The 72089-nt window shown below is 43.1% G+C and overlaps 2 protein-coding genes and 1 pseudogene across 2 annotated transcripts; 1 reads left to right on the forward strand and 2 right to left on the reverse strand.

Annotated features, from left to right (window-relative positions):
- Positions 1-18285: 18285 nt before the first annotated feature.
- LOC145417651 (5S ribosomal RNA) lies at positions 18286-18403 on the reverse strand (annotated as a pseudogene).
- Positions 18404-25052: 6649 nt separating this feature from the next.
- LOC145417321 (uncharacterized) lies at positions 25053-47584 on the forward strand. The gene is made up of 11 exons (XM_080286000.1): positions 25053-25361; positions 27358-27465; positions 29620-29765; positions 33106-33560; positions 34475-34719; positions 37218-37322; positions 37791-37985; positions 40156-40345; positions 42948-43090; positions 45633-45815; positions 46385-47584. The coding sequence occupies exons 1-11, from the start codon at positions 25209-25211 to the stop codon at positions 46598-46600; spliced, it is 2139 nt and encodes a 712-aa protein (XP_080142126.1). The 5' UTR covers positions 25053-25208; the 3' UTR covers positions 46601-47584.
- Positions 47585-60203: 12619 nt separating this feature from the next.
- LOC145417385 (uncharacterized) lies at positions 60204-61336 on the reverse strand. The gene is made up of 2 exons (XM_080286066.1): positions 61184-61336; positions 60204-60896 (listed from the first exon to the last, which is right to left on the reverse strand). Exons 1-2 carry the CDS (start codon positions 61334-61336, stop codon positions 60204-60206), a joined length of 846 nt encoding a protein of 281 aa, XP_080142192.1.
- Between the last annotated feature and the right edge of the window lie 10753 nt (positions 61337-72089).

Consider the following 72089-nt stretch of genomic DNA (forward strand, 5'->3'; position numbering starts at 1 on the left):
ACCCCTTCCCTTCCACCACCCCTTCCACTCCACCCCCTCCACCACCTCTTCCCCTCTACCCCCTCCACCACCCCTTCCCCTCCACACCCACCACCCTCCTCCCCTTCACCCCTCCACCACCCCCTCCTCTACACCCCCTCCACAAATTTCACATACTAATCAAGGACCAACATAGGAATCAAGTGATCAAATCTGGGTCAAAAAGGGGGGTCAAAGGTCACTGATCAAGGTCAAGGTCAATTCAAAGTGTTGACCCGGTTTAGCAGAAATTTGGTGATGATATGGAGGATCAGGGAAGGATGAACTGCTTGACCCTCGAAAATAATCAAAGGTAGAGGTCACAGGGCAAGGTCAAAGGTAAGACAGGTAAAGGTCAAAGGGCAAGGTCACAGGCAAAGGACACTGGTAAAGGGCAAAGGTAAAGGTCACTGGTAGGGGTCAAAAGTAAAGGTCACAGGTAAAGGTCAGAATGTCACATAATTAGGTGTGTATGAGCCCTTGTGGTTGTAAAGATTATAACATTTTCCAGTTAAAATGCCGATTCGGTAAATGATCACTAATTTGGTATTCCGTCGCAGGTGATGCTTTAGAGGGAAAAAATATCATTGTCCTATTATTCTTTGTTGTTACTACTGCTACCACTACTACAGTTATTTATTATTATTATTATTATCTTCAGTAGTATTAGTATTATTAACTTGGACAAATGTTTTGGATAAAGATAAATATGGAGATCTGAATTGTACTACAAAAAGCGTCGACTGGTAAAGATCCCGCCTCGTCTAATCCACTCAATTTGAAAATAAATATTTAAATAAAACAAGTGAAAGACCTAAAGGTATTGACTAAAACTTCTAATTAGTGGAATACTACCATAAAAAGTTATAAGTACCATGTAGTGTTCAGCCTCCACAATCCACTTTCGTTAATGCCATGACCACCATTACTGAGTACAGTTCAAAAAAAGGGTATCCAAATATATTGGAAATTTTTTCGTATAAAATTAAAGGAGCCACTTATAATGCAAATTTTCACATGCCGTTATGTATCGTAGATGCTTTTTCCTCGGCGATATTGAGGAAATAAAGTTGCATGTGTGTTAATATATCTCGATCGCTTAAAATGGTACTTATTCTCTTTAACAGTAGTTCTATATTAGCTTCGAATGAGAGGCACCCGGTTCACCACTTCAGCAAAGAAAAAAAAGAAAACCGTACCTTAATGCAGACAAACCACAGAGCAATGGCCATGTTTATACCTCATTTCATGCGTTTCATTTATTTATTTATGAACATTTTTGTAAGTCAGCCTAATTAATTATCGTATAATAACATCAAATTCCCTTTCACCACAGTCTTTCAATCAGGCACCCGTTTGGCCCTCAGGCAGACGAAACTATCTGAATTATTATTATTATCATTATCGTGGTACCCGTATATTACAAGTATATTACCTGTTCGAATTTGTATTTTTCCTACAGTACTTGAAATCTCTCCTCAAAATGCCATAGTAACTCCATCCCACATACAGGCCACTTGAACCAAAACTTCCCTTCATTTCCTTGGAGGGATTTGAGTGTCGTTGTCTACTCCCACAGCGTCATAGGTACACGCAGAAGGCCCTCAGTCAAGCCACCTCTGGGAGCCTTGCCTGTCCCTCCAGAAGCTATCAGACATCTTCCCGCAACTCTCTAGACCCATCTCATCCACCCATCCCTCACCCTCCCTACTCCTCCCATCACAGTCAACCAGTACCGTCCCCCGCATACCAACCTCCTGAAGTTCACCGTCACCTCCTCAGTCCTCACACTCGGCGCCCACACCCGGTCGTACCAGTTCGGAGTTTCGACCTATCCCACCTTGTATGATATTCTCCGTGTGGCCGACCTGGGTGAGGGGATGCCACCTAGTCTGTCAGGGGAGTGGAGGTGCGTCTAGCCTATGTTTGAGCTTTTTACTGTATGCTGCCTCCACGTTTGGCCCCTTAGACTGGCTGCCATGTGCAATGCGAGTGCCCTTTTGTCATGATTATGTGTCTGTATACTTATTTGGCCTAATGCCCTCACAAATAAATAAATAAATAAATAAAAAGTTCTTATTGTGACTACTCATTAGGAATACGTAACTAATTAATATTTCGGCCTCAGAGACTCGCGACGATTCCAGAAGAACGGGAGACTGTGCACGGAATCTGAAGGCATGGACCATTGCTGATGAAAAAAAAAAAAAGGGGTAAAGGTCACTAAGAGACAGTAGGAGGTGACTAGTGACTGTCCGTAGGAAAGTTAGAATTCTAGTTATTATTATTATTATCATCGTCTAGGGCAAAATTTTTAGGAAAGAGATAATATGGAGACGGGGATGTAAATTAGTACAACACAAAGCGTTCGCGACTTATAGCCGTAAAAATAAATAAATATACAAGTAAATAAGGTAATAGAGTTTACAGGTTTATTGATCAAAACTTCCTAATTAGTGCCCTACTACCATAACAAACTGTAAGTACTATGTAGTGTTCAGCCTCAGCAATCCAGTTTCGCTAATCACCACACCCAGTTACCCTCATGCTACCATAATTGTCTAAATATAAGCAAAACAAATTTTTTGTAAATTAATGAGCCACTGATCTGAATGTTAATATTCACAAACCACAATTATACCTGTAAGGTTACGCCGAGGTTATATTTCCTAGATGTTTTGTCCTTAAAAAAGTCGGATCACTTCCTTCTAAAACAGCTCCATGCTCGCGCAGGGGGGCGGAGCATCGGAGTGACGTCGACTGGCTCTGGTAGGAAACCTCAGTGTTCAGTTGACTCCTGACCATGATGGTGAGTGAATGTTTGCCACACTCATCGGACCATGACACATTTTCAGTCCGGAGAAGTGAGAGAAGGGACTGAAATGTGTAAGGAAAGGTGTAGGGGTGTGAGGAAACCTACTGTTATAAGGTTAAACGAGTCTGCACTTCCCATTCTTAATTTTCCCTTATCATAAATGTTTAATTTGAGTCTGCCCTTTTATACATTTTCTGTTACTTAAGCCAGCTGACGTCACACAAGCCACGCCTCCCTGCACGCTGACGGAAAGTGGACCGACTTGGTATTAGTAGACTTAGGTTTTGTCACCCGCCATTTTGAGTCGACTAAATAAAGTAACATAATTATTGATAACACTGATGCTCTGTAATACGAAGTTTTCTCACAGGTAGCGCCGCGTAGAGTGTGTGCCCGCCGCCAGGGGCCCAGGGCGGCGCTGATGTAGTGGCAGTCATGTTTATGCACCACGCCTGGCACCCGCGCCTTTCGGAATCAGCCCATGACTCCGGAAAATACAGTACCATGGCCTACTGCGCAGTTTACAGAAGCAACAGCGAAACAGAAACAGCAAACTACCACGGTGGAGGCGACGAGTGTGGCGTTTCAACATGGGGGCCAAGCTAGTCACACCCTCGCTGCGGACATCACCCCTCCATATTATCGAGTTCAGTGATTAATAAAACTATCGCTTAAAATGGTACTTATTCTGATATTATTTATAAATACTTTGGCTTCGAATGAGAGGCATACAATTCATCGCAGCAGTATAAAAAAAAAAAAAAAAGAAAGAAAAAAAAAAAACCGTATCCTCCAGTGAATGATGCTTACGGGAGGATATCGCATTGAACGTTCATAGGGTAAGTGTAAATCCACCCTAATGTTTGACCTTAATCTCTTTCTGACTGTACTCCTTTCACTTTTACTTTGGCTTTGTTGTATGGTGAATGTTTCGGGCCATGGTTTCGGGAGAACTGACGCTTTTCGGTGCGATCGACGAATTACCGAATCGGAAAGACGCACAACAGCATTATGAAGACAAAGACATATATATAAGTCCGCTGCCTGTACCCGTCAAAGCTAAAAACAAATAAATAAATGAATAAATAAGTAAACCTTACCTGTCCATGGGCCTAGGCTTACTCTTTACCCCCAAACCATCAGAAAATACCATAAACATTGCGCCAGTGGTGTGACATCCATTTCCCATTCAGATACCACATAACAGCCCACGACCACCAGGTACAGTGAAGTTCTTCAGGCCGGTCACAGGGTTATTTGGTTATTTTTGATATTTTTAATAATACTTGTAAATCACCGATATGATCATTATTTTTCACATATAGATTCATAAGTAATTTGATATAGTTTTGATGATGGACAACTTTATTCACCGACATTATGGTAATATTAACATCGTTTCATAAATAAATTATGTGTGTGTGGCTACACCTGCGAATTTATAAACGCTGACTGCATAAAACTGTATTTGACGTAGAAGATGTGTAGCAGCAAGATGCACCGCTTCCTTTTGTTGTGTAGGTATTCCATATACCTTTACAACAATAAATATTTCAGTCCATCAAATCAGGTAATTTATTTATGAAACGATGTTAATATTATAATAATGTTGGTGAATAAAGTTGTCCATAGAATCATCAAAACTATATCCAATTACTTAGGAATCTTTGTGAATAATAATGATCATATCGGTGATTTACAAGTATTGTTAAAAATCTCAAAAATAACCAAATAACCCTCTGACCGGCCTGAAGAACTTCACTGTACCTGGTGGTCGTGGGCTGTTATGTGGTATCTGAATGGGAAATGGATGTCACACCACTGGCGCAATGTTTATGGTATTTTCTGATGGTTTGGGGGTAAAGAGTAAGCCTAGGCCCATGGACAGGTAAGGTTTACTTATTTATTCATTTATTTATTTTTTTTAGCATTGACGGGTAAAGGCAGCGGACTTATATATGTCTTTGTCTTCATAATGCTGTTGTGCGTCTTTCCGATTCGGTAATTCGTCGATCGCACCGAAAAGCGTCAGTTCTCCCGAAACCATGGCCCGAAACATTCACCGGAGCTCAAAACCTTAAAAGATGACTATCAGTCCGTAAGTACTACTGACCCCTATTAATTTATGCTATAAAATGTAAAGGAACCCATAAGAGATGTTTCCTACAGAGTGAGAAGTAGCATCAGAGCAGTTTAACAGTAGGACAAAAACAAGTTAATTCCAGTGCCTTGTGTGTAGTGACACCATTCAAAAGAGTTATCATCCTGGTCCATTATAGGTGGTGGAAATCTTTAAGCGAACGAACGAACGAACCGTGCCGGACTGATGTATGGCCCGGCTTCCACTAAAGGTGGAGGAAATCTTCAAAAGAACGAACGGACCCTGGCGACGGCACGCCAAGCCCAGCGAGCGGTATGGTGGGCAGTTGGATTTCGTTGGTCGGTAGCTAGGTGGCTCACCAACGGACCCTGGTGGATGGCGTTAGCCCACCAGGAGATGCCCCTGGCTGAAGGTAACAACACTAACAGCGCTAATGTATGGCCCCTCTACAGGAGGGAGATATCTTTAAACAAAGAGAACTCTAGCTATTTTTTTTTTTTTTTTTTTATGTACTTATTGAGTGGGGAGTGTAATAATCAGTCTTCAGACTTAGTGATTTTGATGCTGTTGGCTGGGGAGGTAGTGGGGAGCCTTGCCTGCCCCTTCAGAAACTATCACACAACTTTCTGCAACTTTCTAACCCAATTTGATCCACCCTTCCCAGCCATGACCCTCACCCTCCCTGCCCCGCTCAGCACAGTCAACCAGTATCACTTCTGTACCTGCCCCCAGTACCCATACCACTTCTATACCTGCCCCCAGTACCAATACCACTTCTATACCTGCCCCTAGTACCAGTACCACTTCTATACCTGCCCCCTGTACCCATACCACTTCTATACCTGCCCCCAATACCCATACCACTTCAATACCTGCCCCCAGTACCAATACCACTTTTATACCTGCCCCCAGTACCTCCCCAGCTAACCTCAGACTCCTCGCTGCATTCACTGCTGACTCCAGTACATCTTCTGCCTCTGACCCCCAGCCGTGCCTTCCCTCTCCTTCACTTCCACACTGCAGGTTCCTTCATCACGCTCCTTCACTCAACGCCTGTCTCCTTCCAGCGTCCTTGCTCCCCCCCCCCGCCACCTCCCTCCCAGTCACTTACCCCTCCCCTCCACCCCATTCCCACCACCCCTTCCCTTCACTCTCTCCACCACCCTTCCCCCTCAGTCCCTCTCCACCACCCCTCCCCTTCACTCCCTCCCCATCACCCCTTCCACTCCACCTCCTCCACCACCCCTTCCCCTCCACCCCCTCAACCACCTCTTCCCCTCTACCCCCTCCACCACCCCTTCCCCTCCACACCCACCACCCTCCTCCCCTTCACCCCTCCACCACCCCCTCCTCTACACCCCCTCCACAAATCACATACTAATCAAGGACCAACATAGGAATCAAGTGATCAGATCTGGGTCAAAAAGGGGGGTCAAAGGTCACTGATCAAGGTCAAGGTCAATTTAAAGTGTTGACCCGGTTTAGCAGAAATTTGGTGATGATATGGAGGATCAGGGAAGGATGAACTGCTTGATCCTCGAAAATAATCAAAGGTAAAGGTCACAGGGCAAGGTCAAAGGTAAAGGTCACAGGTAAAGGTCAAAGGTAAGGCACAGGTAAAGGTCAAAGGTAAAGGTCACAGGCAAAGGACACTGGTAAAGGTCAAAGGGTAAAGGTCACTGGTAGGGGTCAAAAGTAAAGGTCACAGGTAAAGGTCAGAATGTCAGATAATTAGGTGTGTATGAGCCCTTGTGGTTGTAAAGATTATAACATTTTCCAATTAAAATGCCGATTCGGTAAATGATCACTAATTTGGTATTCCGTCGCAGGTGATGCCTTAGAGGGAAAAAATATCATTGTCCTATTATTCTTTGTTGTTACTACTACTACCACTACTACAGTTATTTATTATTATTATTATTATTATTATTATCAGTAGTATTAGTATTATTAACTTGGACAAATGTTTTGGATAAAGATAAATATGGAGATTTGAATTGTACTACAAAAAGCGTCGACTGGTAAAGATCCCGCCTCGTCTAATCCATTCAGTTTGAAAATAAATATTTAAATAAAACAAGTGAAAGACTTAAAGGTATTGACTAAAACTTCTAATTAGTGGAATACTACCATAAAAAGTTATAAGTACCATGTAGTGTTCAGCCTCCACAATCCACTTTCGTTAATGCCATGACCACCATTACTGTGTACAGTCCAAAAAAAAAGTATCCAAACATATTGGAAATTTTTTCGTATAAAATTAAAGGAGCCACTTATAATGCAAATTTTCACATGCCGTTATGTATCGTAGATGCTTTTTTTCTCGGCGATTTTGAGGAAATAAAGTTGCATGTGTGTTAATATATCTCGATCGCTTAAAATGGTACTTATTCTCTTTAACAGTAGTTCTATATTAGCTTCGAATGAGAGGCACCCGGTTCACCGCTTCAGCAAAGAAAAAAAAAACCGTACCTTAATGCAGACAAACCACAGAGCAATGGCCATGTTTATCCCTCATTTCATGCGTTTCATTTATTTATTTATGAACATTTTTGTAAGTCAGCCTAATTAATTATCGTATAATAACATCAAATTCCCTTTCACCACAGTCTTTCAGTCAGGCACCCGTTTGGCCCTCAGGCAGACGAAACTATCTGAATTATTATTATTATCATTATCGTGGTACCTGTATATTACAAGTATATTACCTGTTCGAATTTGTATTTTTCCTACAGTACTTGAAATCTCTCCTCAAAATGCCATAGTAACTCCATCCCACATACAGGCCACTTGAACCAAAACTTCCCTTCATTTCCTTGGAGAGATTTGAGTGTCGTTGTCTACTCCTGGGGGGCAATTCCGACTGTCACCTCCAGGTCATCTGACCTAGGTGCCCCCTGGGTAACGCTAACGACAGCGGTGGACTGTGACAGGCCTAGCTAGCCGACAGTTACAACAAATATGCTCGTGAAACTCATGGATCAGCCTCGGAATCTGGACGGACCGATCAATGTCGACCTCGGAAACGTTTAAGGGACCTGAACCGGAATACTCAAACAAAAATTAGAATTGCCACACTTAATGTATGTACTTACACAGACAAAGAAGAAGAACTAATCGAACTAATGAAAGAACGAAAAATAGACCTGATAGGTTTAGCAGAGACAAGACATCATGGAAAAGAAAAGGGAAAAGATCTGGGGGGAGGATTTGTATTAATGTATAGTGGTGTGGAAGAAGGAAGAAGGAATCATGGCGTAGCTATGATAGTAGGACCAGCTCTATCACCACATGTACAAGAAGTCAAACTTGTAAATGAAAGGTTAATGTACTGTACCTTGAATATAAAAAATATGAAACATATCATATACCAGGTCTATGCCCCACAACAAGGACACTCCGAAGATGAAAAACGGGAATATATGGAACTTCTTGAAGATAACTGTGACCTCAGACCAAATCATACAACAATACTTATGGGAGACTTCAACGCCCGAGTGGGAAAAGAGAGAGAAGGAATAGAAAATATTATCGGTCCATTTGGTGAAGAAACCAGGAATACTGAAGGCGAAAATCTGATCGACTTGTGTGTTAGAACTAATCTCAAAATCATGAATGGCTACTTTGAACACAAAGAAGAGCATCAATTCACACGATATAGGTGGAATACGGTAACTGGACAATTTGACCAAAAATCCATCATAGACTACTTTATAACATCAGATAAACGGATATTTCGCAATGTTAAAGTTCTTCCTGGAGACTCTTTAAATTCTGACCATAGATTACTTGTCGGGGACCTAACTATAAACAGGAGTAAAGTGAAACAAAAACAGAAGAGAAAGATGATAAATGTTGAACCACTTAGAAATGAAGTGACAAGGGAAACTTATATGAACAAAATTGATGAACAACTTGAAAATAGGGATGACGAGATCCAAACTTGGGTCGAATTAGAAAACATTATAAGAAGAATTGCAGAAGAAGAGTTAGGAGTAAAAATGGTAGGAGGAAGCAGAAAACGACATACACCGTGGTGGACGGAAGAAGTTAAGTTGGCAGTGAAGAATAAAGTGAAGAAATTGAGGAAGTGGCTGAAACATAAAAACCCAGAGACAAGACTTGAGTATATAGAGGCAAGAAATGAAGCTGAGAACATAAAGACACAAGCAAAAAGAAATGTTTGGAAAGACTTACGAGAAGCTTTAGAGGAAGATGTCAGAGGAAATAAAAAGAAAATATTTGGACTGGCAAAATCATACCGTAAAGACAAAACAATGATCTACAGCTTGAAAGATGACGATGGTAATATAATCACAGACGAGGACAAAATCAATGAACGATGGCAAAACTACTTTAAGAGACTACTAAACAGAGAGACAGTAGATCTTGAGGAGTACAGAGATGGATTGGGTGCAGAGTATGAAGCACAGGACGAAATTGATGACTTAATAACAATGAGAGAACTCGAGGACTCTTTGATAAAGATGAAGAACGATAAATCACCAGGCAGCGATGGAATACCTATTGAATTGATCAAGAATGGAAGTAATCGACTAAAAGAAACAGTGTTAAGAGTGGTCAATGAAGCATGGGTAAATGGAAAAATTCCACCGGATTGGGGCAAAACCATCATAGTGCCCATATTTAAAGGAAAGGGTGATTCGGGACTGTGTAATAATTACAGAGGCATATCGCTTATAAACCACATAGCTAAACTCTACGAAAGAATTATAGAGAAAAGAGCAAGATCTATAATTGAAGACAGACTAGGAGAAGAGCAGTTTGGGTACAGGAAGGACAGAAGCACGTCGGACCCGGTATTTGTACTCAGAATGGTGATGGAAAAATGCTGGGAGTATAACAAGGACCTATATGTTGCCTTTATTGACCTGTCAAAGGCTTTTGACTCAATTCCTAGGAAAAAGCTTTGGAGGTGTCTTGTAGAGGAATATGGAATCACTGGGAGATTGAAGAGGGCCATTAAGAGTACATATGACCCTCATCAATGTAAGGTTCGAACGGAGTATGAAAAAGATACTTGGTTTGAAGTGGAAACTGGGGTGAAACAAGGGAGTGTACTATCCCCATTACTGTTTATTGCTTATATGGACATGATAATTAAAAGATTCAAGGAAAGGTTTGGAAATGAAGAGCAAGGGGATATATTGGCCTACGCAGACGACATCGCATGTTGGAGTAATAGCCGGCCACAACTAACAAGAGCTTTGGAGTGCTGGAGGGAATGTTTTGAAGAAGCAGGAGTAACAATAAACATAAACAAAACAGAAATACTCACTGTGAAAAAGCAAAATGATGACGCGGATGATATAGTAGTTGGGGGCGATCAGGTCAAAGAAGTAGAACTTGTAAAATATCTGGGGTGTATTTTTACGAAGGAGGGAGATAAGAATAAGAGAGAGATCACCGAAAGGATAACTAAATATAGCAGATGTGTATGCTCTCTATATCCAATACTCAAAGACAGATATGTACCACTGGAGGCAAAGAGAACTATATTCCAGTCTATTTTAACACCTATACTCACATACGCATCTGAGAGCTGGACTCTGACAACCCGAGACTGGAGCAGAGTTCAAGCAGCAGAAATGAGACCACTGAGAGCAATAGTGGACAAAACAAGGAGAGACAGAATCAGGAATGAAACAATAAGAGAAATGGTTGGAGTAACATCGGTGAGAAAAGTAATCGAAAATTCACAACTGAGATGGCTAGGACATGTTGAGAGGATGGACGAGTCAAGAATAGTGAAGGAGAGATGGAATTGGAGACCTGATGGCAGAAGATCAGTCGGAAGACCTCGGAAAAGATGGAGAGATGGTGTGGAGGAACTGTTGGACAGACGAGGTATGGATAACATCGAAGCATTGAGAAATCAAGAGGCCTTTGAGAGAACCAACTGGAGACGGCTGATCCACCTGACAGGCTAATGCCTACCTGGGAGCCGAATGAATGAATGAATGAATGAATGTCTACTCCCACAGCGTCATAGGTACACGCAGAAGGCCCTCAGTCAAGCCACCTCTGGGAGCCTTGCCTGTCCCTCCAGAAGCCATCAGACATCTTCCCGCAACTCTCTAGACCAATCTAATCCACCCATCCCTCACCCTCCCTGCCCCTCCCATCACAGTCAACCAGTACGGTACCGTCCCTCGCATACCAACCTCCTGAAGTTCACCGTCACCTCCTCAGTCCTCACACTCTGCGCCCACACCCGGTCGTACCAGTTCGGAGTTTCGACCTATCACACCTTGTACGATCTTCTCCGTGTGGCCGACCTGGGTGAGGGGATGCCACCTAGTCTGTCAGTGGAGAGGAGGTGCGTCTAGCCGATCTTAGAGCTTTTTACTGTATGCTGCCTCCACGTTTGGCCCCTTAGACTGGCTGCCATGTGCAATGCGAGTGCCCTTTTGTCTTGATTATGTGTCTGTATACTTATTTGGCCTAATGCCCTCACAAATAAATAAATAAAAAGTTCTTATTGTGACTACTCATTAAGAATACGTAACTAATTATTAATATTTCGGCCTCAGAGACTCGCGACGATTCCAGAAGAACGGGAGACTGTGCACGGAATCTGAAGGCATGGACCATTGCTGATGAAAAAAAAATGGGGTAAAGGTCACTAAGAAACAGTAGGAGGTGACTAGTGACTGTCCGTAAGAAAGTTAGAATTCTAGTTATTATTATTATTATTATTATCATCGTCTAGGGCAAAATTTTTAGGAAAGGGCTAATACGGAGAGGGGGATGTAAATTAGTACAACACCAAGCGTTCGCGACGTATAGCATAGAAAGGATCCCCTCCAATTCACTCACCGTAAAAATAAATATGCAAGTAAAAAAGGTAATAGAGTTTACAAGTTTATTGATCAAAACTTCCTAATTAGTGCCCTACTACCATAACAAACTGTAAGTACTATGTAGTGTTCAGCCTCAGCAATCCAGTTTCGCTAATCACCACACCCAGTTACATATTACCATAATTCTCCAAATATAAGCAAAACATATTTTTTGTAAATTAATGAGCCACTGATCTGAATGTTAATATTCACAAACCACAATTGTAACTGTAAGGTTACGCTGGAGTTATATTTCCTAGATGTTTTGTCCTTAAAAAAGTCGGATCACTTCCTTCTAAAACAGCTCCATGCTCGCGCAGGTGGGCGGAGCATCGGAGTGACGTCGACTGGCTCTGGTAGGAAACCCCAGTGTTCAGTTGACTCCTGACCATGATGGTGAGTGAATGTTTGCCACACTCATCGGACCATGACACATTTTCAGTCCGGAGAAATGAGAGAAGGGACTGAAAGGTGTAGGGGTGTGAGGAAACCTACTGTTATAAAGTTAAACGAGTCTGCACTTCCCATTCTTAATTTTCCCTTATCATAAATGTTTAATTTGAGTCTGCCCTTTTATACATTTTCTGTTACTTAAGGCAGCTGACGTCACACAAGCCATGCCACCCTGCGCGCTGACGGAAAGTGGACTGACTTGGTATTAGTAGACTTAGGTTTTGTCACCCGCCATTTTGAGTCGACTAAATAAAGTAACATAATTATTGATAACACTGATGCTCTGTAATACGAAGTTTTCTCACAGGTAGCGCCGCGTAGAGTGTGTGCCCGCCGCCAGGGGCCCAGGGCGGCGCTGATGTAGCGGCAGTCATGTTTATGCACCACGCCTGGCGCCCGTGCCTTTCGGAATCAGCCGATGACTCCGGAAAATACAGTACCAGGGCCCACTGCGCAGCTTACAGAAGCAACAGCGAAACAGAAACAGCAAACTACCATGGTGGAGGCGACGAGTGTGGCGTTTCAACATGGGGGCCAAGCTAGTCACACCCTCGGTGCGGACATCGCCCCTCCATATTATCGAGTTCAGTGATTAATATAACTATCGCTTAAAATGGTAGTTATTCTGATATTATTTATAAATACTTTGGCTTCGAATGAGAGGCAAACAATTCATCGCAGCAGTAAAAAAAAAAAAAAAAAAAAAAAAAAAACCGTATCCTCCAGTGAATGATGCTGACGGCAGGATATCGCACCGAACGTTCATGCAGTAAGTGTAAATCCACCCTAATGTTTGACCTTAATCTCTTTCTGACTGTACTCCTTTCACTTTTACTTTGGCTCAATCGGTAGAGAGACGGCCTGCAGTCTTACCGGACCCAGGTTCAAATCCCTGCTGGAGCAGGGAACAGTTTAAGGATTTGAATTTCATAAAAGCAAACTTTACTGATCTACCAGATGACTCGCCGACATGTAAATATACCCCCGCTAATACCAGTACACCAGTCCTGTATGAGACAGCCCTAGCATGTATTCAATATGGACGGTGGGTGTTAGCGCCGAAGTGGTGACATGGAGAGAAATGTATGGTATGTAGGAGGACTACTGGGCCTTGAGAGCAGGCTGTGAAGCCTATGCCCAGTCGGACACAAAAAAAATAATAAATTAATAAATAAATGCTTAGTCGTTGCGAGACTGAACTAGATGGAAAGAAATGCTCTGAAAGAACCCTCACCCCCTCAAAAAAAAAAAAAAAAAAAAAAAAAAAGGGTTGTGTAACCCGAAACGTTAGAGGAATTACAGAATTTATTTTCCAAACGCTCTCTCTCCCACCCAGCGAATCTGCATACTTAGCGGGGATGTTGTCTTCTGTGGCAATGGCAAAATTTTTAGGGATGGGATGTTTACGGAGAAGGGTGTTTAATCAGTACTAGAGAAAGCGTTTGCCACTTACAGATTGGAAAAGATTCCGTCCCCTCCAGTTCACTCACAGTAACAATAAATACTTACCTAAATAAATTAAATAAATAAGAAAATAGAGTTTTCATGTTTAATTGACTAAATACTTCTTAAATAGTGCGACACTACCATAACAAATTTTAAATTCTATGTACTGTTCAGTCTCCACAATCCAGTTTCTTTAATCACCTAGTATTTTGTATCATAAAAATTCTCTATATATAAGCAAAATAAATTTTTTAGTAAACCAATGAGCCACTAATATTGTAATGCTAGGTGAAAAGGCCCGACTCCTCGGTCCTAAAACACCTAACGTGTAGCGGGGTCCTCTTTCGTGACCAGAGTTTAGTGCAATGAAAGAGGCAGGACACAAAAACTCTAGGCAATAACCTTTTACACGTATATTCCCACAGTCAGACACAAGACAAAATACAAATATTACAACACGAATAGTGACACAGAAATAAAACCTTACTTAGGATATTAGTATCTCGCAGGATACTGACTTAACCACTACGGTTGCCAATACAGAAAGTCTAGTGAACAGATGTACAGGGAACACGGATGCGAGTGAAAGCGCGGGAGGGGGAGTTCACACGGGGATGGGAGGGGAAGACTCGTGACGAGGCGGAACAGAGTTATAGTAATATTGGGAAAGGATACGTCTTTCTAATTTACTCTTGGTATCACTTGATAGAAAAAGGGCTGTGACATTTGATCTATCACTCGTTTATATTACGTTAGTTATGGGGAGGAGATGTTGTAGGGAGAGAGGGAATAGCGGGGCACTGGATATTCACTGTATTTACGGTAATACAAAGGGACGGATATTATTCTCACTTTCTATGGTTTTCTGACAGCAAGGGACATATGTATACTTTCACTACAGTGACTTCCTCAGGGGAAGAGTTCTTACAGGTTTCTTATGAGGGCGTCACTTATGAGTCAGAGTTCTCGGGATTCACTCTGTTCTCATCCTTACTCGCCCGTGATTTTACTCGCCCTGCTACTGGACATGCATTTAGTCACTATGTCACTGTAACCTGTTTTCTAGGGCAACGTCACACTTAATGTAATTTCCGTCACTAGTCATGGGGCAATAGCACACGATATATATTCACTCGTGTCGTGGGGGCGGCGGGGAGACACGCCGGCGTCTATTTAGCCGGGCTAGGGGCACCGCCAGGGAAAGGTGTACCGAGAGTACACGGAACGGCTCGCAGGGGCGTCCTCTCTCGTCCAGGGCTGCACGTGGCGCACAGGCCCGTAGTCTCCGGGCTGGGATTAGGGGTGTGGCCCTCAGGGCTGGGGCCGAACAGGTCTAGGAGTCTCTGGCTCCTGTCTCGCCCAGAGGTGGAGGTCCGTCGCCGTCTCTTGGGCGTGGAGAGGTTGCGCCCGGGAGTCCTGGGGAGGGCCCGAGGAGGCGAGGGCTGCGGTCCCCAAAATCAAGGGGAGCCGTCAGGTGGGGGCTGCGGCACCGTCTCGTGCTGAGGCCCGACAGGTGAGTCTTCTCTAGGGCCAGGCGTAAGGACCGGAGGCCAGGGGAGGCCATTAGGCCTCGCGGGGTCCCTCTGGTGCTGGGGAGCCGGGCGTCTCTCACGCAGGGGCGATGTCGGCACCTCTGTCTGGCCGTGGGGCCCGGCAATAGGCCGTGGGGCCCGGCAATAGGCCGTGGCTGTGTGGGGGAGTCAGCACACCTCTGGTCGTCTCTCCAGAGGCCGTGGGCTCGTCTCTTCTGCAGGAGGGGGGAGCGGCAATCGGCCGTCTCGGGGGCAGCACCTCCAGAGCGGCAATCGGCCGTCTCGGGGGCAGCACCTCTAGAGCGGCAATCGGCCGTCTCCTTGGGCAGGAGGAGTGAGCGGCAGTAGGCCGTCTCGGGGGCAGTGCTTCCAGAGCGGCAATCAGCCGTCTCCTTCGGCAGGAAGAAGGAGCGGCAATCGGCCGTCTCAGGGGCAGTACCTCCGGAGTGGCAATTGGCCGTCTCCTTCGGCAGGAGGGTTGAGCGGCAATAGGCCGTCTCAGGGGCGGCGCTTCCAGAGCGGCAATCAGCCGTCTCCTTCGGCAGGAGTGTGGAGCGGCAATCGGCCGTCTCCTGGGGCAGAAGAGATGAGCGGCAATAGCAGAAACACCTTCAGTGTGACGCTTGGCCGACTGATGAAGGCGGGAGCGGCAATCGGCCGTCTCCAGAGGGGCGCTGACGAAAACTGAAATATCAGTTCCACCCCAGTCTGATTCGGCAGTCCTACTTTCCGAAGGTAATGTCCTCCGTCTGCTATGGTGGAGGTGGGACGGCTGAGTGTGATAAGAGCGCACGGCCCGGGCTGGCTTATGCCGTTGTCGTATTGGATCCCCTAGTGTGGGTGTGGCTACTCCGTGAGGTCTGGGTAGGGGAGTCGGTGTGTTTCTGGGGCACTACACTGTTTCTCACTGTGTTTCTGGGGGCACTACGTTGTTCATATCTCACATCGTCTCCAGGGGCACTGATTTGCAAGCCACGCATTTCAGATATGATTGTTAACTTTCACAAACCACAGTTATACCTATAAGGTTATGCTGGAGTTATATTTAGATGTTTTGTCACCTGCCATTTTGAGTCGACGAAATCTATCTACCTATCTGTTGCCAGACACCTTAATCCCGTACGGGGTGACCACAGACAAATCGCCTCCACGACACCCTGTCCCCCGCTATTTCACTGCTCTGGTCCCAACTCACACCCCCCTCTCTCATATACTTCTCCACTCCATCCCTCCATCTCATCCTCGGCCTCCCCCTCACTCTCCTCCCCTCCACCTCATTCACATACACTCTCCTCGTCAGTCTCTCACTCTCCATTCTCTCCACATGGCTAAATCATAATTATTAATAACAATGACGCTCTGTAATATGGAGGGGGTTTTATCACAGGTAGCGCCGCAAAGTTTGTGTGCCCGTCGCCAGGGGCCCAGGGCGGCGCTGATGTAGTGGCAGTTCTCTTGACCTAGGTGGCAGTCATGTTTATGCACCACGCCTGGCGCCCGTGCCTTTCGGAATCAGCCGATGACTCCGGAAAATACAGTACCATGGCCCACTGCGCAGTTTATAGAAGCAACAGCGAAACAGAAACAGCAAACTACCATGGTGGAGGCGACGAGTGTGGCGTTTCAACATGGGGGCCAAGCTAGTCACACCCTCGGTGCGGACATCACCCCTCCATATTATCGAGTTCAGTGATTAATATAACTATCGCTTAAAATGGTAGTTATTCTGATATTATTTATAAATACTTTGGCTTCGAATGAGAGGCAAACAATTCATCGCAGCAGTAAAAAAAAAAAAAAAAAAAAAAAAACAAAGGAAAAGAAAAAAAAACACCGTATCCTCCAGTGAATGATGCTGACGGCAGGATATCGCACCGAACGTTCATGCAGTAAGTGTAAATCCACCCTAATGTTTGACCTTAATCTCTTTCTGACTGTACTTCTTTCACTTTTACTTTGACTCAATCGGTAGAGAGACGGCCTGCAGTCTTACCGGACCCAGGTTCAAATCCCTGCTGGAGCAGGGAACAGTTTAAGGATTTGAATTTCATAAAAGCAGACTTTACTGATCTGCCAGATGACTCGCCGACATGTAAATATACCCCCGCTAATACCAGTACACCAGTCCTGTATGAGACAGCCCTAGCATGTATTCAATATGGACGGTGGGTGTTAACGCCGAAGTGGTGACATGTAGAGAAATGTATGGTATGTAGGAGGACTACTGGGCCTTGAGAGCAGGCTGTGAAGCCTATGCCCAGTCGGACACATAAAAAAAATAATAATAAATTAATAAATAAATGCTTAGTCGTTGCGAGACTGAACTAGATGGAAAGAAACGCTCTGAAAGAACCCTCACCCCCTCAAAAAAAAAAAAAAATGAAAATGGGTTGTGTGTAGCCCGAAACGTTAGAGGAATTACAGAATTTATTCTCCAACCTCCTCTCTCTCCCACCCAACGAATCTGCATACTTAGCGGGGATGTTGTCTTCTGTGGCAATGGCAAAATTTTTAGGGATGGGATGTTTATGGAGAGGAGTGTTTAATCAGTACTACAGAAAGCGTTTGCCACTTACAGATTGGAAAAGATTCCGTCCCCTCCAGTTCACTCACAGTAATAATAAATACGTAAATAAATTAAATAAATAAGAAAATAGATTTTACATGTTTAATTGACTAAAACTTCTTAAATAGTGCGATACTACCATAACAAATTATAATTTCTATATAGTGTTCAGTCGCCACAATCCAGTTTCGTTAATCACAACCAACTCTCAAATCACCAAAATTCGCTATATATACTTAAAAAACAATTTTTTAGTAAACTAATGAGCCACTGATATGATTATTACTATTCACAAACCACATTCATACGTGCTGGTTATACTGGAGTTACATTTCCTAGATGTTTTGTCACCATTTTGAGTCGACTAAATCCATCCCATCCATCCATTGCCAGACGCCATGTATCCCAAACGGGGTGGTCAAGGGCTTAGAGTTAATTGTTTTACAGGGAGGGGCACTAATCCTCCACCAACCCCACTTGACACGTAGGGATACCAACAGCATCTGGTGTTCCCAGGCGGTCACCCATCCAAGTACTAACCAGACCCAACGTTGCTTAACTTCGCTGATCGGACGGGAAGCGGTGTACTCAACGTGACTAAATAAAGTAGCATAATTATTAATAACACTGACGCTCTGTAATATGAAGGAGTTTTCTCATGGGTAGCGCCGCGTAGTTTGTGTGTCCGCCGCCAGGGGCCCAGGGCGGCGCTGATGTAGTGGCAGCCATGTTTATGCACCACGCCTGACGCCCGCGCCTTTTGAAATCAGCCGATGAATCTGGAAAATACAGTACCATGGCTCACTGCGCAGTTAACAGAGGCAACAGCGAAACAGAAACGGCAAACTACCATGGTGGAGGCGACGAGTGTGGCGTTTCAACATGGCGGCCAAGCTAGTCACAAGCTCGCTGCGAACATCACCCCTCCATATTATCGAGTTCTGTGATTAATATAACTATCGCTTAAAATGGTACTTATTCTAAATACTTTGGCTTCGAATGAGAGGCACACAATTCACCACAACAGTAAAAAAAAAAAGAAAAAAAAAGAAAAAAGAAAAAAACATTGTACCCCCATGCAAACCAACTACAGTGAATGCTACATCTTTGTCACCCTCGCATTTATCTTGAAATTCTGGACCAGATAAATAAGGGCTGTCGTGAGAACTATCATATCATCCTCATTTATTTCAGGTGGACAAATTATTCCATCATGTTTTTGTGAAGAGTAACATAGCGTAGCATTACTTTGAACTCTGATGTCTTGTTAGTGCTACGTAACATTTGAGAGGAGTTCACGAAGAGATACTGAGAGGAAAAGAAGGAAAAACGTTTGTCCCACGCTAAAAACTCGGGACAACTGCTCCCTTCCCCCTTCCGGCTCACTTGTAGATATAGATAGATAGATAGATAGACAGACAGGTGGATAGATAGTTAGGTAATTATATTGGTAACTGGTGTGGCTGATGAGGATAACGAAAAAGGTCACTGTTTTTCTGCGTCACATTCATTTTTTATTCAATATCATACGTTCTCTATCTATTTATCTATCTATCTATTGCCAGACGCCATAATTCCCTAAGGGGTGGCCATTTGACTTTGAGTTATTTGTTTTATGGAAAGGGGCACTAACCCTCCATCACCCCACTTGTTGACACGTAGGGAGGCCGTATGGCTTGGTTATATGGTTACCACCCAGCGTTGTCAATGGTTTCTTGGCTTATATGAAATCATTTGGCTTGTCACTCAATGTAAAGCCACCTGTAAAGGTAAGAAAAGCAATAAGAAGTGATAGGAAAGATGGGAGAAATAGGAAGAGAGGAGGGCAGGCACAGAAAAAGAATGATAAAGGCTAAGGAAGAAGTAGGCAGCACTACATCAAGTGAGTGGATATACAGCTTACTTATTTTCGTGTGTGTGTGTGTGTGTGGTTTCGCACTGAATCCATTTTTAATTAACAGTTAAAATAAACACATAATCTTGACTGGATTTCATATAATTAGGTGTGTATGAACCTATATGGTATTAAAAATCATATTTTCTAATTAAACGTGCCAGTTCAATGACAATACGGTACATGACCGCCGATTCGGTATTTCCTCGCACCCGAGTGTAGAGGCGGTAGCTGAGATTATTATTTTCCCTTCACGTTCCTTATCTTACAAGGAACCCAGAATGTTCAGTAAGTTCTTACCTGTATCTATAAACCAATCTACCTATGTGGAGCACTGAGCTCTATAATATGAAGAGGCTTTCTCATGGGTAGCGCCACGTAGATTGTGTAACAGCCGCGGCGCTGATGTTTATCTACACCACCGACGTCCACGTCTTTTGAAATCAGCCGATGAATTCGGAAAATATAATGCCATGGCCCACTGCTTAGCTTAAATAAGCAACAGCGAAACAGAAACAGCACAGCTAAGAACAGTGGTCCAATTGCATTTCCATGGTGGAGGCGACAAGTGGTGGTGTTTCAATGTGGCGGTCAAAAAGCTACACGCTCGCTGTGGAGATAGCCTCTCCATATTTATAGAGCTCAGTGATGTTGAGTCATTTAAGAACCAATCCATTACTCTCTTTCTCTCCTGTCGGTGATATTGTGATGGATGGTTCTAGGGTTTAATAGGGGTCAGTAGTACTTATGAACTAATAGTCAGGTTTTGAGCTCTGGTGAATGTTTCGGGAGAACTGACGCTTTTCGGTGCGATAAATTACCGAATCGGAAAGATCTACAATAGCACTGTTAAGGCAAAGACATATAAAAGACCCTCCCCTCATCCGTCATTGCTAAAAAACAAATAAATACATTAATAAATAAATAAATCGTACTGAATATGGGCCCAAGCTTACTCTATACCCCCAGTTCTTCATACACTACCATAAATACTACGCCAATGGCGTGACGTCCATTTTCCATTCAGTGACACACCACCAAACACGCACAACAGTTTACTTAAGTCTGTCTCATAAAATAAATGCTTGAATGCATATTTTTGAACATTTTATGAACATTAGGAAATCACCGACGTCATGATAATATTTAATCAAGATTCATAAATAACATGATTTATTTTGGTGTGGATGTGGATGTGATAAGAAGCGTTAGGAGAAACACATTGAGGTGGTTTGGCCACGTGGAGACGATAGAGAGTGACAGACTAGGCAAGTGTGAGTGAGGTGGAGGGGGAAGAGGGAGGGGGAGGCCAAGGATGAGATGGAGGGATGGAGTGAAGAGGTATAAGAGAGGGGAGTGTGAGCTGGGAGCAGGGCAGTGAAATGGCGGGGGACAGGGGGACATGGAGGCGATTTGTTTGTGGCCACCCCTTACGGGATTAAGGCGTCTGGCAACAGATAGACAGACAGATTTTTGACAATTCTGTGAATACTAGTATATTATGGACAGTATGATAACATTCACATCGTTTCACAAAAAAGTTTCCTAAATTATTTTTGACAATTTTATGAGGACCAGTAAATCATCAACATTACGATGTTATTCACATGAAGTTTCACAAATAAATAGCCTGATTTGTCTGTGGCAATTTTATGGAAACTAAAAGATCAGCATTATACTGATAATCACATTAAGATTCACAAATTAAAAACCTAAAAGTATCTCCTGAGCGGCCGAGGGTGTGGGTTTGTCCCGAGATGGTCTCCCTCAGTCGTTACCGCAAACGCCGCGGGCTTCTGCCTTCTCCCCTCTGATCATACCTACAACAACACGGCACAGACTGAAGCCTGTGATACGAGGGGTGATTAGAAAGAAATGACAGTGAGTTCATAAACTTTTATTAGCATGAAGAACTATCAAACTATGACTCACATTCCTTCAAAGTACTCCCTTCCAACCTCTATGCAGCGTTCCATTCTCTTTCTCCACTTCATGAAGCAAGCGTGGTACTCTGAAGACGGTATACTTCGGAGTTCTGAATTGACGGTCCGTGCCAAGTCTTGGATGCGATGAAATTGCTTCCCAGCGATGGCAGATTTAATTTTTGGAAACAACCAAAAGTTGCAGGGAGCCAGGTCAGGGGAGTAGGGTGGGTGGGGGAGCAGAGTTATACCTTGTTGTTCCAGGTACTGCATAGTGAGGCGAGCTTTGTGGGGTGCAGCATTGTCGTGGTGCAGCAAAAGGCGAGACCGACGGCGGGTTGGTGCGGTGTTGGCCTTGTGTTCCAAGACTTGTGGAAGGACCTGGTCTGTGTAGTATTGGGCTGTGATAGTGGACTTTTCAGGCATCACATCCACGCATATTGGTCCTTGAGAATTGAAAAAGATGGTGAAAAGGCGCTTCCGGCTGCGAAATCCTTCCTTCAAAATCTGAGGTCGAGGGTCTTCATCGCCCAACCACACCAAGTTTGACTGCTTGTCACGGGTTGTGAAGAATGAAATCCAACACTCATCTCCAGTAGCAACATCTGAGAACCGTTTTGGACCATTTGGTGCAAATTCAGCAAGCCAGACACAACAAATCCTCACCCGTTCAGCCTTTTGCTCATCAGTCAACAAATGGGGTATCCATCGACAACACTTCTTCCTCAGGTGTAATTGTTCATGCACGATGTCATATGCACTCCCATAACTGATATCAAGCTCCAAGGCTAAGAACCTAAGAGTTACAGTTGGATCCTCGTCAATGATGGACCGTGCACGGACAGTTGTTGCTTCGGTCACGGATGTCCGGGGGCGTCCAGAGCATTGTTCATCTTTCAGTTCAGTTTTTCCTGCTGTGAAAGCACGAATCCAGCGGGAAACAGTTTCCAGGGAAGGAGTAGTGTCTGGATAAACTTGTAATAATTCCCCTCGAATCTCTGTTGCTTTCTTTCCCAGTTTCCACCTCGTAAAAATGTAGAACCTGCAGCCTTCTTTCGAGTTATCCATGTTTCTGGCCAGAGAGCAAAAACAAGAGTGAAGCATTCACTCACAACAATAAAACACGAAAAGTCAGGAATACGGCGACAAGTTCAAACTCGTAAGGACAGGCAACTCTGCACTCTCCTTGCTCCCCTACCTCCCATCATTCAAGGTTTTCATGTTATAGCACGAACTGTCATTACTTTCTGATCACCCTTCGTAGTCTCCCGTCCTCGGAGAGTGACGGGGAAGGGCAAGAACTACCTCAAACACGAGAAACGACCGTGGATGGTGGTGCCGGTGCCTCGGCACAAGTGGCACCCTGTGTCATAAGTGACATAGGCCCAAGTGACAGCAAACGACAGCGCACAAGGGAAGACGGCGATGTGCGGGCTAACGAACATGAAAAGGACTTCGGTGTCCCAGAGGAACGACGTGATGCCAGAGTGAGGCTGAATTGCCTCTCGGATTGTGAGCTCTCCCTCTCACTAAAAGCAAAGTTAGCCATTTCAGTAGCAGAACAGTTTCCTGATTTTGAGGTACTGTTCAAAGAAGGTAAGACACATCCGTATGTGACTGTGAACAGTGCCCCTGCAATGGACTGCCTGACCAGTGGTGGATTTCAGGGCTTTGTCTTGGAACCTGTGACACTTAGCCTGTGACCAACCGCTCAGGATTATTTTTCATAATGTTCCTGTCTATTGGGCCGTGGAGGACCTTGAGATACCAGAAAATGTCCTGTGGATGAAGAGAAGAATGGTTGGAAAACATCCCAGACCGCAGCTTATTACATTGTTAGATGGGGAGGTTCCCGAGAAAGTATTCCTCAGGACACTGGGATACAAGAGAGGTGCACTCCGTGTTTCGGAGCCACCTCTGCTACCGCTGTAGCAGGCGGGGGCATCTAGCACGGAAGTGTAGTGCAGTATACAGGTGCCGCTTCTGTGCTGGGAAGCACGAAGGTAACAGCTGTCTGGAAATAATCAAGAGAGGCGAACACTTCAAACCCAAGTGCTGCAACTGTGGGGGAGAATATAATGCCCACTCGTCCGTGTCCCCCAGAACCACGGACGACCCATGCAGGCACCACAGCACACTGTCGCTCAAACTCATGTAGCCCAACCACTACCGTCACCACCGTCCAGTGTTTGGGACACCGTCTTTCAGGCCTCACATTTCCCACAGCTGGGGCAAGCATGCTGCACCCGTGCACGGTCAGCAGCCAGTACGTCCTTGCTGCTGAGTCCTTGGCAAGCTAGCCCTCAGATGGCGATTCCAGTCAGCACGAACCCAGTCTACGGGACGCACTTAGGGTCCCCAAATGGCAGTGCAAGACCTATCCCGGAGACTCAGGAGGTCGAAACACGTTCGCAACAACAAAAACAACAACTAGACGACTTCTTTCTTGAGTCTGACAGAGAACGAAATACTGTTGGCTGACGGCTCAGGTGCAGCAGTGGTTGTTTTCCCCAGCTGTGGGAAATTCGAGGCCTGTAGACGGGCCTTCCGAACATTGGTCGGTGCCGGTCAGCCGGTGGTGGTGGTTGTGATACTTGGGCTTGAGCTGCAGGGTGCCGTGGTGCCAGGGTCGTCCGTGATGTGTGGGGACACAAGGACCAGTAGGTATTGTGTTCCCCTCCACAGTTGCAGGACTTGGCCTTGAAGTGTTCGCCTCTCTTATTTTTTTTCCAGTCTCGTGGCCGAAGTAGACTGTACAAGTAGAGCAAATGAAAGCTTTAGTTGCTGGTATTATTTCTATAGCCGCTACAGCCTACAGCGTCTCTTGTGAGTTGTGACTGAGATTATACTATCTATTTATCTATTGCCAGACGCCATAATCCCATAAGGGGTGGCCATTTGACTTTGAGTTATTTGTTTTACGGGGAGGGGCACTAACTCTTCACCAACCCACTTGTTGACAAGTAGGGAGCACATATGGTTTGGTTATATGGTTACTACCCAGCGTTGTAAATGGTTTCTTGGCCTACAGGAAACCATTTGGCTTGTCACTCATTGTAAAGCCACCTGTAAAGAAAAGCAATAAGAAGTGACAGAAAAGATGGGAGAGATAGGAAGAGAGGAGGGCAGGCACAGAAAAAGAATGATAATGGCTAAGGAAGAAGAAGGCAGCACTACATCAATTGAGTGGACGATGGTCGCCACCTCGCACCACCTAGCACGTGAGATTTTAGAGTTTTCGTCTCGGCTACGATAATGTAGCTGGAAAAATAATGAAGTTTTTGCAACGCCCTTTTTTCATATTTCGTAGTATGTAGTATTTCTGTACTTAAAATAGGCAAAATTTACTAGTTTCTAAGAGACAGAAGTGCAGGCGATATTTAAAGTATTTGCCGGTAGAGTGAACGATTTGTTTACGGTTGACACAGGAGGTCTGAGGAGGTCACGTGTGTGATGAGATTTTGTTCAGCATTAACAACACGTCTCCATGTAATTCGAAGTGCCTGTGGATAATACACCTTGGACGACATCATTCCATAAGGACATACAGTATAGTGCCAAAACTTGCCGTGGATAGCCAGAGCAGCACACAGGGACAATGCCCAACGAACGAAGAAATACGAAAGGACAGAAAAGAAAGCTCAGGGAGGATGGTTTCAATAAAATGAAAATAATGAGGAAAGAAAACAAGAAAAGAAAACTGGAAGCCTATGTCAAACTTGCCGAGAGCAATATGGGGAACCAAAAAAAGGTGAGTGAGGTACCCGGTACAAAGTTTTTTTTTTATATAACTACCGTAAGTTAGAGTAGTACTTGAAATAGGCTGTTGGTAACTTAATTATGTCATTAATGGTCATTTTTCAGATGTGCAATAAGTTTGACATATAATCAATCTGTGCAGCTGGTAGAATTAATTAAGGACATCACTAGGAGCTTTTCAGTTTAGTTATTTCCAGTATGATTTGTACCAGTATAGTTCTCATCTTTTGTTCAGTGCAGCAGTTGCCTCCTGTTAATATCATTTTACCATATTCTCCATCATTCATTCATTCTGACAGAGGAGCTTGTTTTGATGAACCATCGTCCCCATACTTGATGTGTTGCCTACTTCTTCCATCACCTGTATCACTCTTTTTCTGTGTCTGCTTTTCTCTCTTCCAATTTCTCTCATCATTCCTGTCACCTTTTATTACTCGTATTTCCTTTCCAGGTGGCTTTACATTGAGTGACTAGCCTTATGGTTTCCTGTAAGCCAGAAAACCATTTACAACACCGGGTGGTAATTATATAGGCTAACCAACCCATTCATGTTCGCTATGTGTCAGCAAGTGGGTTGGCAGAGGGTTAGTGTCCCTTCCCATAGAACAACTGTTTCAAATATAAGCAGACACTCCGTATGGCATTATGGCGTCTGGCTGTACATACTGTAGATGATTTTTTATCTGTGTGGGTTTATTTGATGTTGTAGGTCTGTTTTTTTTTTTTTTTTTTTTTTTTTTTTTTTTTCCAGACCAAACCAAACTAAAATGGACTATTGCATATTTAGGTGGCACTACTTTTGCCATATGCAACAACCAGTGGTACCCATCCCATGCCAAAACCCCTCAGTCCTGTCACAGCAATATATGTAATTTGCAGGAGTAGATGAGGTTAGTTTAATTTCTGCAAAGCACTTTCCTGACCACCCTGGCTAAATGGATAGTACAGTGATAGTCAAGAATTATTTGGAGGTGATTGCAGGAAGTGAATTTGCAGGAGGTGATTGTCTACAGTTATTTGGAGGTGATTGCAGGAAGTTGTGACTGACTGGGCAGCTGTATTTTTACAACAGGAAAAGAACATTAAATCAACAGGAACATTATTTCATTAGTATTCTTTGTCAGTACCCAGTACAAGTGCCAAAAATGTGGGTCAGAATAACATAGAAACAATGAATTTGTTAGTAAGAGAGTTTGTGTTGTCTCTCAATAATTTTTGGAAGGCAGTGAAAGTCTGTGGAACCAAGATTGGATTGCATAAGGATTTTGCCCTTTATGCACTTCAGTACAGGTATTTGGCTTAGACCTTTCACATTTGTCATGTTTCTGTTGGCTATAACTACCAAGTTCTGGAGGATTTCTTGGGTAGACAGGGTTCATGCTGATACTTCATCTTCCAAAAGCAGACCATAATTGTATTTATGCAGAGGCACTACCTAATACTTGGTGTGGTGGCTTAAAATCATGTTATGCACAAGTTTGAATCCCGAAAAGAAAGTCAGATATTGGTTGTTGATGTGGTACCTCCAGGATGTGGACCAGTCACCTACCCTTATCCTTCAGCTGATGAGGTCTGCTAATCTGAATAAATTTGTCTGATGTTAGCAAGAATAAATTTCGTCATCCAAAAGGATTAAATGTTGTGAACAATAGCAGCGTAGCCTCAGACCCATTATCTTGCAAGGGCTAAAAGAGAACTAGCTGTTACCATTTCTGAATACGAGCCTGTGTGTTTGCCTGACATTTTCCCATTTAGTAAAGTACAGTATATATTGTACTTTATTTACTGAATATTTCTATAAAGGTAGATTTAGAATCACTCATAACAGGTTATGTATTCTTGTTTATCATAGAGTTATCAGTGACTTTGTATCAAGGTACCGTACTGGTATTTATTTATTTGTTTTCATTTCTTATTTTCTTGTTCAGTTAACTCTCATGTAAGATGCATTACAGATAAGTGTAAATCTTTGATCTGTACAATTTCAGGGACCAGTCTCCAGTCAAGTTGAGAAAAAACGTACCAACCCACGGATTACAGACGAGGAGTTTGCTGAGTTTAAGAAAAGGAAAAGAGAAATTGACAAACTAAAGATGGTTTGTATTACTTTAGTCTTGGCTGTTAATACTGAATCAGTATGACAATTACTGTGCATGTACAGGCAGCAAAGAAGGTTATGATGAAAATTTAACCTAATATTTTGTCATGGGTTTCATTGTGTTTGTCAGTTCAGAATAACTGAAAGGGAAGAAAAATGTCAAACAATGTTACTTTAACCTGTAAACTGTGATTGCTGACTTGAGCTACATTGAGGGAAACTGTGACAGACAACATTGGCCACACTTACTCCCACTGACCCCCATTGTCCCTCCATCCTCACACATCCCAGTCCCCGTCCCACATCCTCCATCCCCACACAACCCAGTCCCCTTCACCCATCCTCCTTCCTCATACTTCCCAGTCGTCGTCTCCAATCTCCCCAGCACCACCACCACATCCTGACCTCCTCTTGACACCACAAATACCAGCCATTAAAAGGCTGCAACTGCTAAACTATGACACATGTTGACCTAAAAATGTCTGTACCTGTCCTGCATTAAATCTTATACCAAGTGGCAAAAGATAAAGGGTAGGGAATTTTGAGAAACTTGTTTGCACTGTGGGTGCACATCAGATTTTTTACGTGAATTCTTCTTGCCGTTGCTTAAATATGGTCTGTCTGGTTGAGCAGACCCATTGACTAAAGGTGCCATAAGCAGCTGCTTCTGTGGAGCCGCCAGATGGGTGGCTACGGTACAATACTTCGACCTGTGTAGGAAACCAGCATCTCCTTGTGGCAGACAGTGTGTGACCAGGGTCAGGTGAGGGTCCTACTTCACGGCAGGATGCAGGAAAGTATGAGGAGATTTGGCTTCTGGGTGGATGCTGCAACTGGCCTCCTAGGGTGCACAGTACCACCACATGTAGGCTTTTCATCAGTGAGTAGCCTGATAAAGTCCACGATTTATTTATTTATTTATTTTTTTTATTATTATTTTTTTTTTAAACGAGATACTGATAGCCAGATGATGTGGTACTTTTGTGGGCCACAGTTTCTGCTGACCCTCTACCTCATCCTAGACTGTAAAGAAGCTCCAGCTTAAGTTTTGCACTGAACAGGGACTTGTTAATGGTTGTTTGAAGGTTGTATACAGTAATGCTTAAGTAGTAGTGTAATTTCAAACTGTTCATGGAGTACCAGTGTAATAAGGCTTCAAACTGGCTACCATCACAACACTGGACAAGAGGCCATGACTCATCACCCATTCAGCCAAGGGCAAGAGTAGAACTTGTGCAGAAACTATGACTCTTAAATGTATGTGATGTCGGATTTGTTCTTGTATTCGTAGTGTTAAGTACAGTGCAGCATTATTTTTTTTTAATTACAGTGCGGTTATGTAGGTGGTTCAGATATTTGGTATTGTAGTTTATGAATACTGTATTATGCCAGGGTGATGAGGTTGTGCTTAGTAATTCAGTTTATGTCAGAGATGTGTTTCAGAATACCTTTTTTTTTTTTTTTCCCCTATTAGTAGGTGCAACTTTTTGTGTTATTTGAGGAAGGCTGGTAAATCAGCTTTGTATGTAACAATAGTATTTGAATAGGTAATGTTTTCATAATTTACTGTTGGCTTAATTGACTAAAAGAGAGAGAGAGAGAATAAAAAAATTTAATGGAGACTCAGTTGAAGCAGTAAATGTTTTGAGACAGCTGTCATCAGAGACTTCTTTTTGCTCTTCACCCATTCAGTCCAGTGGTTTACATTATATTGTATTTTCGTGCTGTCATCGGATCATTTTATGTAAATGAATTGAGAGTTTTCAAACTAGATGGGCTAGATGTGGACTTAACTGATCACTTCACTACTAAAGATTTTTTCCAAAGTTGCAGAAAATCTTGTGATGGTGACCTAATTTAAATTAAGTGATAGGGTTAATCCGATCAGTGCAATTATGTATTTTGTTTTTACTGCCACTACTACTACTACTACTACTACAGTACTGTTATTAACATGAGACTGTGTTTTAGCAGGTCAAGAGAAATTATTTTATGTAGGGGTTAATGGAGTCTCTTTCAGGCCCTTTCATCCCAGGTGGTTACGTCATCTGAAAGTTCATCACCAAATTGAAGAGGTAGCTCTTTCACTGCGATAAATGTTCTGTTTGATTGTTGTTTAAATTCTGTGTTTAATCATTATTTATTGGTACAGGCTTGGCCAAGGCTGTTCCTCAACTACATAGGAGATGCAAGCAGCCTTAGAGTTGAAGCTGAGAAACGCTCACCCTTGTTCATGACAGACATACAGAATGCCCTCCTTTACTCCATCATTCACAACCATGCACCCAGAATGCCGAGGTGAGAATAGTTTCTTATTCGGCACAGTGCAGATGTCCCTTGAGCTTTTTCTTGTAGTTCCTTATTTCACAGACCATATCACTTATCCTGAAACTTTTAAAGAAGATGGGTTTGCACTTTTTTTTTTTTTCCCCCACCTCATAGAAAACCATCAGTTGTGCCATTGCCAACACTTGTATAGGGGAATCCATTAGAGGAAGCATACTTATAGCCTCATTTATATTTGTATCGCTTATAAAGGCCCCAGCATGCCTGGATGCATCAGCCTTGATTGCCTAGTGGCCAATACTCTCAACATTTTGAAATTAGAGGCTTCTCATTTTTGACTCCAGTTTCACTCTCTTCACTTTGTTTTATTACAGTCATTTGCCATCATCACCATTACTGTTGTTGCCACCAGCCACTAGTATACTGTATGTGCATCTGGTGGGATCCTTAAGCAGAAAAAGGAACAGAAGTATGAGAACTGTTAACAGAGCACTGAGTGAAGTTGGCCATAGTCCATCTGTTTATCATTCAGGTTTTCAAAATTCCCGGCTCCATTACACAGGCAGAGACCTTCCCCACAGTATGCTTTATTTGATGATGTTCCTATGACAGCACCAGTGAGCAAGAACTGTTTTATTGAGTACTAAGTATAAAAAAAAATGCAGCCCTTATAATTTTCAACACCATATCCATTTTATTTATCCATATCTTTCCATTTAAAGAAGAGAATCTCCCCAATAACTCAACTGTGACTTTTATTAATTATTATTTATTTTATTTTATTTTATTTATTTTTTGGTCATCGGCATCTTCATCCCAGCCCAAATTCACCTAGATAAAGGAAAATGCCAAAATGTAGATCAGAAAAATTTGAAATAGAATGAGCAACAGTCATTCACTCAGTATCCAGTCTTTGAAAATCATAGAGTTCTTCCTCACACACACACATATTCTGCTGATCTTTTGTATTACAGTTCTGTGTTTTTACTTTATGTACTCTGAAGCCTCCTGACACACACAGATTTTCTTATCGTTTATATTACTGTTTCTTGCTTTATGTACTCTGAAGCCTCCTGACACACACAAATCTTTGCTGATCTTTTTTGTAGTACTGTGTTCTTTGTGTACTCTGAAGCCTCCTGATACACACAGATTTTCTTATCTTTTATATTACTGTTTCTTGCTTTATGTACAGTGAAGCCTCCTGCAGTCAAGAGGGTAGTGTGCACATCTGCTAATTGGCCTGACCTGGGTGCAATTCCATATGAGGTTGGCATTTAAGAGGGTGGATGGTATGTTCTTCATGTGCTGGTTTTCACTTGTTCACACCCTGTTGAGGTTCTGTTAAAGACATTCTCTCTCTCTCTCTCTCTCTCTCTCTCTCTCTCTCTCTCTCCCTTTCATCTCATCTCATCTCTCTCTCTCTCTCTCTCTCTCTTTCATCTCATCTCATCTCCTCTCTCTCTCTCTCTCTCTCTCTCTCTCTCTCTCTCTCTCTCTCTCTCTCTCTCTCTCTCACACACACAAACACACAAAACATTCATTTCTCACTCAACATTCGAAAGGCCTTCCACACCTATACCCGTGCATAAAGCATGGGGAGGGGGGGGGGTGTCACTTCTCCAATGAAAGAAAATGGCATTCCTCAGTGCAACATATCAGTTTCCCCTAAAGTGCTGTGAAACGGTTTAATTATGTACAGTTCACGTTCCGGCCCCTGGAATGCGTATGTGCTCTGGCTGCTACAGTACATTCTCATACATGCATTGATACATTTCACATAGCTACATCTGTGAAATAGAGTAAACTGTTGACTGGTAAAAAAAAAGAAAGAACAGAAAAGAAAGAAAGAAAGAAGAAGAAAAAAAAAGAATCTCTTGTTATGTTGAGCTCCACACAAAATTCATCCAGATCAGTCCATTGTTAGCTCTTATTCCATTCGTCTCTGTCTCGCACCCATTTAACATAAGTATCGGTGCAGTGCCATGATCTGTTTCCTTCCCAGTCTGACATTACAAGTGGTAACGTGTTCCACAACATGAATGAAGTGTTTGTATTTGTCATAATTTGATTTAATTTTATGTCACGTAGTCCCAGGCTACCCACTACAAAGAATTTACATGTCAGGAGTGTCATATTTTGGAAGAATTTAGTGAAGCCGAGGCTCAGACACCCAACTCTATTTATCCACCACTCTAAGCCAGGGCCGACACAACAACAACCCTCCTGTGACTGTAAACACTGTAAACAATGGCTGGGCAGTTGACTTCAGGGCAGACCATCATGCCAGCTACAAGGACAGCGATCCTACCATAATTTGGCACTGCAGCTGTCACCATGTTATGCCCACACTAATGAGGCAGCATCCTTAGGTTGTTGCTCAGGGATTCACCCTCTAATTGATGGAAGCATTAACCCCGTGAAGTATGCCTGTCCTGTACCCTGTAGCCCAGGCCAAGCACCACCCCCATCAAGTAGCATGTGTGTGGGGAACCTTGAATGGTAGCCTTGCCATCAGTGAAGCAGGGCTAGTCAGGCACCAGAATATTCCCTGTTACACTTGAGCACTTTCCCCCTTTATAATTCAGTTCTCTGATGCACACAGGGAGATCAAGGGTGGACCTTTGAGCTGTGTACTGACATAAGGCATTTGCCCTGTTGCCCTCATACAGTTTTTAGATGCATTCCAACCAGACGTGACTCATTAGGGTCTGCCTCAGAGGGATGGTTGGAGTTGGTTGCATATATAATGCTGCTCAGGAGAAGGCAGTTGGTCTCGTGCCTTCATTGACCAAACTGAATAGCCCAGCTCTGAGCTCCTGTGCACCTGATGGGAGCACTACTAAGGTGGAATATGTTTGGATGATGGATGGATGACCCCAAACTTAGAGCAGCTGGAGGAGTAAAGTACAATGTATTAAATTTATATATATACATACATATATATATATATATATATATATATATATATATATATATATGTGTGTGTGTGTGTGTGTGTGTGTGTGTGTGCGTGTCTTAACTTTGCTGTACTTTGGGATGAATGATAGACTTATGACACACATACTGTACTGGAATTTCATATAAGGTCCCTTGACCTCCTCTTTTCCTTTATCAGCAGTAGCTTTGTAATTTGTGTGAACCTGATGTGTTGGAGGAGGAAGGAGTGTAGAATATACTGTAACTGGAATCTACCAGAACTGGCCAAAATGGACCTACAGGAATTTTTATTTGCTGAACCACCAGAACTAGCTGGACTGAAATGTTGGTACCTCATATGAGCACTAGCAAATTGATAATATTGTAACAGCATTTTGTGATGCAAATGAGTAAATTGGTTATTCATTTTCAGATGGGCGACAATGATACGCACCAGGAAGTTCTCCCATGTGGTAACTGTGCTAATAGAAGGAGTCTCACTGTCAGATGTAATGGATGCCTCTCAGTTGCCACAAGAACAGGAAACTGGAGTAGGAAATGGACAAGCAGAAGTGAAAGAAGGGAAAAAGAAAGATGAAGGCACAGAAAAGGACAGTGAAAGCAGCACAGAAAATGATAGTAAAAGCAGCACAGAAAAAGACAGTAAAAGCAGCACAGAAAAGAACAGTGAAAGCAGGGATGTGTCCAGAGGGAGGAATGTGGTTGACTACAGCTATCCTGCATGGTTGGCGGATGTCATGCCTCGCACTTGTTGCTCTATGCGGTATAAGGTGGAAGTCATAGCGCCTGCCAAGTACAACGTTGAAGCCAGTGACGACCTTACTAATATTCCTCTTTCATTAAACAGAACAAAGAAGATAGCTAGAAGTATGTATTCTTAAATGTGAATTTATTTTTTATGTATAGTATGTTCTATGTGGGTGGTAGGTGGTGGCAGTCATCATCCACTCACTTGTTATAGTGCTCCCTACCTCTTCCTCACCTTTATCGTACTGTCTCTCTATCTGCCCACCTTTCTTCCTACTTCTCCCTTTCCTTCCTATCTCTTTATTGCTCATCTTTCCCTTTCAGGTGGCTTTACACTGAGTGACAAGGCAAATGGTTTCCTGTAAGGCAGGAAACCATTTATGATGCTGGGTGGTAACCATATAACCAACCCATACATGTTCCCTGCATGTCAGAAAGTGGGTTGGCGGAAGGTTAGTGCCCCTCCCCGTAAAACACCTAACTCAAAGACAAATGGCCACCCCTTGTGGGATTATGGTGTCTGGCTATAGATAGATAGATAGATGTACTATGTGCTCAGTGTCATGCTTTATGAGCTCAGTATTCTTCAGAACAGTCCTTATGTGTAATGTACTTGTAATGTGGTGCTTTTGTGAAATGGCAGTCCATTTCAAATGTGAATACTTTTACAGGTGCTTCTCATAAATTAGGAATGTGATGCAGAATGTCACTACTGGACTCCTCACATATTTTTTTTAGGAAAGAACAACTTTTTTCCAACTCTGGTTCTTCCTTATAAATTATTCAAGAAGCTGTATGTGCAAATGTTTTAGCTAAATCAATGAAGTAAAGTTATAAAAGCTTGAATGATTGTGTGACCCATTGCACCAGGTACTTTGTTGATGATCCTCTTACAACTGTGCTTATTCTTTCTTGTTTTTTAATCCTATTCACCTCAATTTTAAATGCGAATTAGAATTAAGATAATAATTGTAATACTGTATAACTGTGATGTTGTTACAGCACATTGATTGTTTTTTCTTTGGATATTTCAGACTTTGATGGTATCCAAAATGCATTAAAAAATGGGATTATAAGGGAAGCTTATGGTGCTGCATTTCCCATGAACACTAAAGAGAAAAAAACGCAGAGCAAGCCAACAATATCCGACAAGTTTGATCGCCGGCAGTTGCTGTTGAGTATACAGGACCTGTGTGAATATGGCTACCCCTTGGCCATAAGAGGTTGCCTAGGGTACAATGACCCGGAGTTTACCTTCACTTCTGACAACTATGCTGAGGTATGAAAATAAAGAGGAATGTGATGATGGATGGATGTAACTTTATCATACACTTTAGCTTTAGTAAATAGGGGTGACCTTCATCTCAGCCACTAGTAGCAATGTATATGGATATACACCCTATAAAAAAAGAATCGGGACCCTTACTGCACGATACAATATGCCACACCGCTCGAAGGAATTTGAAGCCTCAACTGAGTTCTGGTGCGTATCAGTGGTCATTGCGAGACACATCAGCTCGTGGGGTCCCGATTCTTTTTTTATAGGGTGTACTTCATCACAGTCATGAACTTTAGGAAACTGAGGCATAATCCTTCATAATAATTAGCTGAAATAAACGTGGATTTACTATAATCCATCATCATCATTTGCTCTAATGCATACGGAAGTACTCCATCAGCCTTGCTAGCTCTGGTATGACCATAAAATTTGCAGTTATGAGCATTTGTAGGTTCAGGGTTGCTACGTTGCAAGAGTGAAAATTTGTGCTGTGGGAGATTTAATTGCTCCGGCTACTGTACTGAACCAGTATGTATTTATGCTTGTTTGAAATGCATATACACAGTTACAATCCATGATAATTTTACTGTACCTGTACACAGGTTTCTTATTACTGTAATACCTGATGCTGATAATCATTTTGTATTGTACTGGACATGATTTGCTATGTTCTATCCATTCATCCATCATCCAGTCCTACGTTGCCCCATGAGGAGCATAGGAGCCCGGGGCTAGGCAAGTTGGTCCTGACATTTAAGATGAGAGTGACCAGCCTCACTCATCCCTGAGTGGCATTATGTGAGCAATAACCCCAACCACCCCTTGGATATTAACCTTCACTGGCTCAATCCGATTGGAGCACCGCGATTACCCACTAAACCACCAGGTGCCATAATTTGGCTATATGGTTACCACCCAGCTTAGTAAATGGATTCCTGGTGTACAGGAAATCATTCGGCTTGTCACTCAGTGTAGAGTCACCCATAGACAGAAGGAACAGGAAAGAATGAAGGAAAGACAAAAGAGGGAGTGTAAAGTCACCCGTAGGCAGAAGAACGAGGAAGGAATGAACTAAAGAAAGACAGAAGAGGAAGGAAGGAAAGGAGGGAGGAGAGGAAAGGGCAGACACCCGAGAGCAGCACTACGTCGAGTGAGTGGATAACATATGTTTATGATTTCCTGCAGAAGGAAAAGAGCTTTCAAGCTGATACTATACATTATCTGCATAATATAATGACTTTGGTTCATATTCAAGATTATCAGTAAATTTGGGTCTGTGAGGAGTGTTGTAGGCTATTTGTGGTCATTGGTATTGGCAGGGTATGGGGAAGACTAACCCCTCAGTTCTTCATCACACTCACTGTCTCAAATGAATTTCTGTTTTAAGATAGTTATGTGGTAATCAAGACTTTGCCTGTTAGTGGAGTTTTTCAAGTCTGACATACACATCCATTGCTCTGCTGTCTGGTAATACTGAACAGGATCATATGGATTGGTTTAGAGCATTGTAAGTGACACCGAGCAGTGAAATCTTTATGTGTATTTTGGGAATGAGTAAAGTGATTGTTGTTGAAAAAAAGGTAACGTGCAGTATGATATGCTTGTGAATGGAGGGAGATTTGAATTGGTGGAAGATTAAGTACATCAGTCAGTGGTTGAGAAGAGGCAGACCCACATAGGAAATGGAGAGTAGTGTGGCTTAAAGAAGAAACAGAAGTAGGACCGAGGGCAGAGGCCATATGAATTCAGGTACGTTAGACCCTACATTAATGTTTAGATTGAGATGTGAGACATTGGTAGGGCATGCATTTTAGAAGGTCAAGAGTGAGATTATGCTTGTGGAAATGAAACTGTTGAGAAGTTGTGTATGAAATGCATAGATGGAATAGGATTAGAAATGTTGATTCATAGAAGATGTGAAGGCCAAGGAAAATCTGGGAGTCTGTTGATCAAAGTCTTTGCTTGGATGTTATGGTCATTAGGGTGGCAAAAATGATGTATAGTATTTGAATGAGATTGAAGATGGGAGGAGGCATAATGAAACTACAGAAACATGCTGTATATTGTAGAAGCTGCAAAACCTAAACAATTAATTACAAACAAAAAGAAGAAGTGAATGAAGGCTGTACATTTTTTTTTTTCTATGGTGCCTTACACTGCCAGTGATGTAGGGTGGTCTTCCTACAGCTTCTTTGATTTGGATTACTGTAGCTTGGTGCTCTTCCATGTCCTGAGCCCCGAAAGCAGCCAGAGACAGTAAATGATTTGTGTGTGTGTGTGTGTGTGTGTGTGTGTGTGTGTGTGTGTGTGTGTGTGTGTGTGTGTGCATCAAATGTACAGTGGATCAACAACTTAGAAAATTTTAATAGTGTTCTACTAGTGTTACAGTACAAGCATTTGGTTGCATTTCTGTACTCAATGTACTTTGTTTATGGCTTCAGCCTGTAATTAATGATCATTATTGTTTTATGATTTGACCAATTTTTGTGGTACTCCAGGTGAGCCCTTCATCCCCCATGTTTGGTGTGGACTGTGAGATGTGCATGACTGTGAGAAGGGAACTGGAGCTCACAAGCATATCCGTTGTCAATGAAAAGATGGAGGTAAGCTGATATACTAAAGCTTGACATTTCTGCGGTGATTGTAGAGCTTGTCTCCTTTGTTAGAACACTCTGTCAGTAAAGCATAAATATCTCTTTGGTTCTGCAGTTATATTTAAAGTGTCACATCATAAAAGTTATCAGAATATGTGATTTGCTCTGTTTTTAAGTGTAAACTACACTTGCCTGTGCTGTGGTTGGTGATGAGTGCATGCATATGTGGGCGAGTGCATTGTATTCTCTTATTCGTACATTCCTTTCGGGATCATATGCACCCCATGTATTAGTGGGAATATTGTTAGGGTGAATATACTTAAACATAATAACACCTCTGTACATTAGCATTTTTTTTTTATTATTATTGTTATTATTTTATTATGATTATTTACTTTCCCTCCATATTAACATTGCATTATAACCTATATAGTATGATGGTGTCTTACTGTGATGTTTATTCTCGTGGTGTAACAGCTGGTTTACCACAAGCTCGTTAAGCCAGATTACAAGATCATCAACTACCTGACTCAGTTCTCGGGCATCACTCCTGCCATGCTGGCCAACGTCACTACTCGCCTTTGTGATGTACAGGGGGACCTCAGGAAGCTTTTCCCACCTGACGCTATATTAGTTGGACACTCCCTCAACTCTGATCTTAAAGCCATGAAGGTAAGGAGAAGAATAATCATATCTACATACCGGTATTGTGGGTATGCAAGCAGTTGTCAATGTAACTCGTGGATGTGTTACAAAATATCAAAAAATTGACTTTGCAGTTACTGTTGTATATAGAGGAACTGGTAAATTGGCATTACAGGTAGCAGTGGAACTTTACTATGCTACTTAAATGTAAGTTGGTGTGGACATAATAGCAAAAAGGCTTGCTTATAAAGAGGACTTATTGTAGTTTATTTGTAAGGGAAAATGTTTGTGGCCTTATAATCATTACATAATAAGGCTTCATTACTGCGTATGGGAATTATCAGTGAACTTTGATGTGAAAGAACACTGATTGCCTATACTCAGGAAACAGTTACCATTTGGTGACCTAGGCTACGACACTGTAAGAAAACCCTTCCATTCCCCCTTTTTTCATGATGTGCCTCAGGATATTGTACTGACTGCTAAACACAGTCACTGGTCACACGATAGTTGGAGTAGAAGTTGGCCATCTATTAGGAAAGGAAGTTATGCATTAGTAATCTGTATTGCAAAAAAACAAACATTTACAAAAGTATGTAATAGGGAGAGAAAGAGAGGAGTTAAGGAAGTCTTATTAATTACCTGCTTATAGATAGTAATATTGCCAGAGAGTATTGGTGACATGAGGGCAGTGAGAATGCAGTGAGGAGGATTATCTGATCATATGATTGTAGTATGCAAGGTGATTATGAGAGAAGCAGGATGAAAGTCCCAAATTTCACAAAAACTTTTTATTGTATTTTTGGACATTTTTGGGCCTAATTAGGGGTGGTCTTCTCTATGATTTTTCAAGTGTAATTGCTTCATTTAGTACTTAGTAAATAAGGAGGGGGATTATATGGCCCCTATCTGCGATTGTTATTGCATCTACACTTGAATAAAATAATTATGTACTGTATATGCAGTAACATAGGGAGCTAGGAGCTTTAGGATTCCTCTCCCAACCTCCTTATTTACTAAGTGCTGTGTGAAACATTTGCCATGGAAATGTCGTAGTGAAAACCCCTCTAATTCAGCTAGAAAATTACAACAACAACAAAATGTGTGTGTGTGAATTTTGGGCCTGCAACTTAATATGTAGTGGCTGTCCCTTTGTGCTGAGGTGTCCTTTAATGCAAATTGTGTTAAAACTGTAATACTGTATGTGTGAGACTTATGCAGCAGAGGAGGAGGATATTCACAGGCTCAGACATACAGAGATGAGAATGGTCAGATGGATATGTAGTGCTTCTTTGCCTGACAGGCCTAGGGAGGTTAATATTGCAAATGAAGAGTTGAAAGGTAGGATGAGACTTGAATGCATTAATGATGCAATGAGAAGAAATAGATTGAAATGGTTTGGGCACATGGAGAGGATAGAGGATGAGAACTGGGTGTGGAGGGTGAGAGGTATGAATGCTGGGGGTATGTTGCAAGAGGCTGACCAAAAATACTTGGTATGGGGTCATGCAGTGTAACCAATGTGGAGAGGGGCTGAGAGGCTGCTGGAGATCGAGCAGCATCAGGAGCCGCCATGAAATGACCAAGGCAGATGGATGCAAGCTTGTTGGATCATTTATAAATAAAACAAAACAATACACTATATGTATGGATGCTGATGGTTAGGACTGTAGGGTAGAGCTTGGGTTCTGGTGACTTGAACAGTAAATGAATGAGTATCTGGCCCATTTCACTGGACATGCAGTTGATAGTTCTTCTGTTGTACTTTAACTTTCCATGTTTTCTGGATCCTACTTCGCCATATCCATACGTGAGAAAAAAATACTTGTAATGATTCTATCTATCAATCTATTGCCAGACACCTCAATCCCGTTTGGGGTGGCCACAAACAAATCGCCTCCAAGTCGCCCTGTCCCCCGCCATTTCACTGCCCTGCTCCCAACTCACACCCCCCTCTCTCATATACCTCTCCACTCCATCCCTCCATCTCATCCTCGGCCTCCCCCTCCCTCTTCCCCCCTCCACCTCACTCACATACACTCTCTTCGTCAGTCTTTCACCCTCCATCCTCTCCACATGGCCATATATATATGCTGTATATATTTCCTGCATGAGGATGGATGATGGCCTGTTATTTGAGAACTATCAGTCCATCTGGATATCACACACTGTCACATGCTCTGTCGGATTTTTGCAGATGATGCATCCGTATGTGATAGATTCATCACTGGTATATAACCTCACTAATCAGCGTCATAAGCGAACCTCACTGAAGCGTCTAACAGAGCAATTCTTAGGAGAAGATATACAGAATAATGCCGATGGTCATGACCCCACTGAAGATGCAGGAGCGTCACTTCGCCTCGTTCAACTCAAACTCAAACATGGTATGTTATTTATTCATCTGTTGATTTGTTTGTGTTTGGAGAAGCTGGGTGGGGTACTTATAGTTTACTCTTGCTGCTGCCAAATGATTAAGCCTGTCATATGAAGGGGCTTATTAATGGTTTTTGTAACCCTCCAGTTTGAAAACTCTTTTAAAATCAGAGTATATTTATCAGGAGATGGCAATAATGACAGGAAAAAGACATTCCTGGGCCCAGTGGGTTAGACTCTAGGATATGAGCTGGCAGAATGCTACTTTTAAATGAAACGGTTCGTCTCTCACCAGATGTAATGGTGGCTATATTTCTTACCTTCTTTGTGCCCCTTGGGAAGGGGGACGAAAGAATACTTCTCCAGTATCCCTGCTTGTCATAAGAGGCAACTACAAGGGGTCATTTTGCTTCTGGATTTCTTTCCTTAATGCCCTCATATGCTCTTCTGTCCTACCTCTCTTCTGGCCTTTATTTTGCCTCAACTCCTAGTGTCGTATAGCCATGTTATGGCTTGGTGCTAATTCTTCATTATTCCTTCATTCCTTACCTTCATTGTAGGTATTCTTCCATTTGCCTTTCCAAAACACCCAGCAGACTTTCCTACAACAATTTTGCACCCATTTTGAAACCTTTACTTTTGTACAAAGACAATGAAATCCTTCCATTCCATTGGCACAGTTCCATTCATCCAGTCCTTCTGTCATGTTTTCAAGAAATAATTAAGTCAGCAACATTTTTTTGCCATTGAATATACAGTACCTCATCACCTGCTGCCTCACCATTCTTCAGCTTCTTCACTGTATTCATTATCTGTATCATTGTCACATTCTCTGGTACCACATTCCTTCCTTGTGCACCACCAAAACCAGTCATGATTACCCTCACTTTGCCCTAAGCATTCCTGTTCATCAGATTTTTAAAAATATTAATTCCATTTGCTCCTTATATCACTTGCAGGCATTACCACTGTCCCTTATATTTACACTTGTATGTGCTGGAAGCAAGGTGGATGTAATTTTTGCGAAGAGAGAGAGAGAGAGTGTGTCTGTGTGTTCGTTCACGCTCATCCCCATGCATTAGCTATTGCATGCACAGATGGTCATGCTTATGACACAGAGCTGGGATTCTGGGGGCTTGAACATATTCACTGTGCATGATGTTGAGAAGTTCTCCCTCTCTTGTAATATCTCTTATTTTATTTCTGAATCCTGTCTCATCCCTACCAATTGGTCTGAATGAGGGTCAGGATGATCATTGATGATATGTACCAGTATTGTATTGTAGGCTAATGTTTAAATGGTTAAGTAATGTTTCTAGCATTTGCAAGTACATTAAATTGTCAAGAAAAGTTAAAACATACATAGAACACTTTAAGCCTCACATGCCAGACATAAAAAAGTTTGTAAGTTTTCTTTCCTCTGTCAGACTGCTGCCTCTACTTTATCCTCACAGAAATTACTTGTATATCATCACAGGTTTCCTACTGTATATATATATATATATATATATGAGTATTTTTGCAGTCTAAATTACAAAAGAAAAATATAAAATATTTTATCAGCCCTGTAGCTTGAAGGTTTGCCCATTGCCATTTTGATTTAAGAAGAAGTCAGGGAGCATGATCCTCTCATTGATAGTGTCATAATTTTGTATAACCAGTATCTCCCTAGAAGAGAAAAACAGTGGTAATGATCCAGCTGAGCGTGATATCTGAGAGCAGATTCGGACATGTTTACAGTGACTTTGAGAGGGAGTTGGAAATTGCTGTGTGTTTAATTTCTTGAAACTTACATCCCTCTCAGTTACAGTGAAATATGACCAGAATCCCTTTCAAGCGTTTCTGCCTAAAGGCTTCCACGTTTTATAATGCAACATGTATCATCAAACAGAATAAGGTACAGTTGTTACCTCTTGGCAGTTCTTAATGTTTTCAGATTTCAGCGCACGTTCTGAGGAGGAGAGAATCAATTGTTTAACTGTTTTGGGCTGGTGGTTTATTTTCTGGTTCATTATTATACCTCCAGAAAACTAACATTTATATTCATTTAAGGCGGAAAATTATGGTGTACGAATGCATGGAAGGGGAAAATTTTTTAAATGAAGAAAGTTAGTTGTAGCCTTAACTAGCTGTGTGCAGTACTAAATGTGAATAAATTTGTTGAATAAAATTGTCTCTTGGTGGTGTGATTAAAATTGAGGAATCATTGTATTGAAAGGGTATTATATTTGTGTTTTATATATACAGTATAGCGTTAATTAGGCTTGTGGATTCCATGTTGATTGTATTTATGATTCAGGGGAAATGGGTAATGCCTTACTTTTGTGTTTCTCTTCATTTCTGTATCATTTCACTGGACATGTTGTTGATAATTCTCCTTCATTCACATTTTCTCTTTACACATTGTCTGGATTCTACCCCACCCCATCCATGAAGGAAAAAGGTCAGGATAATGATGGTGGTTGTGGTGATGTCTTATAAAAAGGTCAGGATAATGATGGTGGTTGTGGTGATGTCTTATAAAAAGGTCAGGATAATGATGGTGGTTGTGGTGATGTCTTGTATATCCTTTTAATATTATCTTTTTCCCTCGGTTTTCCCTCCTCAATGTAGACATCACGTTTGGAGACGTGATCCAAGGGTGGGATGGCGATGTTGACATCAAGAAAGAGCAAGAGGAAGAAGATATACAAGCCTACAAACACAACACCGAGGAAGTCGTGGCAAAGTCGATGTTGGTCCAGAATTTGTTTGAGGTAAGATACTTCTGTGATAAAAATCGATGTTAAACTCCTTGCATCCAGGTGACATCCTTTATAGTTTAATCTTGCCGCAACAAACAGTTTTATTCAGCTTCGGAAGGGTCTCTTGTATTGGAAGGGTTTATTGTGGTAATACTTTTAACTTCATGAATGCATCTGTGCGTGGATTTGTTGTCTACATTAAGGAAAAAATTCGCCATGCTTGCAGTGTTGTAACTTGTATTGTGAGTTGTTTTGAGGGGTTGTCTGCAGTAATAGCACTGTGTAATGTAGGCGTGTTTAAAACCTGAAGTGTGTGTACTATGAGTGTAAGATTTGAATCCTTTCACCTCTGTGATGTACGGTAGTTTATTGTGGAATTTTGGCCCAATTGGGAATACTGTACACAAGATATGGCTGGCATTGACTGAAGGTGTTAATTCTATATCTAACCCTTTTTCTTTGAAAAGTCTTGCCTAAACTAAGTGTAATAATCAGATCTCCTCTAAACTAAATTAAATAATCTGGAGGAAGCAATAATAGAATGAAGGACGCATCACCGGATTCAACGGATTAACTGTTTTGCTTTTATGGGTTCACTTAGGTATTTTATTAAGAAAGAATTCAGCATGTTGTGTTACAAGTAAGGAAAATTCTTACATGTCAGTTACAGCCAAAGACAGTTTTCCACACAATGACTTGGATTTCTCAGCTAAACAAAATTGTCGTATGCTAGCCTGAGTACGGTATTAACGTAGCCCGAGATTTATCTAAAATGTGAACCCAGTGGACTCCAGAATGAAGTTGCCCATCTGCAGTCCACCATCCTGAGTAAAAATAATGTTATGCATCTATGGAAAGTGAAAGGTTCAGAAGGATGATGAGATATGGAATTAACCACATCAGCATGGTGGAGGGGTTGTCTTTAGTTTAGTGTTGCTATCATTCAATTGGGCAAACTTTGGATAGCATTTCATTATACTGTATTATCTTCTGGCTCTCTGGACCCTACCTGACCTCACTGTGGGGTGAAAAAGGTGTGGATGATGATGTGGGAGAACAGACTTTAAATTGGAGCTAGATATAGGCTTCATTTACACTTTCCAGCAGATATAAGGGAGATAGTATTGTGTGTGTATGCCTGCTGTTTAAAATAACAAAAGATGATTTAGAAAAAAAATATAATGTGAACAGGAGGGGTAACTGAATCCTTTATGGTCAACTTTTTGTGTACTTGCCTCTGTATGTACATAGACATGATAGACCATCTTCTGAGACCCAGCAGTCCTGTGTGCCAAACGTATTCACATGTCACCACTTTGATACTATAGTTGCGAGGCACGACTCTGAGGTTGTCATTATCGTACCCTGGCAACCTGCCATTCAGAAGTACATCCGATTTCGTATCATATTATTATGCATGAATATATTATACATGAATATTATTATACACGAACATATTATACATGAATCACATGCGTCTCATATTATATTCGAAATCAGATGCACTTTCGACTGGTATGTTGCCAGGGTACAATAATAACAACCTCAGAGTTGCGTGCCGCGACTATAGTTACCACTATCCAGACTGAATACTGTACATGCTAGGCCTGTCTCATACAGGACTAGTATACAGCAGATCACGTTTTTAATCATTACAGCTCCCCTTTCATGTAACCTCCCTTTCTGCCTTGCATCCTTCATCTTGCACCCCCAGTCATTGCAACCATCCCTCTCCCTCCTTGCAACCTCTCTCCTCGTTCCTTGCAACTCTCGTCTCTACTTAGGGATGTACAGTAGTGACCTTGCCTCCCAACACGTGCTACAAACAGCCTCATGTCTTCTGCAACTCAGGAAAGAAAGGAGTAGCATTCTTTTTCCTCAAGTTCTTTCCCCCAGAATGATCATTGAGCCTTGCTGTCGATCCTTCTACACTATGTGAACATGGGAAATTATATTAGGATGGTTATGGTGATCATGATGTGTGTGTTGATTTCAGTACTGTTTTGATGGTTTAGATGTAAAAAACCAGAGGAAGGTTAAGTCAGGGAAGTACTGTATTTCCAAACCGAGAAACTGCCTCATGAGAAATTCAAATTATGTATTAGAATATGGCAGAAACTGATGATCATATAAATACCCATTGGTGTGAAACTGCAGGCCTGCCTTACATGCAGTTATAAGTTATAGTTTTGATGCAGAGTTAAAACAGTTGTTGGGTGTGTTGTGTTGAACCACAGTGAAAACAGGCTGGTTTCTGGGGACCGGAATGATTGTGTGACCAAAATCAATGACGATGCTGTTCATGATTCTCCCATTTTCATAAAAAATTTTTCATATTTTTGGATCCTGCCTTACTGCATCCATAGGTGAAGGAATGCTACCCAGTAGTCATAATGTTGATGATGATGATAATTTGTTTGCAGTGTTATTGATGAGTGTCTGTTTTGTAATGGATGTTTGTAATGATAATGATGATGACTTTGTGATGATGATGATGAATATGAATTTTACGACAATAATGTAATTTTTTGTTGTTCATTGTTCGTGCCTACAGTTTGGTGACTTGGTAAAGACGGCAGTGTTGACAACACCAGCATGTGTGGAATGCTACAGCGACATCATGACAACAATGAGTCAGAAGGTGTCATACATGGAGGTTCTATCAGGGAACAAGGAACTCTCCAAGAAGGTGGCAGAGGTGGCCATCACAAAGGATTTCACCTATGCACACATGAAGGTAGGCAGCCATAAAACCAGGTGTTAGAAACTTTGATTGCAGTCACTGTCTTCTTTTTATCATTAGTGGTCTGGATGTTGCTACTCCTCACTATGCCCTAGGGTGGGAAAGGAGGTCCAGATGATGATGATGGTAATAACTCTGCTGCACTTGCATTTGTCAAACTTCCTTAATACTTTAGAAGGAATTATTGTACATAATGGCAACAAGTAGATGAATTCAGTTTTCCCCATGAGTCCAAAATCACTCAGCGTAACTTTGACATTAATATCTGCTCAACATCATACTCCCGTCTGTAATTGGAGCTGCAAGATTTATGTTGCTCTTCTTACCAAAACTAGTTATTAGTCTATCCATCCACTATCCAACTCAACATTGCCTCATTCTGGAGCATAGGGATCTAGGGCTAGGCTACTCATTCCAGACATTTAAGGCGAGAGTGACCTGTTGCTTGCCCCTTAGTAGCATGAACAGTCATTGCATTTTATGTTGCACAGTATGTAAAGTCCATTCTTTTTTTTATTCACTCACGGCATCTTTGTAATAAAATTTACCTTCAAATTTTCCAGATTGGTAGTCGGTTGAGCAGCTGTACAGATGTTGAGTCTCGCCGCCACCAGCTTAGGAAGCTGGACAAACAGCTGGCCAGGATACACAAAGCTTCAGCGTCAAAAGCTTTCATTATATTTTTATTTTCCGGTTCCACCACGGATGTCCCTACTGACCTTTGCTCCAATGGTTTTGCAATGCTCGGTATCAAGGATCTCCCAAGCAGGGGATACTAGGGTTAGTAAATAATTACTAGCAGTTGTTCATTGAGTACCTCTAGTAGATTAGGTGGAATGCCTATAAATTGTTGTGAACTTGCATATTTAAAATTTTTTGTTGTAATATTATTCATAATATGTATAGTGGTTGAGTCAGTATAGTTTCATGTGAGGAAGTGAATGTTAAAAGAAATGTACCATAATTATTCTAGATAAAAGAAAAGGACAGTGCAGGTGTTCCGCAGACTGTTCTGTATGAGAGATAATTATACTGTATCCCTCATCACCATCATTCATACTTGCCCCATGAGAAGCATAGAGACTTAAAGCTGGGCAACTCAGTACAGATATTTAGGGCAAGAGTTAAAAATTATAGTTTCATAATAAGCAAAACCCCCTGTATGGTAAACTAATCAAAAGGAAAGGTGTCTGCCATAACAGGTTGTCCATGTAGCATATTTATGATACGGTACCAGAACTTAACGGTTTACCTGCATACTGATTCACTTTTCCCCGTATAAAAAAGCATACGGTGTTTTATTTAGTACCAAAAGAAAGAGCAACAAAATAATGTAGTAAGATTTGGGGTTCATGCTGGGCGGCCTGGTTCGGACTGTGTAGAATGAATGTCTTGGTGTACTTTTCTTCTTAAAGGGGTTTCGCTGATAGCAGTTATAAATTGTTTCTTTTAGCTCTTGGCCTAGTACCTCTGGTTTATTTTGAAAAGCAATTTTAATTTTAGTTCAAGGCATAAAAAGTACAGATCATGTACAATATTGTAAATACGTACATTAAATCTTTGTACTGTATATGGTTATTTATAATACAGTATCTGTATTTTCACTGCTGGTGTTTGATCTCTTCCTTGCCAACACAACTACTCAGCCATAAAAGGAAGAGTATGTTTGAGAGCCTTCACGTGGAACAAGAACTAAAGAAGTCAGGAATGGTGTTTTGAGGATTACACTTATTGCTAAAGTGATTTTTTCATGATGAGCACATTTAAGGGACGATGAGTGTTTGGGTGAATGGTTTAAGTATCAGTGTAGAGATGGATGTGAGATTTCCCTGTGAATGTACAGTTGTTGCCGTTGTGGCTTCAGGTTCTTCAGAAAATAAACTGGGTAGACTGCTGGCTGAATTTGTCCTTCTCCATCAGTCCATGATCCTTTTTTTGGAAGGTAGTGAGGAAGTTGAGTGATGTTTATATACCTGGGCCATAGAGTCACCAATTTACAATATACTAGTGCCATGTGAAGGTATCCCTCCCTCTCCAGCTCTGACCATCCAGTATACTGTATAATATATGGATGGATGTGGTTATGAAGGGTCAGAACAAGAGTTATGAAAAGGGAAATGGGAGTGCAGTTGAGGATCATTGGTGATGGTTGGAATATTTCATATTTTTGTATGCCAATTAGTCTATATTGTTTGCTAATAGTGCACAAAATCTGTGATGAAGGGTTCAGAATCTGTGAATATTTTTGAGTAATTTTGTCTGAAATGTATTAGAAGTACAAGTAATGCTGAAGGCTGCTGAAAAAGACTGAGTCACGGTATATATGTGTCCATGATTGGCAGCAGACTTTTCATACAGTAATCCAAAAGATGTTAAGTACCTTCGATTGTCATGATAGAAATGAGAGGGAAGTGGAATGTAAGTACCTCAAGTGCAGTGCTCTGATGGGCTTGATACACTTCAGAAAATAGAGAGGTTACAAGAGGGCTGCATGAATGTTCTGGTGTGTGCATTAACATAAGGGTGTGTGGATGTGGTATAACAGAGGTTTGTAAAGTTGAAGAGAGAGAGAAGTGGAAATGGTACTATTAAGGAATACTATATGTATGACCCTCATGCAATACTTCTTTGATTTCCCTTGGAATGATTATTGCTTCCATGCAAGAGCCATCTTTGTGTGTTTTGTGCATTACGGAAGTTATTCTCTCAGTCGTGGAAGCATACATTCTTTTTCTTCACTGGTGACTGTTGTTTAATCACACCTGTTCTAATGGTGTCCACAAGAAGGAGGAATCCTACAGAAGGTACCAGTCCCAACCCACCGTAGACCTCACGTGTTTTATGTTTCTGGCTGGAATTATGCTAAGTCTGTTCTGTGCTGTACAGAGAATAATTTCATTCGTACTGAGTGCCCTGAACTCTCTGACTCAAATCCTTTTTGCTTCTTCTGGTACATTGCGAAACACCTTTCTAACAACTTCTTCCATCCCTCCTCTTTCTTTTTTGATGGCCTTGTAGCTGTTTCTTTGACCAATAAGGCAAAACTCTTTGCCCAGACTTTCTCCTACAGTACCACTTTGGACAATTTTGGTATTATCCCTTTATCTCCTCCCCCCTTTGACTTCATCATGCCTAACATAAAAATTTCTTCAAAAGCTGTCACTGGCCTCAGTACTAATAAGGTGTTTGGGCCTGATGGCATCCATCCTCTTGTTTGCAAGAACTGTGCTTCTCTACTTTGTCTTGATAAACTCTTTCACCATTCCTCATAAACTTATACCTTTCCATCTTGCAGGAGGTTTGCTTCCATTCATCCTGTCCTGAAGGGGGGTAACTGTACCCAGCCCTCTGACTATCACCCAGTTGCCTTAAGCTCTTGTATTTACAAAGTTTTCATGTACATTTTCAGCAGAAAATTTTTGAAGCACTTCTTTCTTACCATCAATATGAGTTCTGCCAGGGATGCTTCTGTTGGTCATCATCCCTTCAGGACTTTGGTGAAAGCTTTGCATTGACACTTGACATCTGAAAGACCTAGCCTAGCACAAAACTTTAATTTCCAAATTGCCCTCATATGATTTCTAACCTTCTTCTTGTACCTCATATCTAGCTTCCTTTCTGATTGTTCTGTAGCTGCTGTTGTTAATGGCTACTCATCTACTTGCGCTGTCAGCCATGCTTTTCCTTGGGGTTCTGTTCTGTCACCAGCTATCTTCTTTCATCAGTGATTTTCTGAGCTGCACGCTGAACCTTGTCCACTCACATTCTGATGGCTCCACTCTTCATATTCCCCATCCACTTCTTAGAACATTCATCACAGCAGTTACTTCAACAATCATGGGATGAGGCTATGGCACACCTGGTCTATGACGGCTTTTATCTCTGATTGGGGTAAAAGAAACCTTGTTTTTAATGCATCCAGAACTCAAATCTTACATCTTTTGACTTACCAGAATCTTCCACAGGATTCTTTAATAGTCATTATCTCAATATCCTTGCAGTTTCATTCTCTAGGGACCTACCACAGAAAGATAACATTATCAGCATTGCGAAAGAACTGTAGGCTGAGACCAGATGGTACAGAAAGGGAAAATGTTAAGTATCAAACATAGTACGTTATTTGGGTAATGGAAACAAAGATGGTAGCACTAGCATGGAGGATATGAAGGCGAGGATGCAGCACAGGCAGTAGGGGGATTAAGAACTGTGAGGTGGGAGTGCTTACCATCCATTCACTTGATGTAGTGCTGCTCTCAGGTGTCTGCCCTTTCCTCTCTTCCATCCTTCTTTCCTTCCATTTTCTTCTCTTATTCATTCCTTCATTCTTTCCTTGTCCTTCTGCCTACGGGTGACTTTACGCTCCCTTTTCTGTCTTTCTTTCCTTCATTCTTTCCTTTTCCTTCTGCCTGTGGGTGACTCTACACTGCGTGACAAGCCAGATGGTTTCCTGTTCACCAGGAAACCATTTACTTCGTTGGGTGGTAACCATATAACTTAATTTTGGCGCCTGGTTGTTTAGTGGGCAATTACAGCGCTCCAGTCGGACTGAACCGGTGAAGGTTTAAATCCAAGGGATGGTTGGGGTTGATTGCTCATGTAATGCCACTCAGGGATGAGTGAGGCTGGTCACTCTCATCTTAAATGTCAGGACCAACTTGCTTAGCCTTGGGCTCCTACCCTTCTCGTGGGACAACGTAGGATTGGACAATGATGATGATGATGTTTAGATATGGGAATGCAAATGTGGATGAAGGAAATATTGCACAGTAGTTCCAACACCACCACACAAAAGTGAAGTATGGATGATGCTTGAGAGAAGAAGTGAAGAGTGAGCACTGTTGAAACAAAGGTCCCTCAGAAATGCCTGTGGAGGGGTACTGTAGTTAGACAAATGAAATATCAAAGAAGAGTGGTGTAGAAAGTGCGGGAAAAATGAAGAATACACTGAAATGGTTTGGCCATGTAAAGTGAATGCAGAAAAAGAGAGGAGAGAAATTGACTAGGAAAGTGTATGGTAGTGAACTGGCTGTGAGAAGAGACTGAGAACAAACCTGAGAAACAGAGTGCAAGAGTATTTAAACAAAGGTGGTGAGTAGTGGGAAGAGAGATTGTTACTGAATAGGGACTTGCCTAGAGGTTCACTTGTCAAGGCCACCACTCAAACAATATGATGTAGGCTTTAAATAGATAGATTTTATGTATGGAAATTCACACGACATTGGCAGCATCCCCTTTAATTTTTCAGGTGATGGTATGGTTTCAGTCCTACATCTGTTGCAAGAGCGGTTTGATCAAGGTAAGTACGTGGTGTGAGTGGCAGGTTTGTGTGGGGGTGATTTGGTGGTTTCGAAGAATTACTGGCAAATGTTGGACAAATTTTACAGGACATTTTTGGTACTTTTTTGTTTTCCTCTTCACATTGAAATAAGACTTTCTTAGACTACAGTGATGTTTCCTGAAGTCCAGCATTCATGTCTACAACTGGTAGTACCTAACACCTTCGCATGTTTCTGTTTAGGCACTAATACCTTACAACACTACACTGTCAACACTGAAATGAACTGTCTCATTGAGGTCTGACGTACTGTTTGTTATAAACAGGGGATTTTAGGGTGAGGTGTGATAGGTCGTTGTATACATAGCATAAAATATATACAGTATTCCCAAATGAAGGTTGGAGAAATGATCTGCTGTTTGAAAGGATGCAAGTTCAATCCTAGGCTGTGGTAGACCACCACCCAGACCAGTGTTAGCTAGGATGAGACTCCCAATAACCATCCCCTGTGTGGATGGTGATGGCCCTCAGGGGGTCCCGGTTAGCACTGGTAGGCATGACCATGATTTTTTTTTTTTTTTCCCACGAAGCACAAAATTTTACCCAGTGATATAGCAGGCGTTAAGCACAGTGGTACTCCTGAAGGCCATCCCTTTTGGGGGGAATGGCCTCCAAGTGGTCTGGGCACATGCTCTTATGCGCAGCCATTTTTTTGTTTTATTGATGTAGGAAAGAAAATTTTACACTGTGGTAGACCTCCGCCCAGACCAAGTTTTAGGAACGGGGGACCCCTGAGAGCCATCCTTGTAGGCGAGGGCAACCCCCAGGTGTCCTAGGAAATATCAATATGCATGACTTTTTTTTTTTCTTTTTTTTCATATTTAGGAAAGCAAAACTTTTGCACAGTAGCAGACCTCCACTCAAACCAGGTTTTAGGCAGGGTGGGGCTCCCCTGTCTCCCCAGAGGGGACGGCCCTCGTGGGGGACAACTCCCCCTTTTTTCATCTAGGAACACGAAAATTTGCACAATCGTAGACGTTCGTCCAAACCAAGTTTTAGGAAGGGTAGGAACCCTGAGGGTCACCCCCTCAGGGGTTACAGGTAATGCCGACAGGCATCACTTTCTTAAAAGAAAGCAATGCTTTGCACTGTGTTAGATTTCCGTGCAGATCAGGGGATTTAGGAAGAATGGGGGCAGTACCTGTTGCACGGCCATTATTTTGTACTTAAAAAATAATACAGTATTTACATAGAGATGTCTCTCCACCCGGACCAGGTTTTAGCCAAAGTAGGACCTCTTGAGGGTTCCCCTCATGAAAATAATAGTTTATTATTCCTTATAATTCCTCAAGGGTGGTGTAGCTATCAAATGAGTCCTTTGTCGTGTCAGAGCTGACTATAGTATTATTTACGTTTACTTTGAGACTGTTTTTATGTTATCCTGGTCTGGATTGCTTGTTCCTCTTTCTAGAGGTCTCTGGTTTACCTGTTATAGAATCCATATACTTTTGCCACGTTAAGAGTTTCAGCATTGCCTGTTTCTAGAGTGCCTACTTTTTTCTAGAGTACTGTACATGTTTACTCTATCTAGATCCTACCCATCCGTGTCCTAAGAAACAGATATTAGTCAACCTTCCAAGCAGATATTGTACATAAATCCTTAATTGTTACGAGCGAGGTTGAAGCCCTCGCGAGAGTCTCGTCAAGTAGTGGCATTTTCTCAAATATAAGCGGCCCAACCCGGCCCGACCGTAACGCTTTAGCTTATATCTCAGCAACCACAGGGCCGATCACTAATGGTGTGCACTATATGATAGGCCAATTCTTTAAGATTTGTTTTTGACAGGTTTCATTACATCCAAGTGATGCACGAGGCACGTGACAACGGTGACACACACAAGTGCAGCATATCGAAAATCTTCAGAAGAGGGCCACAGGCCAGACAGCTTGTCGTAAAGGCATGAAACTTTGTAGGTAGATAGTCATCAATATACTATAGGCATCCTCGGGATGTAGGCTAAGGTGACATTTCAGTGCGTTCGGATTTAAATGGTGTCGCTCGTACCGCACCGACAGAGGCGTTTTACTGGTTTTGTATATAGCCTGATGCTTGAAGCCAAATTTTCAGCCATAAGGCTGCCCTCCCTCTAAACACCCCCTCACTCATATGCCTCAACCCCATCCCTCCACCTCACCCTGTCTCTCCCCCTCCACCTCACTCTCATAATGAATTTTTCATTCTTCATTCCCTCCACATGGCCAAACCAATTAGTGGTACTTCTTACGCTAATCAGCACATCCACATCAACACCACAGTGCGCCATAACCTCCCCATTTGTTTGTCTGTCACTCCATACACGCTTCTTTCAAATAATGTAAATTCTTTCCATCCCTTTATTATTATTTTTTCTGAAGTTCTCAGTTAACAGCAGAAAGACTACATGGAGATCTTAACGATTCATTGTTCCCAGTAAAGTTGATTTAGTAGTACTGTATACCCCAACTTCCTGCCACGGTGGCGGAGTGGATAGCATTGTTAGGTATGAAGCTACTGGCCCGGTAGCGCCAGGGTTAGAATTTTTCATACGGTCAGTTGGAACCTCTCGACTTGGGCGTCTGTCAGCTCTGTGTAGGTTGGTAGGTCAAATGAGTATTTAGGTTACAACTAGGGGTGGTAACTATGGTAAATTGGATGTTGCAGTAGCCTAATATCCCAAATAGTGGATGAATACCACAAGCTCAAATGCCTAACGTACAGAATGTGCATAGTATTTTTTTTTTCTTTTTTTTTGCCATCACCCTGAAGGGGCATTAGGCCAGCAGGAATCAATAATCATGAAAGCCAAAATAATGATATGAAATATTTGCATCTATTTCATAGGTATGGGCCTCATGGCGTCTGGCCCTACCTTCTCCCTTTTGCCAGTTTAATGTAGCAGCTGTGTGGGGAAAAGTTATAGTACGGAACATGTCCCCGAGGCCTGCCAGTTCAGCGTATTCTGCCTCAACCTCGCCACAAAAATCAGCATCCATACTCAGGACTTTTGTCATCCACACCCTCGTAGGTTCATTCCTCACACCTACCTTCGTGGATGATTTACTACGAGTTCTTTGACGTGATTTTTTCTCCCTCTCTCTTTCAGTTTGTGCTATGAAGATTGGTGAACGTAAGCATACCGGTTCCTCTGTTTTACATGGCCTCCAGGTCTTCAGAATCTTTGTAATATATAACCCGGAGTCCGCTAGGTTGGTATAGAGACATGGTTCAGCTTTGTACGCCTTTATTTTGGCACACAAGTAAATATATAGTGCGGTACAGTACTCGTCATTTACTCAGGTGGATCCCTACTTTCTCCAATCGTGGGCTTGTACACTCTGGGGGAAGTGCAGTTGCCTCACGTGCCTTCCCTCCAGAATGAGTCAGGAACATCATTTCCTTCCTAACGAATGTTGAAGGTGTTTAGGGTAGGATTGTCACCGTTGTTCTTGGCTGTAGGTAAACTGGTTCATTTCCTCACTAATTCCTCAGTGGAGACTGTAAGGTGTCCTATAGCGGGATCTCCTGTTAGACATCACACCTGTTGCTTTTGTCTGTTGCTCTCTTGGTCTGTCTGTTCTCTTTAGTGTGCCTGTTATTCACTTAATTCTTGCAGTGGAGGGCAGAGTAGCTGACAACCACGCAACAGCTACAAGACAAGTGTAGGATGAACACTTACATGTCATTGTTCACAGGGCAGCGTTGAGCATATACAGTGAAAGAGGAGCACTGCTACAAAACTGAGATTCCTGTTGATGCTAGAGGAAAGGGAGGAGGGGGTGAAGACTTTGGGAGGAAGTGCACCCTAGATGGATCGCTCGGTCACTTCTGTTCCCTCCTGTGTATCCGGATTGGGGATTAGGGCAAGGCAAACAGGTACAGGCCGTCTGGACTGGGTTCTAAACTGCTAATTGATTAGTTCTGATTTACGTGTTGGCTGCTTGGGCCAGGCACCCGTTGATGTGCCTCTGATGCTCTGCAGTGTCACCTGGTCTGGTGTGGCAGGATGAGGAGACCGTTCTAGCGGGTGAAGATGGGCAGGTAGCAGGCTTGGCAATCTGACTCAACTCAGGATCATTATCATTCCCTGCATGCTGCCTGCTGGTGCACTTGCTGCTTGGACACTGACAACGGTTGTTCTTACGCTGAGTTAACAGCCAGAAGCAGCTGTATGAGGCAAAGGGATCAGTACATGGACCTAACAACACCATGTCCCTCAAGGGAGCCGATGATAGTTAGACCTCCTCTTGTGGTATTCAGAGGTGGTGGTTGTGTTCGGATGAAAGGCTGGGGGAACTACTCATGCCTTATTGTACCAGGGTTGGCAGTACACAGCGTTGTACTCACTGGACGGGCCGTGTGAGGTGAGGAACTAATTTTTCTGTCACTGCCATAAAATTATCCGGTGTTCCCTGCTGTTATTGTTTAACCCTGCTCTGTCTGGCCGAGCAGATCCATCGACCACAGGTAAGCAGCCTCTGTAGGGCAATCCTAGAGGTACAGTACAGCATATACGCTACGTTAGGGTGCAGCCCTTCTGTTGTAGACAGTGTGCCTCGCCAGGGTTGGTCCTTCTCACGGCGAAATGCAAGGGAATATGAGGTTTGGCTCTTGGGTGGACACTGCAGCTGTCCCACCGTGGTTGCACAGCGCCACCACGTGTAGGCCTCTCGTGTTATGATTGTTAGCTAAATATTTCACTCGTCTGTGTTTGTCTGTCTGTCTTCTGGTGTTACGTGCTGCACTGGTCTACGGTGGTGTGTTTGCCCGGGGTGCTCCAGGCGTCTCTCTCTCTCTCTCTCTCTCTCTCTCTCTCTCTCTCTCTCTCTCTCTCTCTCTCTCATGCACTGCTGTCCTGTGTTCTTTGGCCACACACACACACACACACACAGCTCCCCAAATAACTGTTGAAATGAAGATAAATTATGTACAGGATCTTGCTCATTTTAAGAATAAGAAAGAAGCGCAAGAACAGTCCATTTCGGGTTAGGTCAGCTCTGTAATGAAGCTCACATCTGCTAAGTTACAGATATAATTCATTCAAACCGTCTAGCGTAGGGTGTTATCATTATCCGAGTTTAAAAGTGTAATAACAGAGTAACAGCGATTATTAGATACAGAAATATACAAGCATAGATCTTGTTAGAGGTTAAGGATAGCTAAAGTTAGATATGGCTAGGGAGAAGGATAGTGAGGCTCCATTCCAAGCGGGGGAAAAACCCAGCCAGTTACCAACGTTCGCTTCCACGTCTCCCCCTCCCTTCCTCCCCCTCCTAGCCCAACCCGCGCTGAGGACAGAACACCACCACACTCGCTCTACACCACACCACACCTTCCTCTCGACACACCACCTTACACCACCAGATATTCCACTAGTTTAACCCAGTTTCAATGACCGGGGGGCTGGATTTTGAGAATGTGGAGTACAGTACGGGAATCGCGTCCATGGCATTTGCGTTCCACTCCCGGGGTAGGCGAGTGACGAAGCAGAATGTCGATTGTAAATGTCTGAGAGGCAATTGCAGCTCGTGCATGACCCTACAGGCACGGTGGAGAGTGTAGCTGTATACGACACTACTTTCTTTTTCCCTATCCTGTTGTGCTGGGGAAAAAAAAAATGAGTAACAAAAAGGAAACTCGCCTCTTGAACTAGTTTTTAGGAAATACCAACGGAGGTGCATCAGTGCTTGGAAAAGACAAGGAGGCACAGTCTTCCTCAAGGTGTAGGGCAAACCAAGACCCAGAACAGGAAGAGGTAACCACAAGAGCAAGGCAGATGTCAGCCGCACCGCGGGAGCCGGGAAAATGAAGGAGAACCGAGCAGTAATCAACCTCACCTTCTTTGAACAGTTTAGGCGAGAGAGCCCACAGAACTAATCCTACCTTACTAAAACATCAACTGCATGCAAGAAGAGGGTTTTACTGATGAAGATAGCCTGCATGGAGAATAAAGACAGGAATGAAGACAAAGAGACAGACAAAGGCAAGACGAGACGGTTACAACAGACAGTCGACGGAAATGTCTCAGTGGAGTTACCAAACCGGCATTTTCCATCGTAGTATCACCGTCCTCGCTTTCTCCCCTTCGACCGCAGACGACGGCACTTTGCATCCACCTTCACAGCTAATTATTACGCCCTTTCCTGGGTAAATAGATTCCCCGAGAGATGACGATTAAAGGCGATAAATTAATGTGTAGAGAGTGATGTGGCGGTTCGCGGTGTCGGGATGGCGCGGTCAGAGGGCGGGCTGGGAGGTGAAGGCCCGCGGGCAACGCTGGAGGAAAATTACGAGAACTCTACGTATAATGAGAGAACACTGAACACTCCACGCCACAGCACAAGCGAACACCAGCTCAATACTATGATCACAGGACAGTAAAATTTGAATAGGCCTGTTATTATGAAGTTATGATAATGTAAAAAGCAGCAGCCTGTTCTTTACCACCTGCACGAAAGGAATTTAACCGAGATTATAGCAGTGCTTTGATATATATACGATTGAAACTCGGTACGTCCTTTGCATATCGTCCAGTAGTTTTTCATGGATCAGTTTTCTTGAGTTACCGTTGAAAATAAACGGTGATGTGAGGAGAGAACGTCCACTTGTTTAATTTCGCCATTACGCAAGCCGTTAAAACCACTATTCAAAGTAACACGGAATCGATACGTGATACAGCGATAATTCAGAATCAAGATCACATTACGTTAATAAAAATGAACACGGCTGGAATCCTGCCCTGCCTGGGAATACTCTATAACTGCAGGATGAGTTTACATTGGCAGTATACATAGGCTAACGTGCATGATTTTGAATATATATTTGGTAGCTAGGAAACTGCTTTGGGTGTAGGGTTAAGTTCGCTCTCTCTCTCTCTCTCTCTCTCTCTCAGGTTTCACTATGATAGTCTCTATTCTCCTTTCACACTTTCCTGTAAAATGTCCACGCCAGTTTTTCTATAATGCGTGGTGTTCTTTCTGACTTTTTCCTGCCGGCTTCGGCTGGAGGGTTTGGAGGGCGGGGGAGAGCCTTCCTCTTTGCTATCCTTATCTCATTCTAGTAGTTCAGTTATTCTTCTAGGAGCTGCCTAGCATGGGCCAACCGGCCTATTGCAGTTATCCTCTCTTCTTATGTTCTCTCTCACCCGTGTCGCAAGCAGCCTCTTACCTCCTACTGACCACCAGAAAGGAATCACCCAAAGCTTTTCTCCTCTGATGCGTGTCCCTAATACTGTGTGCTGTAAGGTGACACGGTAGTGGTGGGTGTATCGTGCTGTGTTCACCGTATTCACCGTTATTGTGACAGGTGTTCCCCTCTAACGTACATTACTATTCTCTGTTCACTTTATCTTGGCCTAAACTTCCCATCCCTTCGTCCTGAATGCCGAGTTATAATAGATTAATGCTAGAATACGATGCTAGTCACGAAGAAGTGGTTTGAAATGGAAAGCCGCGGGATTGTCTTTTCCTGCCTCTGAGCTACGTGAAAACAAACCACAAGGATGAAAATTTGGGCCAGTTTAAAGTGAAAGGGGTATACCATCAGGACCCCTTCTTAACACATTGCTTTGGCCGACTTATTCACACCTGTAATCACTATCACCTGCATATGCACATTTACTCTGGTCTGTGTGTTTGTATGTGTGTGTACCTATTGTATGTGATCGTTTTAAGTCGTGTGTGTGTGTGTGGAGAGAGAGAGAGAGAGTTCTTGTTTATATGGAAATTTTAAATCTTTGAATGTAAATGAATGGAGGGAGCGTATCCGTGTGTGTGTGTGTGTGTGTGTGTGTGTGAAAGTAGTACATCTTTGACATCACTTAAATGAATCAGTTTCCTGTTTTAAATGTCAGTCTCTCTCTCTCTCTCTCTCTCTCTCCGGAAATACTTCGAAATGGATGACCAGGGTGTGTCCGAGTGATGATAATTGAAATATAAGTGAGTGTGTATGTGTGTGTGTTTTAGGTGAGAACTACAAATGCCTGAGTAATGAATGAATGCATATAGGAATTATTTCACCGGTAAGATGATAGTGGTGATGAAGATGTTGATGATAGTGGTGATGGTGGTGGTGACGAGGATAGTGATGATGATGATGGTAATAAATGGTGATGAAAGTGGTGGTGGTGATGATGATAGTGATGATGTAGTTTGGATAATAAAACAAATAGTTATAGATATTAATTGTACAGTTTGAAGGTAACAGTATAAACGCAGATATTTTTACTGTGTAGGCGCTGTAATTCTCTCGCTTAAAATCCTCGGGTTGACGGTTAAATTAGAGAAGGTTGGAGAGGGGGCAGGGGAGAGAAAGAGAGAGAGAGAGGAGAGATTGCATGGTAAGGGAACACGGAGATGGAGGGAGGTAAGGAATGGAGAGGGAGGGGGTGAAAGAGGGAAGGTATGAGGAAGGAGAATGGGAGAGTATGGGAAGATAGGGAGGGACAGTAGGGTATGGGGAAGTAGGAATGGAGGGAAGCTATGGGGGAGGGAGGGAAGGAGGGTCTGGAGAGATTGGGAGGAAGGAGGGCAAGGAATGGGGAGGGAAGGCAGGGTCAGCTACGAAGATCTCGGCCAACCTCTGTGCAGGGCGCCATCTTGCATCTTCACGTCACTGACCGGGCGTATGAAAACAGTAACCCAAGTCCAAATAATAACGTCCTAGCTTTTTATTTCGATACGGGTCTTTTTTATATGTACGGCTGGTGATTATGATAGTGTTTGAATGTATAACAGTTGGAAAGAAAGTGAAAACCCAACCAAGGCCTCCCCTGTACCCGCCTAGCAGCAAGTATAACCGTTTTAGTTTGAAAATCCTGTACGAAAGCTGCTAGGTCCTTGAATGTTTTCGTTTTCTTTCCCACCACGTAATTTACAGAACTTTATTAATACACCTATGTATATACAGAGTAGATATATTTACATACAAGACATATTTTAACCACATACAGGGCATAGTTTAACGTACAGCTTTAAGTAGTGTAAGTTGAAGTTTTTTTACATTTATTTCTTTACAGCGAATCTCACAGCCATGTTTTGCTTCCTAATTCGCCTCCGGAAAACTGAACCCTTCATTCAGTGTCAGACTCCGAAGCAGCCCCTTGCAGACTTCTTCTGAGAGACCTCATCGATGGCAGGGGCTGTTTTTGTGCCAGCAGTAATTCGTATCCCTCTGTACCACAAACAGACCGAAGCTGGAGACCTTTCTTTATAGTCTCCCAGGACCATTTCACACCGCGCGTACTATCTCGGCCGAGTCTATCAAGCTGATCCTGATTAAATAGAGACACAAATGACGCTTCCTGCATTTTCTTCTCCTTCTCCAGCTTGCGCTTCTCTCTCCTCTCCTTTGCTAGTGCCTGTTTGAGGTGTTGTATGGTTTTTTCCATCGCCAAAACCCTTGCGTCGTGATTAGAGGTGCCGGCAGTGACAGGCAGCTCATTCCCCACACTTGCTTCACAATCATCAGGTGTGGCTTCATTTTCCTCAGTACCTTCTTCATCCTTGTCACTGTCATGGTCGCTACTGGGTGAATCCTCTTGCTGCGTCACAGATGTACCGCTGCGATTGCAATACGAGTGCTCAGCGTCAACTCGTTTACTGGATTTCTCCTCCGGTTCCTCAGATACCTGTCGCTTACGTGGGGGTCTACGTGGAGTAACTCGTGTTGTTGTGAAGGCAAATATTGTAGGCACAGCAAATGGTTTCAGTTTTCTCTTATTGTCGGTTCTGCCTGTTTCGTATTGCGTCTCCTCAAAATGGTCCTGTTGAGGAAACAAAAATAACAGATATTAAGCATATATATATATATATATATATATATATATATATATATATATATATATATATATGTGTGTGTGTGTGTGTGTGTGTGTGTGTGTGTGTGTGTATTCATATTAGTTTACATCAAACCGAACTGAAAACAAGTAAATTTATCAGCCTAACTGTCTAATAAGGTTAGTACGTCTGTCTGCATCAATAGTTGGAACAGATAGGAATCTTAAGACAGATGAACAGAAAGATTAGAGGGAACAAGAACAGATATACTCACAGAACACAAGTAGGAATTGTTGTGTGGTGTCCAGTCTTTCCGGCGGACTCTAATTTCCCATTGTTTCCTTCTGGTGGGATCTCTGGGAAACCTGTGCAGTATCTTACCCATACCTGTGTGATTGGAGCATCCCCAGGCAGCACAGTACACCATCACGACGTCAAAAATGGGTATACAGCAGTTTATATGGCCATAGGAAGTGTAGCGTCCCTCTTGAACTCTGCTTTATTACGGCAGGCAGGGAACTGAGGGGGTGGGGTGGGGATGCAATATGGCGCCCCTATGTCACGTGACCGGTTCTCGGCCAATCAGAGGCGACTACGCGCGGTGAGTTTGAAACAGAGTTGGCCAGACTCTCCCCACTGTATTCTTAATCCGTCGCGCTGGGAGAGGAAGGAGGGAGGGTAGTGAATGGGGAGGGAGGAGGGGAAGGAATGAGAGAAGGAGGGAGGGTATGCTATGGGGAGGGAGGGAAGGTATGGGCAATGGGGTAGAAGTGAGGAGGGTGGGAAGGGCATGGTATGGTGAGGGAAGGCAAGTTCTTTTGTAAATGAAGAGAGAGAGAGAGAGAGAGAGACTGTCCTTGTATTGAGGGAAGAAAAGTGAGGGGGGGGGGAGGTAGAGGGGACGGGAAGAGAAGAATGGGAAGGAAAAGGGGGAGGTGGAGGGAAAATAATGGTGAGGGAAATGAAAGAGAGGGAGGGGGAGGCAGGGAGGGAGGGGCGAGCAGATGGGAGGAAGAGGTAGGAAGGTAGGTAGGATCAGAGGAGGGTTTTTTGGTACACTCAAGGTCTCCGTGGCGATCAGTGGGAAAGCATTGGAACCTGGGAACGCTTAAAACTGTGATCATTCTTAACTAATTCTTTTATTTATTTATTTTGCTGACGGTTCCTACATCACTTATTATTATTCTTTTATTCGTTATTGTTATTTGCATTTTTACGAAGCGCCGTACCGAAAACAGCGCCTTTATTTACATAGATATTTTAATGTTGACAATATTACGCACCTCGATAACTTCTTCCTCGTATATTTATTTTTTTTTCTTTCATGTACAGTTTTAATTTTTTTATATACTCTAATTTGTTTATTTTCATGTACATTTTTTTTCATTTTACCTTTTTACCTTCCTTCTTTTTTTGCTTCTATATTTTTCTTTTTCGTTCGAATTTTTGACAGCCGTTGCTTTGAAAATATTTACTTGATTAATTTTTATATCATTGTAGATAAATTATTTTGAGGTTTTCGTCCCTTTGCAGCTTCTTTGCCGTAGCTCAGTGGCAGAATAAGACAATTTCCCCCCCCTCTCTCTCTCTCTCTCTCTCTCTCTCTCTCTCTCTCTCTCTCTCTCTCTCTCTCCTAGAATAAGACAAGGATTGCTAAGAAGAAGACTCCCCCCCACCCACCCAATCCTTCAGCCTAAACTGGCAGGAAAAAGTAAGAAGGAACACCACACAGCATAGAAAAACTTGCGTGGACATTTTATAGGAAAGTGTGAAAGGAGAAACATTATTACTATTATTATTATTATTATTATCATCTCAAGACGATTTTGCTCGGCTTGTAGATCTGTTCTATGGAAAGAGTTAATTAAAAATAATATGAACCTAAAAAAGATGAAGAACAGGAAGAAAATGAAGAACAAGAAAGGAAGGTGAAGAACAGGAAGAACAAGAAGAAAATAATGAAGAACAGGAAGAACAAGATGAAGAACAGAAAGAAAAGATGAAGAACAGGAAAAACAAGATGAACACGAAGAACAAGATGAAGAATAGGAAGAACAAGATGAAGAACAAGAAGAAAAGATGAAGAAAGGATGAAGAACAGGAAGAAAGGATGAAGAACAGGAAGAAAGGATGAAGAACAGGAAGAAAGGATGAAGAACAGGAAGAAAAAGATGAAGAACAGGATGAACAAGAACAAGATGAAGAACAGGAAGAACAAGATGAAGAACAGGAAGAAAAATGAACATATTGCTGTTCTTAGTTCATCCTGTTCTTGTCCGTCCTCCAGTGTACACCTCCCTCCCCCCCTCCCTCACTTTCTTCCGTTCTCTCTCTCTCTCTCTCTCTCTCTCTCTCTCTCTCTCTCTCTCTCTCTCCACATCCCACCTTCCCCTCCCCTCCCCCCGTTGTAAACCCTCTTTTGTCAGTACTTGCCGGAACATTTACAATCGTTTACCCCTCTCTCTCTCTCTCTCTCACCGACGGGTACCATAAAATTTAAAAATGACTAAAATAAATACACGATATATTTTGACCAAAGTTTCTCTCTTTCCTTCCTCGCCTTCCTTCTTTCCCTCTCATTTCCCACCGTCATTCCTTCCTTCATGTTCTCTCCATCCTTCCTTTGCCTCCTCTCTCTCTCTCTCTCTCTCTCTCTCTCTCTCTCTCTCTCTCTCTCTCTCTCTCTCTCTCTCGTCCTTCCTTCATGTTCTCTCCATCCTTCCTTTGCCTCCTCTCTCTCTCTCTCTCTCTCTCTCTCTCTCTCTCTCTCTCTCTCTCTCTCTCTCTCTCTCTCTAAGGAGGATGGTGGACTGCGAGATAGGGCAACCAGGGGCCACTACTACCACTACTACTACTACTACTACGAGCATACTTAAGCATACGAGAGGGCATACCACTAGATCCTGATTTAAATTCAAACTTGGTGTAGAATCGAACCGTTGACTTCAAAACGAAAGTCCGGTACATTTTTTCCAAACGTTTTTTTCTTCCTCCTGTCTCTAACCTTTTTTTTTTTTCTCTCCACCTCTCTCTACTTTCCTCCCATCCATCTTTTCCTCCCATTGGCCCTTCCTTTCTTCCCTCCTTTCCCTCCTTTCCTCTCTCCCCTCTCCCTTTCCTCCATCACTCCATCAGTACGTATGGAACAAAGATGCGTTACTTTTTCTCCAATCTCTATCAGGCTTTTTCCTCCCTTCTCAAACATTTATTCCCCTCCCTTCTCTCCTTTCCTCCCATTTATCCTCTTTCTTTCCTTCCTCCCTTCCCTCCTTTCCTCTCTCCCCTCTCCCTTTCCTCCATCTCTCCATCTATAAGTACGATAAAATTTAAGTGAGAAGAAAGCGGTACATTTTTCCAGGTTCCCGTGAGGACGTTCTTCCCTCCAAGGTTTTGCTTCTTTCCCTCCATACCTCCTCCTTCCCTCCCCTCCTCCCCCCTTTCCTTTTTTCTCTCCTTTCCCTCCCTCTCCCCTCCCCTTTTCTCTTTCCTCCCCCCCTCCCTCCCTCTCACCTCCGGGTCATATTCGTTAACGGCGTCTTTTCATGGCCTTTCCTCCCTCCCTCCCTTCTTCCCTCCCTCCTTCTACCTACCTATCTCTCCCTCCCTTTGCCTCCTACCTCCCTCTTTCTTGCCTGCCTTCCCATTTCACTCACTGCCTCTTTCCTTCTGCCATGTCTGCCTACTTTCCTCCCTTCCTCCCTCCCTCCGTCATTCAACCTCTCTCTCTCTCTCTCTCTCTCTCTCTCTCTCTCTCTCTCTTTCCTCCCTTCCTCCCTCCCTCCGTCATTCAACCTCTCTCTCTCTCTCTCTCTCTCTCTCTCTCTCTCTCTCTCTCTCTCTCTCTCTCTCTCTCTCTACCTACCTACCTACCTACCTACTTTCCTCCCTCCCTCAATCCCTCCAGCTCCTACTCTCCCTTCCTCCGTCATTCAACCTCTCTCTCTCTCTCTCTCTCTCTCTCTCTCTCTCTCTCTCACTGAATTTCTTTCGTCAGTTACGGATCCTCCCAAACACCTCTTCCTTAGCGATTTATTTTCGGATACGGCTGGTTAATATCCTTTTGTACGTTATTTATGCAGGGTATGGCGGTATGAGAAAGATTTATATAACAGAGGAGACCAGTAAGGCGTAATAAGCAAACTAAATCGCTTAGGAAAAGGTGTTAGGGAGAACACCCCAGACTTTCATTTTTTTTTTCCTTACGTGGCAGAATGAAGGAATACTGTGCCTCTACGTCCTCTCCATAGCACTTCTTCGTGACTAGCATCCTTTGGTTCATCTCTCGTTACATGAGCGTCTTGAGATAGTGAGGGGTGTGCGCTGGGGGGAGGGCAGTGTGAAATGGCGGGGGACAGGGCGACGTGGAGGCGATTTGTTTGTGGCCACCCCTTACGGGATTAAGGCTTCTGGCAATGGATATAGATAGATAGATGGATAGATAGACCCGCCAAGGCAGTGAATTAATCCCCATAGGCCACAACGTTAAGAAAGCTCCCTAACACCTCTTCCTAAGCGATTTATTTTGCTTATTTCATTTGCCATTCTTCTCTGTTACTTAATAAATTCTAATAATACTCTGTGTATATCAGGTGTAAAGAGATATTATCCTCCCAGAATAAATCGCAAAGGAAGAAGTGTTAGGGAGAGTACGAACCCGGGACACTACCGAAATTCTGTTGTGTGTGTGTGTGTGTGTGTGTGTGTGTGTGTGTGTGTGTGTGTGTTTTATACCTTAGGACGTGTGTGTGTGTGTGTGTGTGTGTGTGTGTGTGTGTGTTAGTTTATACCTTAGGACGTGTGTGTGTGTGTGTGTGTGTGTGTGTTAGTTTATACCTTAGGACGTGTGTGTGTGTGTGTGTGTGCGTGTGTGTGTGTGTGTGCGTGTGTGTGTGTGTTAATTTTATTCCTTAGGACGTGTGTGTACAAAGGAAAGCAAGCAGCAACACACATTATGGTCCTTTCGAGGCTGCTTGTTACACAGTAGACTATGACTACAAGATCTAACTTTACATGCTGAAGGATAAGGATAACTCTACATGCTGAAGGATAAGGCTAACTCTACATGCTGAAGGATAAGGCTAACTCTACATGCTGAAGGATAAGGCTAACTCTACATGCTGAAGGATAAGGCTAACTCTACATGCTGAAGGATAAGGATAACTCTACATGCTGAAGGATAAGGATAACTCTACATGCTGAAGGATAAGGATAACTCTACATGCTGAAGGATAAGGATAACTCTACATGCTGAAGGATAAGGATAACTCTACATGCTGAAGGATAAGGATAACTCTACATGCTGAAGGATAAGGATAACTCTACATGCTGAAGGATAAGCATAACTACATGCTGAAGGATAAGGATAACTCTACATGCTGAAGGATAAGGATAACTCTACATGCTGAAGGATAAGGATAACTCTACATGCTGAAGGATAAGCATAACTCTACATGCTGAAGGATAAGGATAACTCTACATGCTGAAGGATAAGGATAACACTACATGCTGAAGGATAAGGATAACTCTAAATGCTGAAGGATAAGGATAACTCTACATGCTGAAGGATAAGCATAACTCTACATGCTGAAGGATAAGGATAGTAAAGCAAGAAGGCTGCCCCCACCCCCAAATCCTTCAGTTAAGAATGGCAGGAAAAAGTGAGAAATACCGCCAAGCATCATGGAAAAACTGACATGGAAATTTCATAGGATAGTCTGAAAAGGAAAATTACATTCTATAATACTTTATCTATAAGCTGCCAGTATGAATAACCTGAAAGAGAAAGTAGTAAAGTAAAATGAATAATTGAGTAAATAAATAACTAATGCATGTCGCAATGTACGGGTACGTTGAGTGGACGGGGCGTCTGCGGACACTGTGTGGAAAATTGCACAGTGTGGATGTTCAGGGGTGGAGTGTGTGTGTGTGTGTGTGTGTGTGTGTGTGTGTGTGTGTGTGTGTGTGTGTGTGTGTGTGTTATACCATAGGACGTATGGCTTAATTTTTTATATTGATTTCTCTTTCCTCTAAAATTTTCGTCGGGCATTTCAGCCGTGTAATATGTTCCTTCTTCCATTTTTCCTCAACGTTCCCTATGCTCTCTCTCTCTCTCTCTCTCTCTCTCTCTCTCTCTCTCTCTCTCTGCATGGAAGGGAAGAAGAGGGGGGAGGGGGGAGACAAAAGGTGGGGGAGAGAGAGGCAGTTGGCCCACCACCACACCAGTGTCCTCCCTTCCCACGCCTTCCCTCCCCACCTCCCTCCCTCCCTCCCCTCCTCCCCACCTCCCTCCCTCCCTCCCCTCCCCCATACAGGCCTCTCTTCCCAGCCCCCCTCCCCCTTCTTCCCTCCCTCCTTTCCATGCCTCATTTCCCCCCTCCCCTCCCCTCCCCCCCTCTGCATAGTCCTTCCTTTACCGCCTCTCCTATAAAATTTCCCTGCTTGTTCTCTCTCTCTCTGTCTGTCTGTCTGTCTCTCTCTCTCTCTCTCTCTCTCTCTCGAAAGCCCTCCCTACCTCCTCTCCCTCTTTTAATACTCCTCCCCTCTCCTCCCCCCTCCCTCTCTCCAACCTCTCCCTCCCTCCCTCCCATCCCTCTCCTGCTCCCCTATCCACCCCTTCCCTCCCCCTCTTCCTCCCTCCCTTTCCTTCCCCCTCCCTCCTCTTTCTCACTCCCATTCCCCTCCCCTCCTTACTCCCTACCTTTATTCTTCTCTCCTTCCCTCCCCCCTCCCATACCTCTCTCCTCTCCCTCCCCCCCTCCCCTTCCCCTCCCTTCTCTAACCTATACCTTCAGTTCACTCTTCCTCCCTCCTTCCCTCCCCGTCCCCTTATTCCTCCGATTTTCCCTCCTTCCCAGTTCTCTCTCTCTCTCTCTCTCTCTCTCTCTCTCTCTCTCTCTCATGGCCCAACCAGCATGCTATATTTGGCATTTTTCCGTACGATACTATAGACAGGTGTGGATAGTATGTGGTGTGGATAGTATGTGGTGTGGATAGTATGTGGTGTGGATAGTATGTGGTGTGGATAGTATGAGGTGTGGATAGTATGTGGTGTGGATAGTATGTGGTGTGGATAGTATGTGGTGTGGATAGTATGTGGTGTGGATAGTATGTGGTGTGGATAGTATGTGGTGTGGATAGTATGTGGTGTGGATAGTATGAGGTGTGGATAGTATGTGGTGTGGATAGTATGTGGTGTGGATAGTATGAGGTGTGGATAGTATGTGGTGTGGATAGTATGAGGTGTGGATAGTATGTGGTGTGGATAGTATGTGGTGTGGATAGTATGTGGTGTGGATAGTATGAGGTGTGGATAGTATGTGGTGTGGATAGTATGAGGTGTGGATAGTATGTGGTGTGGATAGTATGTGGTGTGGATAGTATGTGGTGTGGATAGTATGTGGTGTGGATAGTATGAGGTGTGGATAGTATGAGGTGTGGATAGTATGTGGTGTGGATAGTATGTGGTGTGGATAGTATGAGGTGTGGATAGTATGTGATGTGGATAGTATGTGGTGTGGATAGTATGTGATGTGGATATTATGTGGTGTGGGTAGTATGTGGTGTGGGTAGTATGAGGTGTGGATAGTATGTGGTGTGGATAGTATGTGGTGTGGATAGTATGTGGTGTGGGTAGTATGTGGTGTGGATAGTATGTGGTGTGGATAGTATGTGGTGTGGATAGTATGTGGTGTGGGTAGTATGTGGTGTGGATAGTATGTGGTGTGGATAGTATGTGGTGTGGGTAGTATGTGGTGTGGGTAGTATGTGGTGTGGGTAGTATGTGGTGTGGGTAGTATGTGGTGTGGGTAGTATGTGGTGTGGATAGTATGTGGTGTGGGTAGTATGTGGTGTGGATAGTATGTGGTGTGGATAGTATGTGGTGTGGATAGTGTGAGATGTGGGTAGTATGTGGTGTGGATAGTATGTGGTGTGGGTAGTATGTGGTGTGGATAGTATGTGGTGTGGATAGTATGTGGTGTGGATAGTATGTGGTGTGGGTAGTATGTGGTGTGGGTAGACTGGTGTGGATATTTTAACGCCAGCACACCCGGTATAATTTTCGAAATCCCCGGGGCTGTGTTCCCGTGGGCTTAGGAGGTTCCCAGTAGGCATCGCTCACCCCCATTTGTCAGAGAATATCATCTTTTTGCAGTTTATTTCCGTAGCACTTCTTCGTGACTCTCACTCTCTCTCTCTCTCTCTCTCTCTCTCTCTCTCACACACACACACACACACAGGGATTTACCACCTGGGCTAATCCTGGCAGTCCCTTGAGCCGTGTTTCCCTTGGGCTTCGGGTCTGCCTAGCCCACCATACCAGTATATTCCAGGTGATAATAATAATAATAATAGTAGTAGTAGTTGTTGTTGTTGTAGTAGTAGTTGTAGTTGTGGTGGTGGTTGTAGTAGTAGTTGTAATAATAATAATAATAATAATAATAATAATAGTAATAGTAATAAATAATAATAATAATAGTTCTTCATCCAGCTCAAGTAATCTGTTGTTTCAAACGTCAAACGAATTTCTGTATCTTAGTTTGTCGCGGTTGCCGAAGAGAAGAATAAGACAAGGATAGGAAAGGGGGATGCTGCATATGCAGCGTCCATCAAGAGACCAATCCTCCCTACTTCCCCGCACCTCACTGTGGCAAAGCCCTGTCTGAAGCAGGGGAACGTAGGTTGACTGCACGTGATGACCCTGCAGAGTGATTGTTTGCCTGCGGTTTATGAGTCTGCTCGGCGTGACAGACCGGAGTTACCGAACAACTGCCGACTTGGTTTTAAGTAATTTGTATTGCTTATTTCCAAGTTTGTTTCCGTATTTACATTCTCGAGTTGCGTATTATTCAGCGTAGTAACCTCCTTTGTATAGAACTTTGTGTTTACCAGTAATAACATAAGAGGATAACTGCTGTAGGCCAGGTGGTCCATGCTAGGCAGCTCCTAGAAGTGTGACTAAACTACTAGAATAAGACAAGGATAGCAAAGAAGGCTCCCCTGCCCACCAAACCACAGAACTGAAACCGGCAGGAAAAAGTGAGAAAGAACACCACGCAGTATAGAAAAACTGACGTGGACATTTTATAGGAATGTGAGAAAGGAGAAGAGAGACTGTCATAGTGTAACCTAAAAAAAAAAAATAATAATAATAATAACTGGAACCCATTAGAACAATTTATAAGACCTGAGCTTTATTTATACAAGAAAGAAGGAACCAAAGACCAGGAGCCCGCAAGATCCTTCCCTTCAAGAGGATAACAGAGAGCCAAATTCAAGATCCGCTCATTTCGAGATGCCTGGACACTGCGTTTGAAAGACTGGAGGTCATAGGCAGTGGGAAATACAGACCAAGGGAGACAGTTCCAGGTTACTTTACGATGGAGAGTGAGAGACTGACGAGGAGTGTATGTGAGGTGGAGGGGAGAGAGGGAGGGAAAGGCCAAGGATGAGATGGAGAGATGGAGTGAAGAGGTATATGAGAAGGGGGTGTGAATTGGGAGCAGGGCAGTGAAATGGCAGGGGACAGGGTGACGTGGAGGCGATTTGTTTGTGGCCACCCCGTAGAAGGGATTAAGGCGTCTGGCAATAGATAGATAGATAGATCATCGTTATTGTCCTTATTCGCTCAAGAAACAGAATGAGGCCCAGATGTAAACCTTGAGGCACCTCGCTTGTGATGGGAGGTGGAGGAGGAGGTATTTGGAGGGTGACAATGGAGGAGGAGGTGGAGAAAAAGGAGGAGGAGGAGGAGAAGAAGACAGAGGAAGAGGAGGAGAAGAAAGAGGAGGAGGAGGGGGAGAGGCTGTCAGGTGAACAGGAGGGAGTTTTGAGGAGGGAGGGAGGCATGGAGGAGGAGGAGGAGGAGAGAGTGCGGTGAGTAGGAAGGAGAGTTTGGAGGGAGATAGGGGGTAAGGAGGAAAGCAGGCGTGAAGGAAGGAGAGTGAGAAGGAGAGAAAATTTGGAGGAAGGACCGGAGGTAGGGAAGGAGGAAGGAGAGAATGAAGGAAAGATTGCCAAGTCAGTAGGAGGGAGAGTTTGGAGGGGCGGGGAAGGAGGGAAGCATGGAGAAGAGGGAGGGGAGTGGGAGGCGAGCTGAGCAGGAGGGAGAGTTTGGAGGGATCGGGACGGAAGGAGTGAGGAAAGAATGGAGGAGGAAAGGTTGCCAGTTGAGTTGGGGGGAGGAGTTGGAGAGACGCTTGGAAGGGAGGAGAGAAAGACTAAGGAGCAGAATGGATGGCGATCAGGCACGAGGGAGGAGGAAAGGTGTGGAGGAGAGGTATGGGAGAGATTTTGGAGGGAGGGAAATCGGGAGTGGCGGGGCAGGGCAGGAAGGAGGGAAGGGAGGAAAAATGGAGAATTCGTCTTTCCCGGTGAACTTGCAACAGATTACCATTTCAGTGAGGAGAGAGGGAGGTATGGAGAGACTGAAGGTACGGAGGAGGTGACGGGTGGTGAGGGAGGCGAGTGAGGTCTGTGTGGAGGTGCCTGAGGCGGGGTGGGGGGTTGGGGTAGGGCTGGGTTGCCGTGAGTCGCCATAGCAGTGAATACCGCCCCACCTCACACCACTCTCAACACGCTACTTCCCGGCATCTCAGGAATCCACCCACGATATTTATAAAAGATCCTACGCGGTTTTTACATTGAACAAGTCTCCAAACCACAAAATTATCATCAGAAAACATTATCTCGCTGCACTCTTCACCGTAGCGTCCATTTCCGTTGAGTTTTGAACGATTTTTGAGTTGTGCAAGTGAGGGTAAACATATATAGGGTTGTATTCCAAGACCCTATTCTCGTCGGTTAAGGAAGTTCCCTAACACTTTTTCCTAGGCGACTTGTTTTGCTTCTGACACCTTGCTGTCCTTCTACGTGTTAAATAAATCATTCTAATATCGCCATACTCTGTATTGATACCGTGCAAAGGACATTAACCAGCCGTATCCAAAAATAAATCGCTAGGGAAGAGGTATTAGGGAGCTTCCTTAATTAACAAGAATACGGGCTATAGTCTTTTAAAATGGCTCAGTCTTGAGTGTATAAATGTCGCTACGGTTTCTGTTTATATATGGTCTTACTCAGTTTTCATTATTAAAAAAAAAAAAAAAAAGCATGAATTAGCTATTATTTTATGAAGTTTAGCGAAATGAGTGAAGATGATTGAACAGAGTCGGGAATGAACT

Source organism: Coenobita brevimanus, chromosome 110 (assembly GCF_032717465.1).
Source record: "Coenobita brevimanus isolate Jiangsu-jjx chromosome 110, ASM3271746v2, whole genome shotgun sequence".
Taxonomy (NCBI): Eukaryota; Metazoa; Arthropoda; class Malacostraca; order Decapoda; family Coenobitidae; genus Coenobita; species Coenobita brevimanus.

Excerpts from the sequence above, each read along its gene's own strand:
- LOC145417321 (XM_080286000.1), top strand. The coding sequence starts at position 25,209 with ATGCCCAACGAACGAAGAAATACGAAAGGACAGAAAAGAAAGCTCAGG. Across the intron at positions 29,766-33,105 it reads CATGCACCCAGAATGCCGAG|ATGGGCGACAATGATACGCA; the intron begins GTGAGAATAGTT and ends ATTCATTTTCAG. Across the intron at positions 34,720-37,217 it reads CTTCTGACAACTATGCTGAG|GTGAGCCCTTCATCCCCCAT; the intron begins GTATGAAAATAA and ends GTGGTACTCCAG.
- LOC145417385 (XM_080286066.1), bottom strand. The coding sequence starts at position 61,336 with ATGGTGTACTGTGCTGCCTGGGGATGCTCCAATCACACAGGTATGGGT. Across the intron at positions 60,897-61,183 it reads ACAATTCCTACTTGTGTTCT|GACCATTTTGAGGAGACGCA; the intron begins GTGAGTATATCT and ends TTTCCTCAACAG.